The 60948-nt window shown below is 38.5% G+C and overlaps 2 protein-coding genes across 3 annotated transcripts; one reads left to right on the forward strand and one right to left on the reverse strand.

Annotated features, from left to right (window-relative positions):
* Positions 1-6452: 6452 nt before the first annotated feature.
* On the reverse strand, positions 6453-59746 carry GXYLT1 (glucoside xylosyltransferase 1). 2 transcript variants are annotated; one of them, XM_082636897.1, is made up of 8 exons: positions 59518-59746; positions 45080-45172; positions 35306-35477; positions 29904-30029; positions 26012-26263; positions 19774-19897; positions 19386-19558; positions 6453-12090 (listed from the first exon to the last, which is right to left on the reverse strand). In XM_082636897.1, exons 1-8 carry the CDS (start codon positions 59736-59738, stop codon positions 11929-11931), a joined length of 1323 nt encoding a protein of 440 aa, XP_082493023.1. In that variant the 5' UTR covers positions 59739-59746; the 3' UTR covers positions 6453-11928. The 2 variants fall into 2 exon arrangements, with proteins under 2 accessions (XP_082493023.1, XP_082493024.1); XM_082636898.1 differs by lacking the exon at positions 45080-45172.
* On the forward strand, positions 27276-27918 carry LOC309812474 (NADH dehydrogenase [ubiquinone] 1 beta subcomplex subunit 8, mitochondrial-like). The gene has a single exon (XM_082636264.1). It carries the CDS (start codon positions 27278-27280, stop codon positions 27833-27835), a length of 558 nt encoding a protein of 185 aa, XP_082492390.1. The 5' UTR covers positions 27276-27277; the 3' UTR covers positions 27836-27918.
* Positions 59747-60948: the final 1202 nt, after the last annotated feature.

Raw genomic sequence — 60948 nt, forward strand, 5'->3', positions numbered from 1 at the left:
CTGTCCAGTTTTCCCAGCACCACTTATTGAAGAGGCTGTCCTTTCTCCACTGTACATTCCTGCCTCCTTTATCAAAGATAAGTTGGCCATATGTGCGTGGGTTTATCTCTGGGCTTTCTATCCTGATCCACTGATCTATCTTTCTGTTTTTATGCCAGTACCACGCTGTCTTGATTACTGTAGCTTTGTAGTATAGTCTGAAGTCAGGGAGCCTGATTCCTCCAGCTCCGTTTTTTGTTCTCAAGATTGCTTTGGCTATTCGGGGTCTTTTGTTTTTCCAAACAAATTTTGAAATTTTTTGTTCTAGTTCTGTGAAAAATGCCAGGGGTAGTTTGATAGGGATTGCATTGAATCTGTAGATTGCTTTGGGTAGTAGAGTCATTTTCACAATATTGATTCTTCCAATCCAGGAGCATGGTATATCTCTCCATCTATTTGTATCATCTTTAATTTCTTTCATCAGTGTCTTATAATTTTCTGCAAACAGGTCTTTTGTCTCCTTAGGTAGGTTTATTCCTAGATATTTTATTCTTTTTGTTGCAATGGTAAATGGGAGTGTTTTCTTGATTTCATTTTCAGATTTTTCATCATTAGTGTACAGGAATGCCAGAGATTTCTGTACATTAATTTTGTATCCTGCTACTTTACCAAATTCATTGATTAGCTCTAGTAGTTTTTTGGTAGCATCTTTAGGATTCTCTATGTATAGTATCATGTCATCTGCAAACAGTGACAGCTTTACTTCTTCTTTTCCAATTTGGATTCCTTTTATTTCCTTTTCTTCTCTGATTGCTGTGGCTAAAACTTCCAAAACTATGTTGAATAAGAGTGGTGAGAGTGGGCAGCCTTGTCTTGTTCCTGATCTTAGTGGAAATGGTTTCAGTTTTTCACCATTGAGGACAATGTTGGCTGTGGGTTTGTCATATATGGCCTTTATTATGTTGAGGAAAGTTCCCTCTATGCCTACTTTCTGCAGGGTTTTTATCATAAATGGGTGTTGAATTTTGTCGAAAGCTTTCTCTGCATCTATTGAGATGATCATATGGTTTTTCTCCTTCAACTTGTTAATATGGTGTATCACATTGATTGATTTGCGTATATTGAAGAATCCTTGCATTCCTGGAATAAACCCCACTTGATCATGGTGTATGATCCTTTTAATGTGTTGTTGGATTCTGTTTGCTAGTATTTTGTTGAGGATTTTTGCATCTATATTCATCAGTGATATTGGTCTGTAATTTTCTTTTTTTGTAGTATCTTTGTCTGGTTTTGGTATCAGTGTGATGGTGGCTTCATAGAATGAGTTTGGGAGTGTTCCTTCCTCTGCAATTTTTTGGAAGAGTTTGAGAAGGATGGGTGTTAGCTCTTCTCTAAACGTTTGATGGAATTCACCTGTGAAGCCATCTGGTCCTGGACTTTTGTTTGTTGGAAGATTTTTAATCACAGTTTCAATCTCATTACTTGTGATTGGTCTATTCATATTGTCTATTTCTTCCTGGTTCAGTCTTGGAAGGTTATACCTTTCTAAGAATTTGTCCATTTCTTCCAGGTTGTCCATTTTATTGGCATAGATTTGCTTGTAATAGTCTCTTAGGATGCTTTGTATTTCTATGGTGTCTGTTGTAACTTCTCCTTTTTCATTTCTAATTTTATTGATTTGAGTCCTCTCCCTCTTAATGAGTCTGGCTAATGGTTTATCAATTTTGTTTATCTTCTCAAAGAACCAGCTTTTAGTTTTATTGAGCTTTGCTATTGTTTTCTTGGTTTCTATTTCGTTTATTTCTGCTCTGATCTTTATGATTTCTTTCCTTCTACTAACTTTGGGTTTTGTTTGTGCTTCTTCCTCTCGTTCCTTTAGGTGTAAGTTTAGATTGTTTATTTGAGATTTTTCTTGTTTCTTGAGGTAGGCTTGTATAGCTATAAACTTCCCTCCTAGAACTGCTTTTGCTGCATCCCATAGGTTTTGGATTGTCGTGTTTTCATTGTCATTTGTCTCTAGTATTTTTTTAATTTCCTCTTTGGTTTCTTCAGTGATCTCTTGGTTATTTAATAATGTATTGTTTAACCTCCATGTGTTCGTGTTTTTTACGTTTTTTTTCCCTGTAATTCATTTCTAATCTCATAGCGTTGTGGTCAGAAAAGATGCTTGATATGACTCCAATTTCCTTAAATTTGCTGAGGCTTGATTTGTGACCCAAGATGTGATCTGTCCTGGAGAATGTTCTGTGCACACTTGAGAAGAACGTGTAATCTGCTGTTTTTGGATGGAATGTCCTATAAATATCAATTAAATCTCTCTGGTCTATTGTGTCATTTAAAGCTTCTGTTTCCTTATTTATTTTCATTTTGGATGGTCTGTCCATTGGTGTAAGTGAGGTGTTAAGTCCCCCACTATTATCGTGTTACTGTTGATTTCCTCTTTTATAGCTGTTAGCAGTTGCCTTATGTATTGAGGTGCTCCTATGTTGGGTGCATATATATTTATAATTGTTATATCTTCTTCTTGGATTGATCCCTTGATCATTAGGTAGTGTCCTTCCTTGTCACTTGTAACATTCTTTATTTTAAAGTCTATTTTATCTGATATGAGTATAGGTACTCCAGCTTTCTTTTGATTCCATTTGCATGGAATATCTTTTTCCATCCCCTCACTTTCAGTCTGTATGTGTCCCTAGCTCTGAAGTGGGTCTCTTGTAGACAACATATATATGGTTCTTGTTTTTGTATCCATTCAGCAAGCCTGTGTCTTTTGGTTGGAGCATTTAATCCATTCACATTTAAGGTAATTATCGATATGTATATTCCTATGACCATTTTCTTAATTGTTTTGGGTTTGTTTTTGTAGGTTCTTTTCTTCTCTTGTGTTTCCCACTTAGAGAAGTTCCTTTAGCATTTGTTGTAGAGCTGGTTTGGTGGTGCTGAATTCTCTTAGCTTTTGCTTGTCTGTAAAGCTTTTGATTTCTCCATCGAATCTGAATGAGATCCTTGCCAGGTAGAGTAATCGTGGTTGTAGGTCCTTCCCTTTCATCACCTTAAGTATATCATGCCACTCCCTTCTGGCTTGTAGGGTTTCTGCCGAGAAATCAGCTGTTAACCTTATGGGAGTTCCCTTGTATGTTATTCGTCATTTTTTCCTTGCTGCTTTCAATAATTTTTCTTTGTCTTTAATTTTTGCCAATTTGATTACTGTGTGTCTCGGCATGTTACTCCTTGGGTTTATCCCGTATGGGACTCACTGCGTTTCCTGGACTTGGGTGGCTGTTTCCTTTCCCATGTTAGGGAAGTTTTCGACTATAATCTCTTCAAATATTTTCTTGGGTCCTTTCTCTCTCTCTTCTCCTTTTGAGACCCATATAATGCGAATGTTGTTGCGTTGTTGTCCCAGAGGTCTCCTAGGCTGTCTTTATTTCTTTTCATTCTTTTTTCTTTAGTCTGTTCCGCAGCAGTGAATTCCACCGTTGTGTCTTCCAGGTCACTTATCCGTTCTTCTGCCTCAGTTATTCTACTGATTCCTTCTAGTGTAGTTTTCATTTCAGTTATTGTATTGTTCATCTCTGTGTGTTTGTTCTTTAATTCTTCTAGGTCTTTGTTAAACACTTCTTGCATCTTTTCGATCTTTGCCTCCTTCTTTTCCCGAGGTCCTGGATCACCTTCGCTATCATTATTCTGAATTCTCTTTCTGGAAGGTTGCCTATCTCCACTTCATTTAGTTGTTTTTCTGGGGTTTTATCTTGTTCCTTCATCTGGGACATAGCCCTCTGCCTTTTCATCTTGTCTGTCTTTCTGTGAATGTGGTTTTTGTTCCACAGGCTGCAGGATTATAGTTCTTCTTGCTTCTGATGTCTCAATTTTTAAAACATTTTTCAAGTACTGAAATTTGGGGGAATTTAATTTGCGATTCATTTGTTTTTTTACACTTTTGAAATAAATATAAGTTCACAGGAAGCTTCATAGACACCCCATTTATCCTTCACTCAGTTTTTCCCCAGTAGTAGCTTTTTTACATGAGCTTAGTGTAATACCACTGTATCTGGAATATATGTGTATCAACATAGTGGAGTATTAGAACCCCAGAAACTGACATTGTACAACCCATAGACCATCTTCAGACGTCACCAGTTTTACCTGCACTCATGTGTATGTGCGGTTTTATGCTGTTGTATCACATAAGTAAAATTCGTGTCATCATCCCCACAGTCAGGATACAGACTGTTTTATTACCACAGAGATCCCTGTGCTATCCCTTGATCAGTTTGCTTGTAGACAAGCCACCTAGAGCTAGAAACATTAAGCCATATGAAACAGGGGGATGAGTCATGGTAAAGTTTTATTTCAGTTTGATCCACAATGGCAAAACTTCGCATTTATGGACTTCACTGATTCTGGATGTCATTGTTTACTGAAGACATACCCACTTAGGTCAGCTACAGTTTTGCCCCATTAAAATTATTTAATAGAATTACCTCTTTGAATTTTGTATGTCTAATGTTCCATTTTCAATAGTCTTAAGGAGTAAAAGCAAAAGCAACTAATAATTAGAACTTGGATAAGTACCTTTACTTTTCCAATATTTTTAATTTTTTTTTCTTGCCTGAAAATACAAGTTCTGTCTGTCTCAGATTAGTTGCTTTTCCTCATTTATTGCTTGTAGTGATCGTTATTGGTACATAATGAGTTCTCAGTATGAGTTTCTACTCTCTATCTTAATCTTTAAAACCAAGTTTTCAGAAGTTAAAGAATGTAAATTTGGGAGCTAAGAAACTGTGAATAAATTATGCCCCCTCTTGCTAGCAGCAGCTCAGTGTTTTATGTTTTGTTTTGTTTTGTTTTTTTAATGGTAAGGAGGATGTATACTAACTAGTGCATATGTTTTATATTTCCATTAAAGAAAGACAGAAAGAAAACATTCTTTCTGTAAACCGTTTTCTGACATTGAGTTATGGTCAATGGTTTTTGCAGTACGCGGGCCTCTCACTGTTGTGGCCTCTCCCGTTGCGGAGCACAGGCTCCGGACGCGCAGGCTCAGCGGCCATGGCTCACGGGCCTAGCCGCTCCGCGGCATGTGGGATCTTCCCGGACCGGGGCACGAACCCGTGTCCCCTGCATCGGCAGGCGGACTCTCAACCACTGCGCCACCAGGGAAGCCCTAGAAGAACTTTTAAACTCTCCTGAAAGTAGTCATCACCTCAATAATCTTTTAAAATCCTTCATGCTATCACTGTAACCAGAAAACCATTGTATAGATAATAAAATATGTAAAACTGAGAACTGTTGGATCATAACATTACAGAGACCCGTTAAAGCACAATTACACCCTGGCACAGAAAAGGTACTCTTCTCTAGATCTGAAATTTGATCTTCTGGGTAATTTTAAGAAATACTTGGGGACTTCTCTGGTGGCGCAGTGGTTAAGAATCTGCCTGCCAACGCAGGGGACACGGGTTCGATCCCTGGTCCAGGAAGATCCCACATGCTGCAGAGCAAGTAAGCCCATGCACCACAACTACTGAGCCTGTGCTCTAGAGCCTGCAAGCCGCAACTCCTGAGCCTGCTCGCCACGACTACTGAAGCCCGCGCGCCCTAGAGCCCGTGCTCCGCAACGAGAAGCCACTGCAGTGAGAAGCCTGCACACCACAACGAAGAGTAGCCCCCGCTCGCCACAACTAGAGAAAGCCCGTGTGCAGCAATGAAGACCTAGCGCAGCCAAAAATAATAATAATAATAAAAAGAAATACTTGGGCCAGTAAAATCATCTAGGTCTGTTGCCTACCCGATAGCTATCTTCTAAGCCCCTACCCTTCTACCCCACAGACTTCTAAAAGAACCCTGATGTTATTTCCTTTCCTGTGAGTAGACATTCTTCAAGGGAGGCTATATTTAAGTTTGGAGCAAATCATGGTCTGAGCCAACCATTGAAGTTTTATTCTCTTTGCAAAGTAATTGTTTTGGACACAGATATTGCTATGGCTATGAGAGCAAGTGAATGGAGACAGGTGGCACCTTCCTCTTATAAAAAGATATATTTTTGCCTCTGGTTGTCACTTGAGATGCAGAATGTTGGCTGTCACTTGGGGGCCGTCAGGGGAGACACAGCTCACATGCTGAGAACAGTACTGTAAAGACAAAAGGTACCCAGGTTTCTGATGACATTGTCCAGTTGCCAAATTAGTCCAGGAACTGCCCTTTTAGTTATCAAGCTTCCCAAGCCTAAAGATTCCAAAATTGCTTCTGACTGCTAGAATAATTCAGACACATCACTTGAAGAAATTAGATATTTATTGAGTAGATGTTTATTTAGTAAGAACAACACAAAATTTCTCAAGAAAAAGATGATTTGAATCCCCCCAAAACAGAACAGAGCAACTTTCCATTATTCTCAGGTTACATCCCAATCTATAATCTTATATTGACCCTCCCTTTAATAAATGTCAAGATACACAAAATACTTGGAGGAAGATACCCAAATTATCCTAAAACCGTCATATTTTCAGGTAAAAATCAATTTAAGAGTAGTAATCTCTGTGTAACACAGTACACCAAAATGCCTTCCTGCAACTTTAGAATCATTACTACTCAAAATATTAACATATTTATGCAAAATGCTTGTGAAAAATGGAAACACCTTCCAGTTTCTGACTTCAGGAACAAGTACAAACCACCATCTCCTTCATAAATCTTCTGTTACAACATGCATCAAAAGCCACTGGCCCAGCTCTCAGATACTGACAACAATGGATGTGATGCAATGGATGACACAGTTTACAGCTATGCTACAAGCTCTGAATTATTTTTGCATAACATTCCAATATTCCCTGAAGAGATTTTATACACAGGTTGAAAACAGCTATTTACCATCATAGTCAAAGTCAACTTACATTTTAAATGAAAGGTACACTGTTGCTTTTCTTCAGTTTTTACAAGGAGTTGCTATGATGATGTGTGTTTGAATATGCTCACAAATTCAGATTGTAATGTAAACTACACATAATCAGAGGCTCCACATCAGGTCTTAAGTTTGGCATTAAAATGTCTGACCACAGACCCTCCAAATAACATTCACAGCATTAGAAGTGACAGAAATTTTCCTTTCTTTTTCTCTCCGTATCTTTTCAAAGGTCCTCTTTTGTTTGAAAACTGGGTGTACAGAAAATTCTTAAGAAACAATCCCATTAGACATTTGGAATTAATTGGTAGAGATGAGGTGACAATACATATTTTCCATTTAGAAGTTTGACATCGACTTGTAATCAGTTTTAAATTGCCTAGTCCAATATGCTATTCCATGTTCTCATAATTCTGTAATTGCTAGATATTTGGATTAATACCATATTCATTTTTAGTTAAAAAAAATTCTTGCATCACCTTTCACACCTGCCTTAAGTTTATATAATTTAGTTATAAAAATCTAGTTTCATGTTCAATGAATTAAGAAACGACGAACACCAGGACAGTTTAGCCAGACTTTAACAGGCAAAAAAGGGTTGCTTTGGCAATGTATAAAAGGATAACTGTTACAGTACTAATCATTATTTAATCTACTTTTATTAAATATTAAAATGCAATAAGGCAATTGTTTAAGATGCTTGAAATTACATTTAATAAAATGATAACTGGCCCCACACCTGACATACTGCTTCCCTACTTCTCTATTTTACTCTAAGGAACCAAAAGTTATTTAAAAAAAAAAAAATCAGTGGTCTCGCTAAATCACTACTGATTAACACTAAGGTGTTTATTACTTACAATATAAACTTCTGAAAAAGAAGACACTGAATACTTTCTTTTAATGTTTTTCCATTTAACGTACTCCTGCTGTCTCCTGTTCTCTTTAATCCATTCCTAACACTACAACTGGAAGTATGCCTACTGAAGAATCAAGAGATGTGATGTACTGTTTAAGATGCCATTCATTCAAGGTAGGGCAGTGGTTCCCAAATCTAGCTTCTTATCAGTATCATCTGGGAAAACCACCGTGATAGATTCCTGGGCCCCCTTCAGATCTGATACGGCCATCCCCTCCTCCTGTGTTATCTATGTGGTCAGTCCTGCATAGTTCAGCATCTGGGAAGACTAAAAGGATGTTAAAAAGGAAGATATTTGTCATTGTGTTTCGACAGGTCTTAGCTCACAAACTTGGATCCAATTAACGAAAAAATACAAAAAAAAAAAATACAATGTTGACTCACAGCACTAAATGATCAGTGAGTAGAGTGACTGGGAAAATACTTTAGGATCAACAAATCAAACAAAGGTAGCCTGGTTGCCCCTTCCATGAAATCCAGCACAATTCCTGAGCCCAGAGGGCCTCGTGAACTGAAACAGAGGAAGGCAAGCAGACAGTGGTACAGGCTGGGGTGCTGCAACTCAAAAAGTGACTGTTCCCACACCTCCGCTCTCTACCTCTACTTCTCAATTTCCACACTCTCATCCCCTCTCTTCTTGCACTCTGCCTTTGGCCATTCTCACTCTTATTCCCTTCTCTTTCCTCACTTTTCTCACTTCCTCTCTTTTCCTTCTTCCTTTGATCATTCCTTTACATCATTCTTTCCTTTGCTTTCTCTTCCTTAAAAATTCTTCCTTACATAATCTAAGCAAATTCATACCGGAGATAGAAAACATGTCAAAAAACATTCAGCCTAAAACAGAATGATCTGTTCAGGAGACAACAGAGCAACACAGAACTTCAACAGTAATGCTGCTGTGGCATGATACAAGCCATGCAGCAAATCCATTCTCTCTTCTGGGTCTCAACTTCATGACTTCTGAGTCTTATGAGGTGGGAGGGGCATACTGATTGTTCACAAACTTATGGCACAGAGAAGGTTAAATGATACGCCTCGGGTCCCTAACCAAGAAGAGTGTACAGATCTAGTTCACAGTCTGGTTTTCTTTCCATTACACCAATAACATCTGACTGAAGGCAAGATGAGAGAGCAGTGAGTAAGCAGTAGTATTGTTTCAGGCTCTGAAGTGTCCAAAGATAAGTGGGTTACCGTATACATTATGAACTACTCTTCACAGGGAAAAAAAAAAGTATGTATTTTCTTAAAATGTAAATCACAATATATATTTTCTAAAGGTTTTCCAAGTTCCTCTAAGATGGCTACTTCATATAAATGAGGGTTGGCTACATTATAAAGTCATTCCGCTTTGGTAATACTGCAGCCCAGAGATAGTTCTGAGGTCAGAATTGTTCTAACACATAGACTCAAAGAATATAGAATGTAATTCGTATAAACTGCATAGATACACCATCTTATGGAAAGAAATATAAAACGTTCTCTAAGCTGTTCTAGAATTTAACCTCATTAATGCTGAGAACTGCATTTCTTGAGACTTCTCAAGGAAAAAGTTACCTTATCTAAACTCAGAAAACTCATTTTAATATTGTTAAGGTCTTTTTGTGATACCCTAACTTTCAGGTAAACACAGTCCCTAAGTGGAGAGTTTTCACCATAACCCAATTTATGGTAAAACGCTCAATTAAGTCAGGTCTGAATAAACCACATGAAGAACCTTCCAACTGATCCACAATGTAGAGTGTGTAACAGTGTAAATGGGTACAACAGGCGTGAGACCACAGCATACAGTCTAGTTAAACTATGATCACACTCCACCCAGTCCCAATCATACTAGAGCCTATGGGGCTAAGAGTCTCTGTTCACTAAGGAAATTAAATCTAAGCAACTTCCTAATATAAATTTGTATCTTGTCAATAACCCCAAGTACTTCCGCTAATGTTTCAGAATCACATTTATAATCCACCAACTGTGCCGAGAGTTGTGGTCCTAACTTCAACCTTCAAGTTGGCAAAATGATTTCCAGGGGTTCCCAAACTAACTGACACCAAAATCATCTGAGGTGCTTATTAAAAATAGAATCATAATGTGACTTATTTTTGCACTCTGATTCTAACATTGTAGTCAGTGAGGGAAATCTGCCTAAGAACTGGATATTAACTGAAGCCAAAGGAGATATGATGTCACTGTAGTTACCAAAGTGTTCACAGAGGTGAAATAACATGATGCCTGGCATTTTCTTTAAGATACTTCAGCAAAGGAAAAAGGGATAGATGACACAAATGTGGTAAGATATTGACGTGTTTGATCTGGACAAGGAATACCACTGTACTATTCTCTCTACTTCTGTGTAATGTGCAGACCCATCTAGACATGGGGTACCAGAGTCACCAAAGGTGAGGCCCAGGAATCCATTCTCAGCAAGGTCCCCACAAGAGTCTAATGTAGCCAGGTCGCCAATGGTCTCACCTGGGGACCATTAAAAATGATCCTATACCCTCCAAACTTCAAAATTCTAGGGACCTCATTTTTTATTTAGCAAATCGACTTCAACAAGTTCACAAGTTCTCACAGTCACCACGGTGCTCTGCCAGGGACACACAGACTGTGCTCTCTGAACGCTTCTGTCCAAGAGTGCTGAGCTGGCCATCAGCTTCTAATCTGCCTTTCTTACACCTTCCTCTCTCAATTTGTCCCTGACTGAACTGCAAAGACAGAGCACCGTCTTCCACGTCTCCACAGAGGGCGCTGTGTCTTCATAAAGCCAATCACCACTATTTTCACAAAGGTGATCGTCTTCCTTCATGGTTTTCTCTTCTCTATTTAAGCGTTAAAATGTCAAAAGGAGAAAAAGAAGTTAACCATACAGTACTTGGTAAAATGAGACGTGTGCCCCAGCACAGTACATGCTAAGTACTCAGAATCTACAGCTATAGAAGACAGGTCAAAAACACAGAGAAGTAATATTTTCTTATTGCCAAGATAAAAAAAATAATAACTGTCTTAAGTGAGATTTAAAGAAGGAGGACATGCACATCAAACCAAATCAAAACTAGTTTTTCTATAATCAGATGTGACAATCTTCTGAAGCCAATCATCCATGAAAGTTGTCTAACTTAAAGTAAGGCTCTATACGTATATTTGCTTCTTCAAAAATATCTTGCAAAGCCATTTTGAGGTAGAAGGACAAAGGTTTCAATGGGCCAGTTTTTTCCTGCTCCACTGTAACTATAATGACTGCTCACAGGAAGTACATAGCTTATGCATTTTGGTCCATCACATTTTCCACCATCATATAAGTACACTCATTAGGTTCTCATTTTATTATCAGTATATTTATTGTGTCCAGAATGCCCAGTAAAGCTGAAAATTTTCATTTAAAGTGAGAAAAAATTTCCTAAAATACCTAATTAATAATCTTAGATATGACTTTTGGCAAGACAGTTAAGCACGTACAAATGAAAATTCTATGTTTCACAAATACACACAGAGACTAATAATCAAAACTTTCAGTTTTCCCTCTCAATTTTAAATGTGCAGTTTACTTATAAACCAAAAATAAGTTTAAGCATGATTGTCACAAAAATATTTTAAAACAGAGATGAAATGTATAAAGGCACACACAGATTGTCGATAGTGACATCAGTTACATCCCATTTCTTTAGAAACAGAACATTTTCTGCTCCTGTAAACAACTTTCTTTTCTCACACATTTAAAGTGAGGTTAGTGCTGACATAAAATTATTGCTATACTCACAGTTTGAGTGTTTCCACTGTGTATGAGGTACATTTTTCTCCAACCATACATCCCTACTGCTCTTACCCACTTGAGAGTAAGAGTAAAACAAAGTCTGTAGGCTATAACCATTCAATAATATCTTCATCAATACTAGAATGATAGCAAATAGCATTACAGAACATCAGAAGTCACAACTATCTTCTTGTTGGGGTCCAAGACTTCAACTTATTCTTCATTACATGAAAATACTGCTCATTTAACTTCTTCGGGAAAAAAATTATTCTGAAGATAAATAATTCCTTCCTGAACACTTCATCTAAGACTATTCCTTCACACATATCCTCTGACATTTTGTTGTTTTAATTCATTTGATTTAGCGGTCACCAAGAATCACCTTTCCTTTGGTGGTCTATCATAACGATCTTGTATGCTTTTTGACAGCTGTTTGATAAATATTTTGTAAATTTTTCCACAGTATGTATGCACTGTCTTTTGTAGTTCCAGTTCTAAAGGCTTTAATAAAGAATGGATGTTGTCATCTTCAAAAGAACACTAGAGAAAGAAAATAAAAAGACAAAGATATATATAAAAATTTAACTCTATTCCCAACAACTTCTTCTTCAATCAACTTGACATTGACAATCTCCATTTAAAGTCTCACAGAAAGCATGTGCCCAAAAAATAATTTCAATGAGTTAAGCAGACTACGATCTCACAGGAGGAGGGAGAGAGTACGGGTAACTCACTGGGGGTACTGGGGAGAGCCCTTCAGAGAGGAGCGTGGAGGCAGGGCACTCCAGGCCAAGGCAAGAACATGGTCAAGGGCAGAAGACCAGAGATACTGACAGGCGTGAGGTGACAACCAAAAGCTCGAGGTGTCTGAGAGAGACTAATAAGCCAAGAATCACTCTGATAACACTGGTGCGGCTGGACTGGAAAGGAGTGAGATGGAGGCACGGAGTGGGAGGAATGCAAAATGACAGCACAGGTCAGTGCTTCCCACAGAACTCTAACTGCACAAAGGGATCCCAAGTATAAATATGTTTGAGAACTGCTAAATACCATGCACTCTTGGGGGGATTCACAGTGGCACATGAAAAACTATAAAAACAAAAAACACATCTGTTGGGTATTGTTTGGCCCACTAATTCCAAAATATACTTTTTACCCTTTTCACCATAAAATATATTAATATCCCAAGGAATATATTTTGGAAAACACTGTTGTAATAGTTAAGTGCAAATAACCTGTGAGCTTAGTATTTTCAACCAGGTACATTTTTTCATTTAGTATTTGCAACTACAATCCGAAAGACTGACGGGGCTTGAAAATAGAACATTTTATGGGAAAAGTTTGAAGTCAGTGAAAAATGCAAGATCCTGAAGGAAATTCAGAACCTGAAATCTAGAAGGGCTGCGTATGACCTGAGGTTCACTACGCTGCCACTGAGGGAGAGGAAATAAAAGCACCATTTGAATCACAATTAGTGAGTCTGTAGGAAGCCACAGCCCATCTAGGGAGAACAGGCTGAACACAGATGCTAATTTAGAACATGGACGTGTAGAGCTGCAAAGAGATCCTAAACCTGGGTGCCTCTAGTGCAAGAACACTATGAACATTAACTGCATGAAACCTTCACTCTTGGGGTGATTTTTCAAACCTAATCCCATATACTGAAGATAAATATCTTGAAGTATTTTTGAAAACAAAAAAAAAAGAGAGAGAGAGGCTTAACTGGGAAGAACGTAACGAAAATAACAACAGCTAGGACACAGGGATCTAGGAGAGACTGTTGAAAGCCGGACTGGTTAAAAGAGGACCCTTCCTACTCTGCCTGGCATTGTTCTAAGAGCTTTATACATATTAATGCACTTAAGCCTCATACCAACTTCATGAAATAGGACATCACTATTTACAAAGAAGCAACTTAAGGCAGGGGGAGAATCTTCCCAGTTACAAAGCTAGTTAAGTGGCTAAGCCATGAGTCCACCTCAGCTGCAAAAGAAATCGACAGCTAGTGGGAAGCAGCCGCATAGCACAGGAAGATCAGCTCGGTGCTTTGTGACCACCTAAAGGGGTGGGATAGGGAGGGTGGGAAGGAGGGAGATGCAAGAGGGAAGAGATATGGGGATATATGTATAACTGATTCACTTTGTTATAAAGCAGAAACTAACACACCACTGTAAAGCAATTATACTCCAATAAAGATGTTAAAAAAAGAGAAAAAAACGTCAACAGCTTTACAACCATACAGCACTGCTAGTCAGTTTCAAAAACTCTGTTAAAAGATGCAGCTCTGTTAACAGTGGGAAACTGTGCTGTGCTGTATACAGCACATTTGTCTGGGGTTATGCTGAAGAAGGTCAGGTTTACCTTACCTTCTTCAAGGTTTAACACCTGTATTAAGTGATACTGTCAAGTAACATTTCACTGTGTATAAACAACATTCTTGTACAACTGTGGCTGAGAGGCGAGTAATAATGGAAGAGCCAACTGTGGTCTTTTTCTTACTCTACAATGACAAAAAATGAAAACATAACAAAAGTGTTTAAAAGTAAACTCCCAGGAGTACTTGAGATTCAGTTCATCCATTTTCATGTGATTTAAATCCCAGTGTTTGGGGTTAAATTTCTTTTTTCTTCACTGGGAAAGTCTTCTGATGAGTATTTTCCCAAAATAAAAATAGTGCCTCATGAATTAGGGCCCTTTTAGTCCAACATATAACACAAGTAATTTGACCTTTACGGGAAAAGGTGATAAATCACCCAGATGTCTACCTGTAGTACACAGCCGGAAGTCACACCCTCCACCAGCCACAGACTCTGCAGTGTCCAGGAGTTGTGCAGCATGGAATGCACATCCAGACGTTCCCTTTCCCAGAGGCCACATGTGCCCTTACCTGACTGTGTGCCTCTTCCCATACTGAGTGCTACACGTGACTGGTCTGCACCATTCCTGCCTGCCTGGTACTCATCCTTCCAGCTCAGTCCAATGTCAGCTCCTCTGAGAACCTCTCCTGACACAGTTAATCACTCCCTCCCTCTTCACTGGCACCGTACCCAGCACACAAACTTTTAGGAAGGTCATGTTTTATATCTAAGACTGTCAGTTGAAGGCAGTGAATAAATAGTGAGGTTATGATGACCACAAGTAGATAATTAAAAGGCATTTTCGAAAAACAGAACATGTTTTAAAAGTATGGCAGAATGGCAGGCAGTTCAATCTGACAAATGCTGAGTGCCAACTATATACAAGGTCGTGCAGGAGGGAAATGGTCGAGAATCCCTTGCATCTCTGCAAACCTACTGCATCTTATGCAAATAGAAGAAGGGTGTGAAGTAAATCAAAGGTAACAGAGAAACACCAAGAAATCTAATAATTCAAACGAAATACAAGAAGCAGAAAATATTTTACAGAGCAATAAAATATTTTGTTCCCATTGCAAATCTGCAATTTTTAATCTTAGTATTTTTATTCACTCAGCAACTAATATTTAACAACTATGTGTGGGCTGTAAAAACTGATTTGCTGGCAGACATAGCCGTGCGTTTACATTTTAAAAATGGTTCACGTCCTTACTGTTCACAGCATTCGATGGCTATGACTAAGCTTCTGTCTGAAACTTGCATAAATGCCCTTGTCTAAACTGCAATTCTTTTAAATTACACTTCTCACTGAATTATAGATAAGGAAAGATACAAATACTAACCAAGAGCACCAAAAAAGACTGATTAACTTCATTAAGTTGAAAAATGGGTAATATGGCTATTAATATGGACCCAAAACAAATATTAATCTTTAATTACTTCAGTATTTGAAATAGTTTTTAAAATAAGATTTATTTTTTAAAAATCAAGTGTAATTCATCAGCTTAAAACCAATACTCAATTTTTTTAAAGTATACATTTATAGAAGATCAGAAAAGATCGAATAAAACTAGTAAGATTTAATTCCTTAATAATGTTTTTTTAAATGATCAAAGGCAACAAAGAAATCACATTTTTATAGGAGTGCATTTCTTTTCTATCCTGCAAAGTCTCAGAACCCCAAATGTACCTTTTGTCATTTTTATCACCTCTTGACAACCCATGATAAAGCATTATTAAAATACGATATTGATTTCTGAAGGCATACTAGGTCGGCTACATGAAAATGAACATCACTAAATTTTATATTTCTTCAGTGAATGAAGCTGTATCGTGATAAACTGATTCTTCAGAAACCTTCTCTCTCAGGTTTATAGGACAAGAAACTTATCAAAAACACTAAAACTGTAGCCTACAATGCTGTCAGCACTTTGCCTACCACCAGGTTTGAGAAACTCAGATTTCCAGGAGACAACTTCAGCTCCTTGTCACTGCAGACCGTCACCTTACACAGCACGTCATCACCGCATCTAGCCCAGCCCTGCCGCTGCCTCCCTTCACCCATCACCCCGAACAGCTCAACGCCTGACCTCCTCGTGGACCTTCCACAACCCCTGAGGCTTTTTCTCAGGCAATTTTGGCCCAGCCTGCTCACCTGGCAACCTCTTACACATTCTTCAGGGCTCACATCAAATGCCTCCTCATCAACGAAGCCTTCCCTGGCTCTTCGGGGCAAAACTTGCAGTCTTTCACGGTCCTAGTACAATCTGTGTCTCAGTAGGTTACAGTTCAGTATCTTTATCCTCATTCCTATTACTGAGGCTGTACTAGCAAACAGTGAGAGCAGTCACGAGCAAATACTGAGCATCTAGCAAACAGGGGCATCAGCTCTTCTCCTGACCCCCAGGCTTACACCAAACCACTCTTGTTATTTTACTTATGTTTTTGTCTTCACGTCCACATAAGATTAGACACAGTCTAGCAGAGCAGTGAACACACCCACGCGAGAGATGAGTGCTCACGTACACTTCTCCCCAGGTATCAATGAATTAGCTGCATGGATAGCACTTGATATAATGCTCCTTAAGCAAAATCATAAATCCAGTCCTTATTTGGATTTGCCCCAAGTCTTGGTCCCCAACATATTCAGAGACCTGGTTCATGCATCATCTCCCCCCGTCAATCCACCTTAATTAAACAAGAGCACTGTAAGAACAAGGAAAAAAAAAGAGAGAGAACAGATATCTGGGGTGGTGGCGCCAGTGTAATTTTTTCCCAAACTCGATATAAAGTAAATGCTTAAAAGAGAAAACCCCATTTACGAAGGCAACAAAGAAGATAAAATACTTAAGGATAAACTTAAGATATGTTCAAAATCCATAGTATGAAGAAAACTATTAAACATTCCTGAAAGACACAAATGAAAGACAGACCTTGTTCTTAAGATGTCTCAACACCATTAAAATGTCAGCAGCCACTAAGTTAATATGTGAAGATGATACACTCCCAACAAAAAAACAAGTTTTTTATGTAATTAAATGAGTTGATATTTGTGGAAAAATAAAAATACAATAGGTAGGAAAACACTGAAAGGACAGGCTATGAAGAGGAAGTAACCTTACCAGATATTAAAATACAGCACAAAGGCTTTATAATTAAAATAGTGTGTAAGAGTATACAAATGGACAGACCATTGGAGCAAAACAGAAAATCCAGAAATTACAAATGGAACTTTAGTATATAATAAAGTCAGTATCTCAAATCTCTGGGTTACAGATAGACTTTTAAATAAATGATGTTGGGAAAAGACAGCTATTTGGAAAAAGATCGAATTAGATCTATTCCTCTCTCAAAAGAGTAAATTCCAAATTGAGCAGAAAGCGAAATGTAATAAATGAAAAAGTATATAGGTGAATTTTTCTATAAGCTGAGTATAGGTAGGGAAAGACTTTCTAATTACTACTTTTTTAAAAAAAGGTTTTAAATTTGATTACACAAAATTTTTAAAAAACAACTTTGAATGGTATAAAATTCCATAAACAGTCAAATTGGGAAAAAAATTTACATCAGATATCACAGAAAAAGAACTAACATCTTTAATACACAAAGAACTTGCAACAAAGGGTGGGGAGGTGGGGAGTAGAGACTGAAACTCCCTCATGGTGATAACTGTACAACTCTGTAAACATGCTAAAAACCACTGAATTATTTACACTATGGGTGAACTGTGTGGTATATAATGTTATCAATAAAGTTATTTTTTAAAAGTGATAGAAGACTAGGTGAGAGATTTGAAAGAAAATTCACCCCCCAAAAAGATGTAAAAACAGCTGTTAAATATATAGAAAGATGTTCATCTCAATCATAAGAGAAAGGCAAATTAAAATTAAACTAAGATTCCATTTCTCACTCGTTAGAATGGCAAAAATTTTTCAAGCTTGATAATACACTCTGTTAGTGAGGCTGTGAGCAATAGGCCTCGTCATGAACTGTTGGCAGGAATGCAAATAATCCCCATGTAGGGAAAACAGGCGGTATCTTCAATTAAAATTATCCCATGTCCAGGAATTAACCCTGAAGAAACATCTCCCAACAATACAAATATACGTATGGCAAAGTTAGGCACTGCTGCATTATTTATTATTCAAAATGCTGGAAAAGACCAGAATGTTCAAACATAAGAGATTAATTTAATAAACTCTGGTACATGCACAAAATGGAATATCATACAGCTGTTTAAAAAAAAAAAGCATGAAGAAAATATTTATAAATGCCGAAATTTCCAGAATACTGTAAAAAAGGCAAAGCGCAAATAAAGATGAACAGTATGCTACTTCTCATGTAAGAAAAGGGGAATTACAAAACGTACATGTATCTACTTACCTGTACAGGAAGGACAAACCAGAAAATGAAATTGGTGATGGGGTGGGGGGCCTGGGGTGGAAGGATGGGGAAGGAGTGCTACTTCTGAGTAAACCGTTATATAGTTTCGACTTTTTGAAGTATATTAATATTCCTCATATCAAATTAAAGCTAAATCAACAGAGATGAGGGGAAAAAACTTAAAACTGAAAGCATACAGAAACACATGAACCCAACTGTATTTCAAATGAATGAATAACCACACTGAAAGAAGGAGAAAAGAACTAACGCAAGTAACTTCTGTACATAGTACTGAGTACACACCCTCGTCTGGGGCAGGGGAGGGGTGGGGGGAGGACTAGAAACAAATCCTTTATAGTAGGTTGGTTTTTCAAGAACAGAGGAGTGGAGATAGCAGTATGAATGGAGCATTTTTTAAATTAGTTTAAGTGTACTGTAGAACTAAGCAAAAGAGGAAATATTTTATGTTCGGAGCCAGGATTCTAGTTGTGGAAGAAATGAGATAAAACAGAAACAAAGTAGGAGAAGGCAAGGAAGGGGCCTGAGGGAATGGAACTGGAGGCACTGGTGTGAGCACATGACTGTGTGTATTTGTATATTTGTATTTCCCAGCTCTGCTGCTGAAAGGGCTTAGAAGGGAAGACACCCTTGTAGCAATAAGCATCAGAGTTCCTTTGACAGCTGATTTCAGGGTGAGGGCAGGGAATGTATAACAAGATGAGCCTGGGATATTTTGTTTGGACAAAGAATGTGGAGGTACTGAAAATAATGATGGGAATATGTCAAATGAGCATAAGAGATAGCCAAAAGGGCTCCCAATCACCAAATCTGGCACAACTTCAGCATCAATATAAATAAAATTGAATACTGCATTATAAATCATGGAAAAAAATACATATCAATGAGTTCACACTGATAATGTATGGATCAGTAAGTGGGCAAAGGGGAGTGCTCTTCCTTACAGCAGAACGCCAAGTGCCAGAGCTAGATGTGGAAGGAGTGCTGGGTTTATAACTGATGAACTAGGGTAAAGGATATGCAAGTTCTCTGTAAGCTTGCGAGTACGTCCACAGAAACATTTTTTTAAAAAAAGCTTACATTTCTCAGTGCTTCATAAATAGCTCTAAACGCTGGTTGCTTATCATCATGGTAAACACCTCTGTTCCCATGAAGAATAAAGATTCCTTCTTCTTCGGCTTCTTGGCAATTGCTTCCATATATGCAATGATCTGGTCGATAGTTCCATTGACACGGAAAAACAAAAAGGCTTTCTAGGCAGAGACAAAACAAAAAAGCAAACATACCCTAATTCCACAGAATTAACACTTTGCAAAATTTTAGTTTAAATTTAGTTTACTTTGTCTTAAAAAAAAAAGTGATAACCATTAGTATAAGCCAAAATCAAATAAATGCATTTCTCCAGTTTTGACTAAATATTAACTATGATTTTTTTTTACAAATGCAAAGAATAAATTTAAATGATTACCTGGATTATGAAAAAATATGATATTCAACAGATCTTGATCACCCCATGTGATGTTCAGTTTGTATTTTTTAAGCAATGGCATAAGTATGTCTCCCCATCGTAGTCGCACAGAGGTCATATCATTCTGTTGGTAAATACATTAATGAGATTCTCAGGCTTCCAGGTTTAAAACGGCAGCATAATGACAGTTCCCCATTCTTCCCTTAGCAATTGTTACAGAGCAAGGGGAGAAGTGTAAACTTTTGTTTCAAAATCAAGTGATCCTAATGTAAACGTAAATGTCAGTAAAACTGTCCAGCTGGAGTGCAGAAGATAACAAAAGAAGGTATCTGAAGCTGCACAAAGAAGTGATAAAACTAACAGATGTCTGGGAGGAAAGGGAAAGAGAAAGTAGGTGGTAGTTTAAGTACTATGACTGTGACCTCATCTTAAAAAGCAGATAGCTTTAGTACCTATGTTATATGTCTAGACACAGTACCTATGTCTCTGTCATACAGCTGCTGAGGATCAAACCTGTTAATTTATAAATAAAAAGTACTAGGAAAAGTACCTGGCACAGTATTAGCTATTATTATCACCATGATCACTATTATTCTTAGTCTGATTTGCCAACCCTTTATAATTGGCATTTCAAAGAGGTCATTTGAAATTGATAAATCAAAAATAGAGGGCCTCCCTGGTGGCGCAGTGGTTGAGAGTCCGCCTGCCGATGCAGGGGATACGGGTTCGTGCCCCGGTCTGGGAGGATCCCATATGCCGCGGAGCGGCTGGGCCCGTGAGCCATGGCCGCTGAGCCTGCGCGTCCGGAGCCTGCGCGTCCGGAGCCTGTGCTCCGCAACGGGAGAGGCCACAGCAGTGAGAGGCCCGCATACCGCAAAAAGAAAAAAAAAAAAAAAAAAAAAAATAGATACTGGGGCTTCCCTGGTGGCGCAGTGGTTGAGAGTCTGCCTGCTGATGCAGGGGACATGGGGTCGTGCCCCGGTCTGGGAAGATCCCACATGCCGCAGAGCGGCTGGGCCCATGAGCCATGGCCGCTGAGCCTGCGCTCCGCAACGGGAGAGGCCACAACAGTGAGAGGCCCGCGTACCGCAAAAAAAAAAAAAAAAAAGATACTGAATTTCGTCAGATGCCTTTTCAGCCTCTACAGAACTACTCATAGCTCATACCTAAGGAAACAACAGAGTTGAAAGAGGGCTGGGGATCATGTGAAGCTGGGGTGAAGTTGAATACTAAGTCTTTTATACCAATTTGACTCTTTGAAACTCTCCAGACTTAAACCAGTACTCCTCAAAGTACAGTTTGCAGTGTGCTGATCAGTAAATTTTTCATGTCCTCTACAAGATTTAAGTACACAAATTAAGAGTAAGATTTAGAAACTTTTATAGCGATTTTATGTCTATTTAGTCTAATATTTTCCTAGTAATTTATTTACATTATTTTTACAAAAGCATTGCCTCATGACAGATTGTAAATAATGTTTAAAAAAACACTGATTCTTCTCCACAGATAGCTTAAAAAACATTATTACAAGCTATTCTAGGATATATAATAAACACAATGGAGGCAAAAACAATCTATACTTCGAGAAAGAAAAGTCAGAATTCCTGGAAAAAAAACTACGTATTTAAACTAAATATAATTTGCTATAATTGTATTACCTTGTGTGAAGTTTCTCAGAATGCAGTAAATACAGTAAACTATACACAATCAGAAATAAATCTGGAAAATGACTGAAACAAGTTTTACTTAAGGAATTATTAAGAAAATATTTTATTGAAAGGATGACTCTGAAATACATCACTGATCATGTTCACTAAATGTTCTTAGGATCTGAAAAGGAAAGTTTTGAATTGCTCAAAAGGACCAAGGCCAGAAACAGATTAAATAGACAGGACTGGTGGACACCTTGTACCATGTCATGTTCAAGTCTTCACTGGATTCTACTTATGCAAAAAAAAAAATGTATAGAGAGACAGAAATACACCTATTCAAAGAAATACATCTATTCAAAGAAAAGAAAGATAAAATAACAAGGTCCAGGGCAGTTTTAGGGAAAAAAGAAAAAATCAAGGGGTGGGAGGTGGGGGGACCTTTATAATACATGTAAAGGAAAAGTCCTACTAGAAAAATACTGGACAAGAATCAATAACACTAGTATTATTTGCTGAGGATATAACCTAGAATATCCAAGACAACCAATGAAAAACTATGAGAAATGAGTTTAATAAAGAGGCATCATATATAAAAAGAGCTCAAGTCAACAGAAATGGAAAAACAGCAAAGTACAGAAATAGTCAAAGGATATGGCCATACAGCCATTCACAAAGAAGGAAACAAAAATGGCCTAAAAATTGTTATGAAAAGATTTTCATCCCACATTGGTGGTACAGTCAGGAAAGTAAAAATTAAAATACATGAGATATTTTTCAGCCATGTAACTACATATTCATACTAGTACACACAAACAATAAAATCAAAACGTTCTTTCTCCACAATATCACACACATTAAATGTGACAGACTGTATGTACTGACATAAAAATCATTTATATATTTACTAAGTGAAAAAAGCAAACTGAAGATATATAAAAGAATTCTACATATAAATGCTAATGTACATGTATATCTGTTTCCAAATACTTTTTTAAAGGGTCTGAAGAATACATAGCAAAGTTTATAATGCCATTTGGGCAAAGGAATGAAACCGAGGAGAGTGGTGTGTAAATGGGGGACTTGTCTTTTTACTCTATATGCGATGAATTGCCTGAATTTTTGTAAGCATGATTTAGTTTTGTAAATTTTTTTTTAAAGGAAACACTTTTAATCTTACAGTACAGTACCTTGAAAAGTACAGTAGTACAGTACAACAGCTGGCATACAGGAACTGGCATCAAGTGAATGGGCAAGAAGAGTTACTGACTGGAGGAGGGAGAGGAGGCAGGAGATGATAGAGCTGAAGTAGTTTTGTAATTTTTTAAAAAGATGTAGTTCTAATTTACTAATTTCAGCAAACCTACCAAAACGCACATGCATTATATTAAGATAAATTAGCTTCATTTCTAGAACTATGTATGCTTTTGAAAATAGACAGACTCATTATTATCATCAGTTTATGTTACAAACAAATATAAAACTGACAGGTGGCTATTCATATTATGTTCCAACAATGCTAGAAACTGAGAACTCATGAATTCCCAAAGATTAGTCACTCTCCTAATCTCTGAAAAGTTCCATCCCTTTTGGTAAGATGTTAATTGATATTGTTTTCTTAAGCTCTACATGTAACACAATAAAAGCCCTCCATCACATACATCTTCCAAATAAGTAAAAACGACCCTCACAGCCACCTCACAATAAGTATTCTCTTTTCTAATATTTTTCAATAATTCATTAATGGCCTAGTTTCTAAAACTTCTGTCTGTCCTCTGCCAGTAATTATCTACTGAGTTGCTACTTTATGCCAGACTCCATGCTAAATATTCTGAATACAAAGCTGCATAAAAGACACACCCTGCCCTCAGTAGATGGAGAAAACAGGCAAAAATTACTTTACAAAGTAATAAATGGCACGACATGAACAGGGTACAGTAAATATACAAGAAAAAAATTCTCAAGATGCCTTATTTATATTCTCTGGTTTTTAGCTAATAAATAGAAAAAGGTTAAGAAATACCTTAATAGAGATTCAACACTGCAAATACAATCATAATACAAAATACAAAGCAGTATCTTAGCCAGTGTTATATCAATGTCTATCAAGCATTATAAGAAAAAACCAAAAAAGTTAAAATTTTACTATTTTAATTTTTTAAATATATAATTATAATACATCAGGTTGGAACTGAATAATCATGAATGGTAGGGCTGGGTGACAGCAAAGCAAAGACTTTAAAACATGGCCATGGCCATTGTCCTAAGTGGGTAATCTTACAGCTTTTCATGTGATAGGCACTATGGGGTAACATTCATGGATCTGCATGAAACAGTTTGAAAAGTTATTACAAGTAATTCAGTTACATCACTAGAGCTCTAAAATTTATGATCTGTGCCAGAAATTATAGAGTTAGTAGGAAAGAACAAGGCAATGTTTGCTAAAGATATGTTTGGAAATCAGGAAAAATAAAGATATATGAAAAATGGAACTAAAAATCAATAAATTTTGTAGAAACATATCAGCAATCATAAATACAATATTTAGAAGCAAAATAAATCTGTGTTGTTCCCACTGGGCAAGAATAGAGTTGTTTGAAACAGAGGGATAGTAGGTATGAAGTAAATTGTGCCTACTAAATTAACGTACTATCACACTCCTCATATTTTTCTTCATCAAGTCATTAATACATAGAAAAAAACAAAAGCTTGAAAGTTTAGAAATTATTTCAACTCCTATATCTACATCTCTAGCTGGTTTAGAACATGCCACAGACAAAAAGAAAAGGGAAAGGGGAGAAACTGTTAAACATATTTAAGAATGATATTTAAGTAAGTAAAAGGTAAATAAAAAAATAATCAGAGATTTGAACTATATAGCTGCAATCTGAAATTTTCTTAAAAATCAAGTAATGGTGTTACACTAAATTATCTCTAAGGTTATTTGCAACACTACACTTCTCAGATAAGAATTTCAAATGAAGAGTTCCTGAGCAGTCACATTATTCCTTAGCACATAATCTTACAGCACCATCTTCTGGTATAATATTACTGTGCATAGTCTAACCATCAGAAAAGTAAGAAAACTCATGGTATGACACCTGTTTTATTTAGTAAAACTTTATGGTACATGAAATTTTAAAATTCAAAATATATCAAAATATTGGGTAATTGAAGAAAGATGTTCACTTGTAAGCAAAAGCAAAGGTTACACTGGCCTCATTAATGCATTCATTTGTGGAAGACAAAAGTGAAATGAAATCAAGATTTCAGAAAGGTACAGAAAATGGGAAAGCTAAAAAAACCCCTAGGTTTACTAGATCTTTACAGAAGACAAGAGTGATGGGTATTAACTGTCTTAAGAATGAAATGGCGAGATGTGGGTGGTGAAGGTTACAAGCAGTACTGCTGCCTAGAGCAAGGATAAGAAGGGACAAGAGATTTAAATCAGACATGCAGAAAGGAGTAATAAGTAATGGTGTAAATTCTGGTCTACCAGAAGCCATAAGAAAAATACCAGACAAATATATATACACATACAAATATACATATATATTACATATATATTCATACCATAAAAGACATAATATCCCTTGGTGTTTGATTTAGTACTAACTAGATGTAAAGGGATAAACAGTGAGTCTCTATCAGTGTTTCAGAAGCCACTGCTTTTAGCTAACACTGAAGTGCTTACTATGTGTCATACTCTGTACTAAGCATTTTGAATGGGTCTCTTTTAAAAAAGACAACCTACATAAGTCCATTTATTATCTCTATTTTTCAGCTGAGAGCACTGACATTTGAAAGTTAACTAGTTGGCTAGTGGCTGTGGTGAACAGGTGGCAAAGCTAAACGTAAGGCTAAACCACTTGACTCCAATGCCCCCAGACTACAACGACTTAAGGACTCATCAGCATGAAACTGGTAAACAGTACAACACACTCATGTGTTCAGAATATGCAGAATCAGAGAATTTAAATAGCCTCACTCTTCCACTGACCCCACAATTTGAGAGATGAGAAACACACAGGAACTTTTTTTTTGAAGTTAACTTCCAAAAGCACCAAAATAGCCAACATTTCCTATGTGTTAGCCTCCCTTCTAACTAATTTAACCCTCACAAAAGCCCTATGACATAGGTACTGTTATCTATCATCCCATTTCACAGATGAGGAAATCAAAGCCCAGAGATGTTCAAAACTTACCCAAGATCTCAGCGTCTGAACCAAGCCAACAGGACAGTCTTTAGCTCTTAACCACAATCTGTGTTCCCCCAAGATGTACCACACTTTAGATTCAAGTATTATGAGGCTGCACAACTACAAAATGGCAACTCCTGCCTGGAATACCAATCTAGGAAGGTGATGTTCACACTTGTTGCACTGTTACTTCATTGTAACGCCATCTGCTCTGACCTACTGTAATGCTCTAATAAACAGAATACTAAGAACACACTTTTCTTCAATTATTCTAGTTAAGTGGAAAAATTCTGAATAGCTTGATCTAGTTTTTAATAAAGCAAAATTAAACTGGAAACCAAACAATATGGAGGGAAAAGAGAGATAAGTTAACCTGGATCGGTGACTTACCTTGAAATACTTCCTTCTCATTCTGGTCATGTTCATCAACATAACTCCAGAGTTCACTCCAGTTTTTCCATAGTATGGATGTCTGGCAAAGCGATTATACCAGCCTATTCGAGGCTCTTCATGTTCTGGTGCCATTGCAGCAATTTGTGTGGAATTAAATTTCTTTAGTAAAGACCAAATATCATCAACGGGCCGTAAAAAAAGGATATCAGTGTCGACATACAATAGTGAGTCAACTTCTTTCAGGATTAACTGTGGGGAAAGATATTTGAATCATTAACTATAACTCTATTTAATATAAAACATGAAAGAGGCTTTCATTATTTAAAAAATACCTAAGAGAGAAACTAATTGACATTAATTTTTAAAAGTAGTTTTTCCCAAGTCTGTCATTTTTTACAAGAGCATATATAGATAGTCTGCTAATCTTTTTAATTAACTTTTAGAGAAGAAAAGCTATAAAAACAAATCAGAACAAAAACTCAATACTAAAAATTGGAAGAAAAAATAAAAGCAGTATCCTCAAAGACTAGGGTGGAAATGTTTTTCATAATGGAAAATAACATTAGCTTCGGTGAACTGACATATCGAATCTTAATTTCCTGAGGTAAATACAGAAATTAATCAGTACAAATGAAGATCTTCTCAACTCGTCCCCTCAGCCTGTAACACTAATGGCCAGCACCTTTACCTCACTCTGGGCCCAGCTAGCAAATGGTAGAGACAAAATTGAAATCCAGACCACCTAACTCCAGAGTCTATGCTCTTATTTCTGAGCTTACTATCTCCCAACAAATCGAAGAAAGTGTGCACTTACATAGCAAGGGCAAAGACAAGACTTGTCTTGGAAGACTCACTATGTCACTTTCCGAGAGACGTTAAACCTCCAACATGCATCTCTTATAGGAATTTTCAAGGGTAAGTTTTTATTTCTGCCTTACCCATACACTTTAGAATGTGACTCCTGTGAATTTAAATGTATTGCCTATCCCAGTGTATTAGTAAGACTCAATGATTAGGTTAACCTAAAGGTTTTTGGTTAAGAATACAATGAGGGTAAGAGCTTGATCTTCATTCTGCTCCTTTTCAAAGCTGCTACCTCCTCCTGCAGTTACGAAGGTGAGCAGTTACGAAGCTGAAATCACTCCATGCCCCCACTGATTTAGTATCAGGCTGGGGAAAAATATCCGACAGTTGACTATAGAGCCTGAGTAGGGAAGTCTCACTTGTTCAAAGACTACAATTAAAAGGGTATGTATGGTGAAGATGGCGGCAGCCAGGGCGGGGCTCCTGGGAGTCCGATGGCTGCAAAGGGTATCCCGAAACGTGGTGCCGATGGGTGCACGGACAGCCTCCCACATTACCAAGGACATGCTCCTGGGACCCTATCCCAGGACCCCAGAACGGGCTGCCGCAGCCAAGAAGTATAATATGCGGGTGGAAGACTACGAGCCGTACCCAGATGATGGCATGGGGTATGGTGACTACCCAAAGCTCCCTGACCGCTCACAGCAGGAGAGGGATCCATGGTATGACTGGGACCACCCAGACCTGCGGTTGAACTGGGGTGAACCGATGCACTGGGACCTAGACATGTATATCAGGAACCGTGTGGACACGTCCCCCACTCCTGTTTCTTGGAATCTCATGTGTAAGCACCTCTTCGGCTTCGTGGCCTTCATGCTGTTCATGTTTTGGGTGGGGGAGACTTACCCCACCTACCAGCCTGTGGGACCAAAGCAGTATCCTTACAATAATCTGTACCTGGAACGAGGTGGCGATCCCAACAAAGAACCTGAGCCGGTGGTTCACTATGAGATCTGAGGAGGCTTCGTGGGCTTTGTGCCCCCTAACTGACTCCCTCAATCCTAGAGATTTTACCTTAATGAAATCGCTAATAAAACTTAGCACTGTGAAAAAAAAAAAAAAAAAAAAGGGTATGTATGTATGAGGATGTCTGTTCCTCTCTCTCTTTTGGGGGGGCGAAGAGTAAGAGAAATTGTTTTTGTATCAACATTTTGCTTCTGTACCATTAGACAAATGTGTGTTTACAGACTTTTGTATTGTTAGCAGTCTAGGAAGACACTACAGGAAGCTCCAGGGTTACTGTTGGGAGCCACTGCCAACTGGAGTTCATACATAAGGTTAAATAATAACCACATCAGTATTTTTCTATGGCTCCTTTTGGGGGAACAAGGAGTCGGCAGAGCTTACATTGGTTCTTTTAATCCATCTATTTTAGAGGAGAAACTTAGTAAAAAAAAAAAAAGGATTTTACTTAGAAAAATGAATTTACTTAGATCTGGTTAAAAAGATGCAGAAGCAAGAGTGAAGGACGAGGACAACTTGACCGGCTTCAAGTATTTAATATTCAAATTCCATTTAGGGATTTAACCAGATTACATCATTAAATGATCTGGCAAATTTCCTATCACGACATCAACAATTAAACTTGTTAATAATGCGGAATAAAACAGAAGAGCAATGACTGTAACCTCATGCTTCTTTCATCATTGTTTCTCAGTGACATATCTGTGCTTATTTAATGTCATAATGTGCTTGTTTAATGTCAGCCTCCCACATCAGACAACAGGCTCTATGAAAACAAGAAATCTGTGTTTCAATCATTCCTATATACCCAGCACTTTATTACAGATACTTGGTAGAACAGAGGCACTCAAACTATTAAGTAAATGATGTAACATTGCAATGATTCAACATAAGATTTTTTTTAATTTTTAAAATTTAAGACCTACGTGAAGTACCTAAAACTTCTTAGGCTTTTCCCCTTTAATCCCTTATTTGTGTGCTTCTTACAATGGAAGCAGGTAATGAGAAAGATATCCTAGGACCCAGATTTTTTATGCTCAGCAATAAAGCTACTGGTTAGGCAGACTCAGCTATCAAAATGTAACTTAATTTTAAATTTTAACTGACATCCTGGATTTGATAAACTCTATTCTTAATATGCTAAGAATTGCCTTAATCCACTTAATAATAACAAGTAACTTAAGTTTCTTCATATACCTTCCAGAAACTTGTGAGCTTCTTAAACTTAATATTTCTAACTACCATAACTATTTTAAACATTACAGTGGTTCTAACAACTACTGAGAATTTTAAAACTATCAGTGAATTCAATTCAAAATGGAAGAGGTAAGCTGGCTTCTGAATATTTTTATTTATTTTTAATTTTTTTTTCTTTTTTGGCCATACCACGCGGCTTGCAGGATCTTAGTTCCTGACCACAGACCAAACCCGTGCCCCCTGCAGCGGAAGCTCGGAGTCCCAACCACTGGACCGCCAGGGAAGTCCCTGAATATTTTTAGATTAAAAAAAATAATCAGGGTTTATCACCAGAGACCACCACCAAAGAACAGCCCCATTGAATAAATGGTTCCCATTTCCCTTCGAGTTCACGTGCCTCAAATTTTGTGTCTGTGTTAAAATATCAGCTAGAAAAGGTGAACTGGCTTGCTGTTAAGACAGAAATGATTTTCTAATGATCTACTTCATTTCCCAAATTATAAATGCAGTCTACAACTGGCAGGTGATCCTGCCACTGCGTTCCTCCTGGCAAAGACTTGGCTCCACTGAGATCTGACAACCTCTAACTCCTTAGAGATGAAACAGTTTATAGCAACTGAATAAATTAAAATGTAAGAAATAGTATTTCAACAAATAATTATTTACATTTTTCGTTTTTAACAGAGGTTTTTTTATTGTAGCTTTTATTTGTTCTATGGGAAGTTTTTCTTTCTTCTAATGTTCAAAGGGAAAATCATACATGTGTTTTTATTTAACTGATTTATATGGAACTCTTCATTAACTTGTGTGTGTAAAAGCAACATTCAAATAAACAAACAAAAAAAACACCGGAGAAAAAACTTACTGGCAAGAACAATCTCTGGGAAGCACACGGTTTAAAGAGCTTTTTCCATTCTGCTGCATTCTCACTTGGAAAAGTTATCGGGTATAATGAATAATTAAATGTTTGTAGAAATGACCAGCTGTTAAGCTAAAATAAAAAAACAAATAAAAAATAAAAGAACTCGGTTTAGATTTGTTTCACTTTCTCTGCAAAATCATAAACCAACAGATTATTTTTCAAAAGCTAAAATTTAAGATGTTATACATTGTAAGTCATACACACTTAAGAGAAAGTTAGATTCTTCTTTCCCACCATTTTGTTTTCATTCAAAATCTTAGTCATTCCAATATGCTAGAAAGACTCCACCATAAAGATCTGAGGGACAGTTGAAATTATAAGGATATCAACCACAAAACCAAAGTGGAAAGAGCCTTACAAACTGTTCGCCTCCATCAGCTTGACCTGATGTATAAATCCTCTCAATCCCTAAACAAGTTAAACTCAGAAAAATTAAGCACTAATTTTATTACCACAGTACGTATAACAGAAAATATTCACAATCCAAGTCAGACCAATGTGAAAAACTGATTAAAAAATATTTATCTATATAGTTTCAATGTCCACAGATATTCCTGGCAATAAAATATTTTGATAAATACATATCCAGTGCTGATTTTAAAAAAAATCATTACAAAAAGCAAAATCTGATTTTCTGATCTGAAAATCTATAATGAACACGTTTACTCTTTAGTATCCCGAATGCATTTCAAGACACTGAATTGCTTCAAATTCAGTTTAAGTATTACCTATCACTGCTGCTTAAACAGAATTGTTGATTTAAATTTCCTACAGAGCATTCACAATTTTTGCGGGAAGAAAAAACTAAGCATTTTATATAACAGGCTGAAGATGATCTCTTTTTGAATTATGTCTCTGTTAAGTAATTTTTATTTTTTTTTAAACTTTTTTAAATGCTCAACACATATCTATTTTTTATTGTTTTATTTTTATTTATTTATTTATTTATTTTCAGTTGCATCCAGTCTTAGTTGCAGCACACAGGATCCTTCATTGTGGCACTCGGGCTCTCTACTTGTGGCGTGTGGGCTTAAGTGCATGGGCTCAGTAGTTGTGGCGCGTGAGCTATTTGTGGCACGCAGGCTCCAGACAGTGTGGGCTCTCTAGTTGTGGCGCACAGGCTCCAGAGTGCATGGGCTCTGTAGTTGCGGCACGCAGGCTCTCTAACTGTGGTGCGCGGGCTCAGTAGTTGCGGTGCAAGGGCTTAGTTGCCCTGCGGCATGTGGGATCTTAGTTCCCTGACCAGGAATCGAACCCACATCCCCTTCATTGGAAGGCAGATTCTTAACCACTAGACCACTAGGGAAGTCCCTGTTCAAGGGATTTTTTAAAACATTAATTCCTCCTTCTTTCCTTCTCTCTCTCTCTCTCTCTCTCTCTCTCTCTCTCTCTCTCACACACACACACACACACACACACAAACACACACAAAATCAATGCCTTCCCACATAGTTTAAGGGAATAGCTTTACCTCCAACACACTGTTTTGATGTCTCTGTTAATTAGTTTCAAACACTATTATTTTATTTTCCTTGTGTGACTTATAAATCACTTAAAGATCCTTTCAAGGGACTTCGCTTCACAACTACAGAGCCCACGTGCTCTCGAGCCTGCGTGCTGTAACTGGAGAGAAGCCCACACACTGCAACGAAAAGCCCAGGCACCATAACAAAAGATCCCATGTGCCGCAACTAAGACCCAACACAGCTAAAAATAATAAGTAAATAAATAATTTTAAAAGAAGATCCTTTCAATACCAACTTCAAAATGAAATCTTAGTCATTTTTAAAATTCTAATATCTAATCATCTTTTCTGCAGTAAAAGCACATTCCACAAAATATTTGATTCTCCTTCGTCAAAAGCAAAACCAAACAGTCTCAGAGTTAACCATGATAGTTAAAGAAAAACTAAGTTTAAAAATATAGTATATAGGGCTTCCCTGGTGGCGCAGTGGTTGAGAGTCCACCTGCCGATGCAGGGGACACGGGTTCGTGCCCCAGTCTGGGAAGATCCCACATGCCGCGGAGCGGCTGGGCCCGTGAGCCATGGCTGCTGAGCCTGTGCATCCAGAGCCTGTGCTCCGCAATGGGAGAGGCCACGACAGTGAGAGGCCCGCGTACCGCAAAAAAAAAAAAAAAAAAAAAAAAAAAAAAAAATATATATATATATATATATATATATAGTATATATTATACAAGCAATAACTCAGCCAGATTTGAAGACAACACAGAAGCCGCATATAAGATGAAGCAATAAATTTATTTTGCTTTTATATTACATTTTCAAAGGTTTCCTAGTTGGTAGCAATCTCTTACTATTCTCTGAACTGTCAGGATGAGATTAATTCCTCAGTTAATATTTTAGGAAACAATCCAGATAATAAGATTAAGATCACAAAAGCACATATTACAAGTATAGAGACTGGAAATATTTTAAAACAGTAAGTAAAGCAAAAAAAGTTTCTGTGTTTTTTTTTTTTTTTAAGATGTTGGGGGTAGGAGTTTATTAATTAATTAATTTATTTTTGCCGTGTTCGGTCTTCATTTCTGTGCGAGGGCTTTCTGTAGTTGTAGCAAGCGGGGGGCCACTCTTCATCGCAGTGCACGGGCCTCTCAATATTGCGGCCTCTCTTGTTGCGGAGCACAGGCTCCAGACGCGCAGGCTCAGTAGTTGTGGCTCACGGGCCCAGTTGCTCCATGGCATGTGGGATCTTCCCAGACCAGGGCTCGAACCCGTGTCCCCTGCATTAGCAGGCAGATTCTCAACCACTGCACCACCAGGGAAGCCCTTTTCTGTGTTTTTTAATTGAAGTACAGCTGATGTAGAATATTATATAAGTTACAGGTGTACGGTACACGTACACAATTTTTAAAGGTTACTCCATTTATAGTTATAAAATATTGGCTACATTCCCACACTATATACAGGATATACTGTGATATAAAATATATCCTGTAGCTTATTTTATACATAATAATTTGTACTTCTTAATCTCCTACCCCTATATTGCCCCTCCTCCTTTCCCTCTCCCCACTGGTAACCACTAGTTTGTTCTCTGTTAACTCTGAGTCTGTTCCTTTTTTGTTATACCCACTAGTTTGTTGTAATTTGTAGATTCCACATATAAGTGATATTATACAGTATTTTTTTTCTCCGTCTGACTTATTTCACTTAGCACAATGCCCTCCAAGTCCATCCACGTTGCTGCAAATGGCAAAATTTTCATTCCTTTTTATGGCTGAGTAGTATTGCATTGTGTGTGTGTGTGTGTGTGTGTGTGTGTGTATATATATACATACACACACACCACCTCTTGTTTATCCATTCATCTGTTGATGGACACTTAGGTTGCTTCCATATCTTAGCAACTGTAAACAGTGCTGCTATGAACATTGGGGTGCATGTATCTTTTCTGAGTGTTTTTATTTTTTTCAAATATATACCCAGGAGTGGATTGCTGAGTCATATGGTAGTTCTACTTTTAATTTTTTGAGAACCCTCCATACTGTTTTCGACAGTGTCTGCACCAATTTACATGCCCACCAACAGCATATGAGGATTCCCCTTTTCTCCACATCCTAATATTTCTTATTTGTGGTCTTTGTGATGATAGATAGCCATTATGACAGGTGGGAGGTGAGATCTCATTGTGGTTTTGATTTGCATTTCCCTGACGATTAATGAGCAACATTGAGCAACTCTTCATGTGCTTGTTTGTCCATCTGCACGTCGTCTTTGGAGAACCGTCTATTCAGTTCTTCTGCCTATTTTTTAATCAGGTTGTTTGTTTTATTTGATCATGAGCTGTATGAGCTGTTTATGTATTTTGGATATTAACCCCTTATTAGTCATATCATTTGCAAATATTTCTCTCATTCAGTAGGTTGTCTTTTCGTTTTGTCAATGGTTTCCTTTGCTGTGCAAAAGCTTTTAAGTTTAATTAGGTTTATTTTTGCTTTTATTTCCTTTGTGCTTTAGGAGACAGATCCAAAAAAATAGTGCTTTGATTTATGTCAAAGAGTGTTTTGCCTATGATTTCTTCTACGAATTTTATGCTTTCTGGTCTTACATTTAGGTCTTTAATCCATTTTGAGTTTATTTTTGTGTATGGTGTTAGAGAATGTTCTAATTTCATTCCTTGTAAAATAGTAAGTAAAGCTTTATGCCTCTTGGAATCAAAGATTTTAGCAGAAAACTAAAAGACTTGAGGTCACAAGTAGTGTTTTTCACTTAATATGCAAAATGAACTAATTTAACCTGAAAAAAATCGAATACGCTTTTCCTACATAGATCAAGCAAAAAAATCCAAATCAGTTTGAAAGCTTAACTGAGTGTAGATAGAGAGATAAGAGATGGTGCGGGGATAATCATTATCATCTTCACCACCATCTCAGAACACAAGGTAATGAGATTTCAGGTGAATTTTCTTCTTCGTATATGTTCTCCCTCCTATATTTATCTGTTCTCCTCTTCTTGCATAGGAATAATTTTTTTTGTTAAGGTTATGTGGCAGTCCTGATTAAAAGGGTATATTGTCAACCCACATAAACAACTAGATATGGTCACATGACCAAGTTGAGACCAATGAGATACCGGCAGGAATGTCATGTGCAACTTCTAGACAGTTTCCTTAGAAAGGAGGAGGAGAACCCCCTTCTTCACTCATTCCTCCCTCATGGCTAGAACATGAGTGTGATGGCTGGAGCTTGAGTAGCCATCTTGGATCATGAGGTAGAAGCTTTATGTTAAAAGATGGCTCAGCCACAAGAGAGAAAAAAACAGAATCCCTGAAGACATGGCACTGCCATATACCACAGACTGCCTACTTTTATATAAGAGAGAAATAAACTTCTATCTTGTTTACGCCACTGTTATTTTGGGTTTTCTGCCGTTACAGCCAAACTGACTGTAACTAATACAAAACCAAAATAAGAAACTTTCTTACCAGAGCAAGAAGCTACTTCCCTCCATATTGTCAGTTAAGAGTTCCCTCCACTCAAAACAGAATTAAAACCTTCATGCACACTCTGATTGAGGCACTCTCAAGCCGAGGATGGGAACACAATTAAGAAGTAGGACTTCTCAGTCAAAACATCCTGGAACTATAGCCAGTAAAATAAAACCTCCATGCTTGGCAAAGGACTCTAAGTAGCCTAACTCCTTTTAAAAAACAAGTCTTCCTCTTACACCCTAGATCTGGAAGCGCAGATGGAAGTGGCAGCAGGGAACAGTCCCCACTCTTATAGGGCAGAGCTGCAGAATACATATTTTTGTTCAACAACATTTTACTATATATACCATTAAATATTCAACTATACAGGCTTGACTAAGTCCAAATACTTACTATGCCTTTAAAACTATCATGCAGTTGATCTTCAGCAAAAATATGGAACTGAAGAGGTTTGATGCTGAAGATAAGTGCTGACTTCAACATGGTTAGAGTTTCTTCCAGTCTTTCCCCACAGGCAACTACGGCTAGATGCACTCTCTCAACGGGCTCCATTTTCAGACTATACCTGATAGAAAAGAAAACCACATTTTCCAACAGTGTTAGTACAGGGTAACATGTTAACGACATGCTGTTCTGACCATGTTCAAAGACTGAAGTTTGAACAAGGTCCTACTGTACAGCAGAGGGAACTATATTCAATATCCTGTAATAAAACAAAACGAAAAAGAATATGAAAGAGAATATATATATATAACTGAATCACTTTGCTGTACACCAGAAACCAGCACAACATTGTAAATCAACTATAGTTCAATTGAAAAAAAAAAAAACCCTGAAGTTTGAACCTTCTATTTAAAAAGCAAGACACATCAAATTACAAAACAGTATACTGTTGAATCAATCATATATATATCTATACCCTCAACCAGCCTTTCTCAGCTAATGTTCCTCACCAGGAACCACAAAACACAAAAAATTACCACTTTCGCATTCCCCCAAGAATGGTACCTAACTAGCATCATTCTGGATGCATGGGAGAGAAGTTAATTCACTACTCACTCTGGATGCTGTAGGACATTAGAGCTTAATTCTCTCAAGGAAACCCCCACTTGAGAAAGGGAGCAGCACTGATCTGAAGGTCTTCCATTTAATTTTTAACTATTTTACTTTAAAAAAAAAATCTCAAACACACCAAAGTAGAGAGAATACAACAGTAAATCTCCAAGTACCCATCTCTCAGCTGCAACAATTATCCATTCAAAGGTATTCTTATTTCCTCTAAAACCCCTCCCCACAGCCCCTTCCACTAACCAAAAGATCATTTTGAAGCAAACCCAGATATAAATTCACCCACAAATATTTCAGTATTATATCCAATCTTCAACCATGCTGATTACAAGAAGCTTCCTTCACATACTTTTTTTTTTTTTTTTTTAACTGTGCAGTCCCATTTATCAAGTAATCAGTGAGAAGTAAAAATTTCTGAGGTGGTCTAAAAATACTAGCCAAACGCTAGTAGCACATCATTTTGGAAGGAAGGAAAGATTCCTAAACCCCAGTTATCAGCCTAGGCTATGTTAGACCCTACCTCTAGCACAGAGCGGCAGCGCAAGCACCTTACCACTGAACCAGTAATACTCCACCACCATACAAGGAACAGAACTAATTATGTGTGACTGCATTGTTATTAAACAATTAACATTTACAATATGAAATAAAGACCTCATCTGTAATTAGGACATAAAATAATCTTTTTGACAGCTAAAGGTATGTAGGAGTGGAAGACAACATAAAACAAACTAGTAGCACATTAAAGTATTATGAAATACAAACATTCCAAAACTAAAAACATACAAATTTGACTTTAACTCAATTTTTAGTTACAGAGATCCTTTCTGTAAAATGTATAAGGGGATTAGAAATAATACTATTTAATGTTAACAGTTGTATGTATCCATTACTGAAATTCTGTAGTAGCAGGGATGGGTGAATAATCATTTTTCTTAAATTTATAAGCTAAAATTGTCATAGTTATGTTCCTTAGCACAGGACTTTGGAATCTTGAGTGTTCATGTGTCCATGTGTCAGAACTGTTTCCCGAGGAAAATCTTGGTCTTGCTCATGGGTAGTCCCTCAACTGACCAGGATATGAGAAGACAGAAAATAATACTAAATAACATTAAATACAAACAATTGACTATATAAAACACACCTGAATATCAAATTCATATAACTTAATGTTTTAACATTAAACATTTGGAATTATTAATTTTTTATCCTATTAATGATAAAGTCTGAATATATATAACGTGCTCCTGCTTTTACTATGGATCTATTCAGTCATATTAACAAGCTTGCTTGCCAAGGGCCCACAGACATTTAAGACAGCAGTTGAAATTGATGCTTTTCTGGTCTGAGTTCCTGAGGCCTGAAAATGGGTGCACTTCTCTTACATGGGACATCTCTTACCTACACAATTACTGTAACTGTCAGCCTTAAGCAGAGGAGCAGAAAGGCTTTTCAGCATGAATACGAATCTCCTAGAAAACACAAGAGTCATTTCCTTCCCTGATCCCTCAACTGGGAGGCTGAAACCCAATACCTTGATAACCTACCCTTTATTCAGACTAATGGGCCAATTATTCTAAAGATGAGGTGCTTTAAAAACAAACAACAACAACTGCTTTTAACAAAAAGAAACCTTCCCTGGATAATTCATGAAGTTAAACATTATTACACCACTTTGTTAATGGTATTAAATGGAGAAGTCACATAAAAAGTGGTATTCTTGGAAGGGGAATTTACTATTCAAGAAGCGGTGGTGATAGCTCATTCTTCATCAAGTTATTAAGATATAACATCAGGTACATACTTTGCCTTTAAAATTTAGATCAATCTACCAGGAACTGGTTTTTATGAGTGGTTTGAGGAGGGGACAACTGCATAATCTTGCACATGGCTATCCAGCTACCCAACCATCTTCTGTTACAGGGTTACCAGAGTTTAGCCTTTCACCACTCACCTGCTGTGCTACCTCTTTCACTCATAAGGTACAGCATAAGCTTGGGTCTTTTGAAAGCTCTATTCTTTTCCACTGACAGGAATTAGAAAGAAGCAGTGCCTGCTTCCTCGTCTGCACCCTCTCTACCCATTCCCCTCGTTTCTGTTGAGCCCCTCAGTCTATAACTTTGGAGCCGTATCAGAGGGGAGACCATCTACACTTTCTATACCTAAACAAGGGGACATGAACCCAGTTCACCTGAAAGCAGTGGAAGCCACAATGACACAAGTAAAAGAGAAGGCAATCAAGACACATAACAATCTCACAGAGCTCTCCATTGTCTCAGCTTTCTGATAAATGCCTCCAGGTCCTGTTCCTCATGAGGGTATAAAGACCCTCATTAAAGCACCAAGATTTGAGAATCTATAATGGGCTCGGATTGCTTACCTGGCCATAACTAGATCCTGTCCCAAAGCTAAAAGCCTAGAGATTTAAAGAATAAGCCATAATAGTCATGTGCTGTTTGGCACAGAACTCTCTACATACAGAAGTATAATAAACCTTCTCAAGAGAAATAAGTTAAATGCTCTTCAAGGAAAAAAAGTCCTTCTAAGGTCAGTCCCAGGGACTCCTGCTCTCAGGCACTGCAGAAAGGCTTGTTCTAATCACACAGCTAGCACTCCTTCCACCAATTTCTATAAAAGTAGTAGTATTGTCAACAATATTGCACTTGTTTTTCTGTTATGTGTCCCTTTTTAGCAAAAGCATTATATACAGTACAGACTCCAACAGCTAAACTGACAAGACAAAACATATTTTAAAGATGTCTCTGCTCACCACCCTGTCCCTAGACCCAGGAACTGGAAGTAACTGCAACTGGAAGAAATCTAAAGTAAGCTTTTACACTAGAGGAAGGGATAACTAAAACCTTCGAAGAAGTTGTAGGGAAGTAGCCATTCAAGTAATTTTGGTCCCAAGTGAATGGTGTTAATATTGTCAGGATCTACAAAAATATGCTATATATTAATCACAGTGTGAATAAGAGAAAGTCCCTGTGGATTTAAAGAAATGTTATCCAAAAAGGACATTTTAAAGTCATACCTACTTTTCTACAGATACATGATTAGAAGAAATGCTTCAGATAATTCAAAGGTAACACCTGAGGGTCCCCATGACTAAATGTGGAATAGCCTGAGTACAGACTAGAATTGTGACAGCAATGAATGGTAACACATTCTATTAAAAAACTGAATCAGTGAGTCCAAAATGATACTAAATAAAGAGTAAGGCGGAGGGGGAAACCCTCCTTTAAAGATGAATACCAACCAATAAATGTAGAAGGAATGACAGAATTACAAAAAACACTATTTTGCATTCACTACTGCAATAGATTGTTTGAACAAGAATAATTAATGGATGCTAAAACCACAGAGTATCAAGGTATTATCCCCACACATTACAAAGGGGATAAAGATACTGTTACGGTGTAGAAATGTGACACCGCCACCTTAACCAGGGGATCAAACAACCAATCATGTTAAATGTTTGCCACCACATGCCTCCCCATAGAACGCCCAAAGAGCACAAGATCTCCTGCGCAGTATTCCTGCCAAAGATCCTGAATCTAATCCTAAGGAGACAGGCAAATCCAAATAAAGGAACATTCTGCAAAACAAAACAAAAATATCATGTCATGAAAGAAAGACACCAACCACCACGCCTCCCTGCCCTGTCCCCCACCTCAAAAAAATGTCTGGGAATTGTTCTAGAAAAAAGAACACTAAATAGATGTAATAACTGAATGCAATTGTTCCTTGACTGGGTTCTGAATGGGGAAGAAAAGATACAAAGTTCATTAAAAGGAAAATAAGGAAATATGAATATATATAAATATAACATTCTGTCAGTGTTAAATAACTTGAAATTGCTGATTTTGTTATGTTGGTACTGGAGAATATCCCTGTTCTTAGGCGATACATGCTGAATATTTAGGCTGTCGCTCAAACAGTTCAGCCAAAAAGTGGCAAAATGTTACTAATAGGTAAATATCTAGTGACAGGTATGTAGTGGCTCACTATGCTATTCTTATAACCTCTGTAGATTTGAAAACTTATCAAAGTAAAAAGTTGAGAGGAGGAATCCAGAAAAAAAAGTTAACAATGTTTTAGATGAAAATTCTAATACAAATACTGTAAACAGACTTATAAGCCTTGAGAATAGACTTACTTTAAGTAACATTTCTGCTATAAAGGAATAATAATTTTTCTTTTTTTTTAGACAGCATCAAAATTTAAACATTAAAAATTTTTAATCAAAATTTAGCATCAAAAGCTTCCAGTGTGTTCTTCTAGCCTATAATTAGATTAGTGTTTTCTCTATAAAAGAAAACAACATATAACAATATTTAGACTAGGAATTAGCATTATAATTAAGTACACAGACTCAAAGTAAACAGATTAAATTTCTGATAACAATCTCCCCAAACTAAAAAATAACTGCCACGAACTTATCTTTAAAAACTTGCAAGTGAACAAAATTGGAAAACTATATTCAGAAACACTAATGATAATTTCCTTAATGTGTAGCTCTTTAAAAAAAGTTTTTCCTCTTACTATAAAAAGAGTAGTGGTGAATTAACATACTAAGGTAAAACTACTTTAAAGGTCGTATATAAATCACTTTGGGGACAAAATACAATACTTAAAAAAAAACTGCAAGGTTTTATGCAAAGCATTAAAAAAACTAAAAATTCAACATTTTGTAAGTATTAATTGTTAAAATATAATTTTAAATAGTCTGTAAAAATATACCTCTTAAAACTAGCATGGGACCACGCAAGATAACAGTTCAGGTAGCAAATACACAGACTATGAACTGAGAATCAATTCCCATCATAGAGAGAAAGATTAAATATTTTAAAAGTTCAAGTCACATAATAATATTAAAATTAGATTACATAATGAAAAGAAAACTACAATTAAAAAATGAAACAAATAAGGAAAACATTTGTAATCAATGGCAAAGGTAGAACGTATTATTCTAAGAGTTCATAAAATAAGCATTAAAAGCTCAATAGGTAAATATCAGTACAGAAAATACAAACAAAATTTTAAAAAGCCAAATATATGCAGAAATCTATTCAAGGAATAATCAATGAATATAAATCAATAATAAGCTATCATTTTACTCTAATAAGTGGTAAAATTATAACTCCCAATAATGAATGTTAAGGTTATGGTGACACCAGTACACTCACACAATGCTGGTACAGGCTTAAATCTGTATAATTTTTAGAACGTAAGTGATATCCATTCTTTTTAATGAATATTTGAACTCCTTTCACATGCTAGACACTGGGGATAAACAAGAAAGCCACAATCCTAACCTCACACAATTTATAGCTGTTGTGAAAAAGACAGATTTTTAAAAGATTTAATCAGAAAGCACGGTAATTGCTTAAATAGAAAACAATCAAGGTTGCTAACTGGGCTCACTACACAAACATCTAACCTAGTCTGAAACTGCTGGGGAAAATTACTAGTCATTTACTGGTTGCCAAGCACCTTGCCAAATAATGGGGCTTAAATAAGGAACACCACGTGGTGCCCATCTGCGAAGTCAACACTCCAGAAGTGGGTAATGATTCGCAACCACAACAGATGCAGCAGGTAGAGTAACTAGGACGATACAGAGAAGGGAGAAGCGGTGGGCACGGAAGGGAGGTCACAGTGGCGAGATAAGAAGTGATTCCACGGTAGTTAAGGGACAGAAAGGAAGGGGCCGGCAGGAGCAACAGCATGAAAGGAGACGGGCGGGAAGAGTCACTGCAGACTGACTGACGTGTGGGAAGCCCACCATGAACCAAGACACAAAACCCAGATGAGGGGAGGTGTGAGGGGCTAGCCCAAGTCAGCAAGGTGAAAATCACCACCGTGCAGCTGGAGACACAGCTCCGGAGCTCAGAGAACAGCTCTGGAATGAAGGTATCAGTTAAACAGGTGATCCTGTGACCATCCAGGGAGCAGCAGAAGAAAGAGCAGAGTCCTAAGGAGTTAGGACTAGAGAGAGGAGTCCAGAGGTGGCGGGAACAAAACCTGAGACGACAAGAGCCAGAGACGGACAGAGTCGAAAGGAAGAAAGAGGAAGTGGTAACAAGAAAGCACATTAGGGCTCAAAGAACAATTCCGAGGTCAGAGGTGACTTCAGTGAGAGCGGGTTTTTCGTCAGGTGGCAGGCGGGTGCTGCTCCTAGCGGGCTGAGGTGTGAAGGTGTTCTTTTTTGCTATTTGTTTTTTATGGAAGTAAAGCCAGTAGATGCTCATAAATGTTTGCTCGTGACGAGAAAGATCAAACAAAGGATGCTTGAAGGAAAGGAGCTGGAAGCAAGCTGCGGTAGGGACTTTGGGTTGTTTCAAGGACAGAAGCGGCAGAAGAGGTGTGAGCGCTGTGACGCCACCGGGGAGCAGTCAGGGGCAGACAACTCATGCAGATACAAGTTACTAGAAGCACACGCACAGGAACGGCAAAAACACTTGCAGTGGGTGTTGAGGCGATTTGGGCTTTTTTATGTTATTTTATGATCACTATATAATAAATTAATTGGGAGGAAATAACCCCCCAGAGTGGTCTAATCAAACTACATAAAGAATTCAAATTGGAAACGCTGGGACAAGTCTGGGGAGAAGAAAATGGTGCCAGTTAAGGGCCCACTGGTGCCAGGCAAAATGGGAGAGCTAATGGTAGCCGAGGGGATTTCAGAGAAGCTTCCCCAGGTGGCAGAGTCAGGCAAAAATGAGGTGCTATTTAAATACTGAAATGGAGGGGGAGAATGACATGGCAATGGGACGGCACGTTAGCTTGTCGGCACATTGGAATAGACTGAATAAATCAGGGATTCCCAAGAGCAAAGTAAGAAACTAAGTGTTGGGCTGCAGCATGCAGGCCTGCAAGCCCTGTACTTGCCCAGCTTCAAGACCGAAAGAGGAGGCCAGGCCAGAGTCAGGCCGGCAGAGACATCAATGGCTTAATGGACGGGGGAGCTTACATTTCGAAAGCAAGGTCCTGGAGCAGCACGCTACTGTGTGCAGATGACATGGCAGCAGTGTTTGCTGGGGGGTGGGGGGAAGGGGTAATCAGTTATAGGGAGAACTGACCTCAGGTTGGCTCACTGGTTACCAGGGAAACTAGCAGAGGGGCATGCGCCTCACCATCCCTTTGATAAGCTAGCATGGAGGAGATGTTCTGATTTAAAGGTCAGAACCATCACTAGTTGGTGCAGGGGCAAGTATGTAGGAAGGTCAGTCATGTGAGTAGGGTGTAGGTGAGGCAGGGACTGGTCGAGCAGGGGATGTACAGAGAGCAAGAGAACAGCCATCTTGGGTGGCCTGATCATACACTAAGTTTAAGAGATTTTACATAATGATATGATACATGTAACAAAATGGTTACAGATTTATACTATGGATGTAATATTACAGGCAGAGAGTATAACTTTTAAAATCTCAAATTTAGGAGAGTAAAAAAAGCACAAGGGTTTACAATATCATGTATCTATCCACATGTAATTTCTTCCAGGGAATACTTGGGAGCTTTGGGAAAATAGTGAGTTGGAGAGACTCAAAGAAAAGGAATACTAAGCAAAGGCTCCAGGATTCAGACTAGGTCAACTTCCCTGGGCTACTTCCACAGCAGAGGAGGTAGGAAGATCATTACTCATGCCGTAACTTACGAAAGGGCCTGGGTTGTATAAATCGGAGTATACAGGGGCTTTCAACCTTACCCAGCTCCCAGAGTGAGCAGATTTATGTCAGGTCGGAGATAGCTAAGTGGTGCTTGTCATTACTCTATTCACTAGCAAACTCTTTAAAGGATGAAAAATATGGAGCTCCTAGTCTCCAAAATTATGAACAAGCTGAATGGTAGATTATCTTGAAAAAGTTAGCTTTTAAAAGTTTACATAATCTGACTCAACTGACCCATATTAGAATTTCAATCATCCAATCTTTTCCATAGCAATGAGATACAATTAAAATATGTGATTTCAATGATTCCTTCCCAGTTGTTCATGGGATGTATAATGTATTGAGAATACAAGAATTTAAAAATACACACTACTAACATTTATTAAGAATGCAGTTCATCCCACCTGGAATATGTCACCTCTTGTCCTTAAGCCTGGCTAATTTCCTGTTCGTCATGCAGTCACTCCCTTGAAAATGCCTTCCCTGATGCCTCCCACCTGCTTCTCCCATCTTCATGGCTATAACCTGTCACCCTCTATTAAGAGTCTCAGGTTGACTAGTGTGAAGCTCCCATCAGAATGTAAGCTCCAGAAGGATGGGGCCATGTTAACCAGACGCGGTCTGATTCTTAGCACCTAGCACTGTGCCTGGCAAATGGAATGAGTAGAATTAAAATTCAAATGAATCATAAAGAAATTTTATTCTTGGGAAGGGCACTTCAGGCTACCGCCTCACTCTCCCCTGCTACTATCTCAGAGTCTGATATCCCATTCCTACCAATACTTGTTTCCTTCGTTGAAGGTGAGAGCAGGAAGGGACCTGAGAGTCAGCCAATCCAATGCCTTCATTGTCCAGAGACGTGAACAAAGCTGCACTAGTCAAAAACTTTTTAAAAAGGGCCAATAAACAATGTCATATCATTTGCTCCTTCATTAAACACTTATCTTTATCCTCCCATTCCCCAATATTCAACCCTCTGCTCATAACCAATGTAATCCTTCCCCAGTTGTCTCCATCTGCCTACAAAATGTTTTTTCAGTATACCAGCTTTAAGTTAGATAAATGCTATATGTCTGTAAATGTCAGTGGAAATCTACCTTTATTATCTGGTAACCACTTCATCACCTGTTACCTAAAATTTGATCATAAGTGTCCTAAGAACAATGGTTTACCTTAGTAACATCTTTAAATTTTTTAGAGCATTTTATACACAGTATGTATTAAAAAATTAGTCATAACTACTTCAAAGTGGGAAAAAAGAATAGAAAACCCAATCAGAAAACAAATTATTTACTTGTATAATAATATTACAGGAAAAGAAACATTTTTATGACCATACGACCATATTTTTATTACACTCAAAAATTTATTAGCTACTATCTAATCTTACCTACACTGATCTACCAATTAAATATTAAGTGCCTACCTAAAAGCCGCTTCCCAAAAGCAGTTCATTCCACAAACATCAGAGGGCAGCATCCAATAGGGATTCCAGTAACACAGAGAGAAATCTTTACACCTAACAGAGTAAGACAGAAATAGTCCTATGTGAGTATTTTGGCTTAAAACTAACAAGGAATTTACTCAATAACATAAAAACTTACTGTTCTATTTTACAGCAACAAAACTGCAAATCCATCTTGCTATGGTAACTTGAGGATTTCTGGAAATTGATTTCTCCCTTACTTAGGGTACCACTACTTTAAGTAGAACTTTAAAACCTTTAGGCAAAAAATACCACAGACTGGAAACGTTTTTTAGTCATGAACGCTCTTAATATATTAAGATCTCCTCCTAAGATGACATAGAAAATATTGGAATACTTCTAAAATTTTCCTTCCTTCATGAACTGCACATATTCCCCCTAGAATAAAATCCATTCCGCCAAACAAAACATTTGCTTATCCTGAAACAAAATTTAAGCCACAAATGCTGGTAGAAAGGAAAGAGAGAATCTTTAAATGCTTTTAAATTAATCCTCAATCCAAGCTTAAAACACCAAGTATGGTGTTTTAAGTTGGAAATAAGAGACCAAGCTGATATTCACGGCTCAGTTTCATTACCTACACATCTCAGTTTCACTATATTTCACAAGCTAAAATGGGGGATCAAATGTTGTCTTTCTTCTTAGATTGCAGGTTGGAGCTAAAAAAAACCCCACAAATACACAACAACAACTGCTTACATTACAAAAAGTATGTTTTTCATTGTTATTCCTTTTCAAAACAATAGTCTAGTTGGAAATTCAGTACAGTGGAGGCTTGGGTTTACTAAAGCAAGTATGAAGTCAGAGTGAGTCACTAAACCAGGTCACCTCATGTCCCATCACCATGAATTCAATTATAAGTTACTGTTCTTACAGTGAAAGGTCTATGAAATTTCATATTTGCAACATCTCTGATCACACCTCTCACAAATGTCAACAGGCTAAGACAGGGGGTCTCAATCCAGGATGTACAATGAAATCACCAGAGAGCCCTACACCAGACCTGTTAAATCAGAAACGCTGAGGACAGGGTCAGGCACTGGTTGCTTTTAAAATCCTGCCTAAGTTATTCTGTATACTACTGCATGAAGAACTACATCAGAATTTTTAAATCAATGGAAAAAAGTGACATTATAATTTGTTTTTTCTTGAAATGGACACCATTTTCAAGCACAGCATAAAAAGTTAACATATCTGGGCTTCCCTGGTGGCACAGTGGTTGAGAGTCCGCCTGCCGATGCAGGGGACATGGGTTCGTGCCCCGGTCCGGGAGGATCCCACATGCCGCGGAGCGGCTGGGCCCGTGAGCCATGGCCGCTGGGCCTGTGCGTCCGGAGCCTGTGCTCCGCAACGGGAGAGGCCGCAGCAGTGAGACGCCTGCGTACCGCAAAAAAAACAAAAAAACAAATAAAAAAGTTAACATATCTTAGTTGATAAGTCAGAAAAAGAAAATGTGTGCAGACCAGTAAAATGTACAACCTGATGAGGAAATGTGTTTGTCCCCTTCCAGGCGTGGTCATGTAGTTTTTAAGTCTTGTAGAGACAGGCTGAGTGGAAGTGGCAACAACTAACACAGAGTTTTTTTCAGACTCAAGAGTTCTCACATCCATTTAAGCCTCACAACAAACTTGTTCAAATAGGTATCTCCATCTTTCAGATACAGACATCATCAAAGCTTTCTTTCAAGAAATCCAGTTTATTTATAATCAACACCTAAAGTGCCCCTTTGTTCCAGGAAGGAAATAAGTTGGTTATTCCATCTCCGTCTGTCAAATCTTCCAACAGTAGAAAATGAAAATTAAAAATGAAGTCTCAAAGAAAATGACTAACTAAATCTTTTTGTAAAAATGACTGCTTGAAATTGTGTATTAATACCATTTTCTGCCTCAACTTGTATTGCTCCCAGCCCTAGGCAATCACGCATCTATTTTCTGTCTCCATAGATAAATGGAATCATACAATATGTGACCTTCTGAGTCAGACTTTTTTCACTTAGTGTATTTTCAAGGTTCACCCACTGTAGCATTTATCAGCACATTTCATTCCTTTTTATGGCCAAATAATATTCCCTTTTATGAATGGATGGATATACCACATTTTCTTTATCCACTCATAAGTTAATGAACATTTGGGTTGTTGATATTTTTTGGCTATTATAAATAATGCTTTTATGAACATCCATGTAATATTTTAATGTGAACGTATGTTTTCTGTTCTCTTGAGTATATATACACACACACACACACACACACACATATACACACACACGTGTGCATGCACACACACATGCCTACGAGAGAAATGGCTGGATCATGTAATCAATGTAAACTGACTAATGCAGATGAAATTACAGGGAAAAAAATGTCAAGTTTTAGGTAAGTTTCTTGACCATAACTCAATGTCAGAAAACGGTTTACAGAAAGAATGTTTTCTTTCTGTCTTTCTTTAATGGAAATATAAAACATATGCACTAGTTAGTATACATCCTCCTTACCATTAAAAAAACAAAACAAAACAAAACATAAAACACTGAGCTGCTGCTAGCAAGAGGGGGCATAATTTATTCACAGTTTCTTAGCTCCCAAATTTACATTCTTTAACTTCTGAAAACTTGGTTTTAAAGATTAAGATAGAGAGTAGAAACTCATACTGAGAACTCATTATGTACCAATAACGATCACTACAAGCAATAAATGAGGAAAAGCAACTAATCTGAGACAGACAGAACTTGTATTTTCAGGCAAGAAAAAAAAATTAAAAATATTGGAAAAGTAAAGGTACTTATCCAAGTTCTAATTATTAGTTGCTTTTGCTTTTACTCCTTAAGACTATTGAAAATGGAACATTAGACATACAAAATTCAAAGAGGTAACTCTATTAAATAATTTTAATGGGGCAAAACTGTAGCTGACCTAAGTGGGTATGTCTTCAGTAAACAATGACATCCAGAATCAGTGAAGTCCATAAATGCGAAGTTTTGCCATTGTGGATCAAACTGAAATAAAACTTTACCATGACTCATCCCCCTGTTTCATATGGCTTAATGTTTCTAGCTCTAGGTGGCTTGTTTACAAGCAAACTGATCAAGGGATAGCACAGGGATCTCTGTGGTAATAAAACAGTCTGTATCCTGACTGTGGGGATGATGACACGAATTTTACTTATGTGATACAACAGCATAAAACCGCACATACACATGAGTGCAGGTAAAACTGGTGACGTCTGAAGATGGTCTATGGGTTGTACAATGTCAGTTTCTGGGGTTCTAATACTCCACTATGTTGATACACATATATTCCAGATACAGTGGTATTACACTAAGCTCATGTAAAAAAGTTACTACTGGGGAAAAACTGAGTGAAGGATAAATGGGGTGTCTATGAAGCTTCCTGTGAACTTATATTTATTTCAAAAGTGTAAAAAAACAAATGAATCGCAAATTAAATTCCCCCAAATTTCAGTACTTGAAAAATGTTTTAAAAATTGAGACATCAGAAGCAAGAAGAACTATAATCCTGCAGCCTGTGGAACAAAAACCACATTCACAGAAAGACAGACAAGATGAAAAGGCAGAGGGCTATGTCCCAGATGAAGGAACAAGATAAAACCCCAGAAAAACAACTAAATGAAGTGGAGATAGGCAACCTTCCAGAAAAAGAATTCAGAATAATGATAGTGAAGATGATCCAGGACCTTGGGAAAAGAAGGAGGCAAAGATCGAAAAGATGCAAGAAGTGTTTAACAAAGACCTAGAAGAATTAGAGAACAAACACACAGAGATGAACAATACAATAACTGAAATGAAAACTACACTAGAAGGAATCAGTAGAATAACTGAGGCAGAAGAACGGATAAGTGACCTGGAAGACACAACGGTGGAATTCACTGCTGCGGAACAGACTAAAGAAAAAAGAATGAAAAGAAATAAAGACAGCCTAGGAGACCTCTGGGACAACAACGCAACAACATTCGCATTATATGGGTCCCAAAAGGAGAAGAGAGAGAGAAAGGACCCAAGAAAATATTTGAAGAGATTATAGTCGAAAACTTCCCTAACATGGGAAAGGAAATAGCCACCCAAGTCCAGGAAACGCAGTGAGTCCCATACGGGATAAACCCAAGGAGTAACATGCCGAGACACACAGTAATCAAATTGGCAAAAATTAAAGACAAAGAAAAATTATTGAAAGCAGCAAGGAAAAAATGACGAATAACATACAAGGGAACTCCCATAAGGTTAACAGCTGATTTCTCGGCAGAAACCCTACAAGCCAGAAGGGAGTGGCATGATATACTTAAGGTGATGAAAGGGAAGGACCTACAACCACGATTACTCTACCTGGCAAGGATCTCATCAGATTCGATGGAGAAATCAAAAGCTTTACAGACAAGCAAAAGCTAAGAGAATTCAGCACCACCAAACCAGCTCTACAACAAATGCTAAAGGAACTTCTCTAAGTGGGAAACACAAGAGAAGAAAAGAACCTACAAAAACAAACCCAAAACAATTAAGAAAATGGTCATAGGAATATACATATCGATAATTACCTTAAATGTGAATGGATTAAATGCTCCAACCAAAAGACACAGGCTTGCTGAATGGATACAAAAACAAGAACCATATATATGTTGTCTACAAGAGACCCACTTCAGAGCTAGGGACACATACAGACTGAAAGTGAGGGGATGGAAAAAGATATTCCATGCAAATGGAATCAAAAGAAAGCTGGAGTACCTATACTTATATCAGATAAAATAGACTTTAAACTAAAGAATGTTACAAGTGACAAGGAAGGACACTACATAATGATCAAGGGATCAATCCAAGAAGAAGATATAACAATTATAAATATATATGCACCCAACATAGGAGCACCTCAATACATAAGGCAACTGCTAACAGCTATAAAAGAGGAAATCAACAGTAACACGATAATAGTGGGGGACTTAACACCTCACTTACACCAATGGACAGACCATCCAAAATGAAAATAAATAAGGAAACAGAAGCTTTAAATGACACAATAGACCAGAGGGATTTAATTGATATTTATAGGACATTCCATCCAAAAACAGCAGATTACATGTTCTTCTCAAGTGTGCACAGAACATTCTCCAGGACAGATCACAAATCAAGCCTCAGCAAATTTAAGGAAATTGGAGTCATATCAAGCATCTTTTCTGACCACAACGCTATGAGATTAGAAATGAATTACAGGGAAAAAAGACGTAAAAAACACGAACACATGGAGGTTAAACAATACATTATTAAATAACCAAGAGATCACTGAAGAAACCAAAGAGGAAATTAAAAAAATACTAGAGACAAATGACAATGAAAACACGACGATCCAAAACCTATGGGATGCAGCAAAAGCAGTTCTAGGAGGGAAGTTTATAGCTATACAAGCCTACCTCAAGAAACAAGAAAGGGCTTCCCTGGTGGCGCAGTGGTTGGGAGTCCGCCTGCTGATGCAGGGGACACGGGTTCGTGCCCCGGTCCGGGAGGATCCCACATGCCGCGGAGCGGCTGGGCCCGTGAGCCATGGCCGCTGGGCCTGCGCGTCCGGAGCCTGTGCTCCGCGGCGGGAGAGGCCACAGCAGTGAGAGGCCCGCGTGCCGCAAAAAAAAAAAAAAAAAAAAAAAAAAAGAAACAAGAAAAATCTCAAATAAACAATCTAAACTTACACCTAAAGGAACGAGAGGAAGAAGCACAAACAAAACCCAAAGTTAGTAGAAGGAAAGAAATCATAAAGATCAGAGCAGAAATAAACGAAATAGAAACCAAGAAAACAATAGCAAAGCTCAATAAAACTAAAAGCTGGTTCTTTGAGAAGATAAACAAAATTGATAAACCATTAGCCAGACTCATTAAGAGGGAGAGGACTCAAATCAATAAAATTAGAAATGAAAAAGGAGAAGTTACAACAGACACCATAGAAATACAAAGCATCCTAAGAGACTATTACAAGCAAATCTATGCCAATAAAATGGACAACCTGGAAGAAATGGACAAATTCTTAGAAAGGTATAACCTTCCAAGACTGAACCAGGAAGAAATAGACAATATGAATAGACCAATCACAAGTAATGAGATTGAAACTGTGATTAAAAATCTTCCAACAAACAAAAGTCCAGGACCAGATGGCTTCACAGGTGAATTCCATCAAACGTTTAGAGAAGAGCTAACACCCATCCTTCTCAAACTCTTCCAAAAAATTGCAGAGGAAGGAACACTCCCAAACTCATTCTATGAAGCCACCATCACACTGATACCAAAACCAGACAAAGATACTACAAAAAAAGAAAATTACAGACCAATATCACTGATGAATACAGATGCAAAAATCCTCAACAAAATACTAGCAAACAGAATCCAACAACACATTAAAAGGATCATACACCATGATCAAGTGGGATTTATCCCAGGGATGCAAGGATTCTTCAATACATGCAAATCAATCAATGTGATACACCATATTAACAAACTGAAAAATAAAAACCATATGATCATCTCAATAGATGCAGAAAAAGCTTTCGACAAAATTCAACACCCATTTATAATAAAAACTCTCCAGAAAGTGGGCATAGAGGGAACCTACCTCAACATAATAAAGGCCATATACGACAAACCCACAGAAAACATCATTCTCAATGTTGAAAAACTGAAAGCATTTCCTCTAAGATCAGGAACCAAACAAGGATGTCCACTCTCACCACTATTATTCAGCATAGTTTTGGAAGTCCTAGCCACGGCAATCAGAGAAGAAAAAGAAATAAAAGGAATACAAATTGGAAAAGAAGTAAAACTGTCACTCTTGGCAGATGACATGATACTATACATACAGAATCCTAAAAGTGCCACCAGAAAACTACTAGAGCTGATCAATGAATTTGGTAAAGTTGCAGAATACAAAATTAATGCACAGAAATCTCTTGCATTCCTATACACTAATGATGAAAAATCTGGAAGAGAAATTAAGGAAACACTCACATTGACCACTGCAACAAAAAGAATAAAATACCTAGGAATAAACCTACCTAGGGAGACAAAAAACCTGTATGCAGAAAACTATAAGACACTGATGAAAGAAATTAAAGATGATACAAACAGATGGAGATATACCATGTTCTTGGATTGGAAGAATCGATATTGTGAAAATGACCAAACTACCCAAAGCAATCTACAGATTCAATGCAATCCCTATCAAATTACCAATGGCATTTTTTACAGAACTAGAACAAAAAATCTTAAAATTTGTATGGAGACACAAAAGACCCCGAATAGCCAAAGCTGTCTTGAGGGAAAAAAATGGAGTTGGAAGGAGCAGACTCCCTGACTTCAGACTATACTACAAAGCTATAGTAATCAAGACAGTATGGTACTGGCACAAAAACAGAAACATAGATCAATGGAACAAGATAGAAAGCCCAGAGATAAACCCACGCACCTATGGTCAACTAATCTATGACAAAGGAGGCAAGGATATACAGTGGAGAAAAAAACAGTCTCATGGAGAAAAAACAGTCTCTTCAGTAAGTGGTGCTGGGAAAACTGGACAGCTACATGTAAAAGAATGAAATTAGAACACTCCCTAATACCAAACACAAAAATAAACTCAAAATGGAATAGAGACCTAAATGTAAGACCGGACACTATAAAACTCTTAGAGGAAAACATAGGAAGAACACTCTTCGACATAAATCACACCAAGATCTTTTTTGATCCACCTCCTAATGGAAATAAAAACAAAAATAAACAAATGGGAACTAATGAAATTTCAAAGCTTTTGCACAGCAAAGGAAATCATAAACAAGATGAAAAGACAACCCTCAGAATGGGAGAAAATATTTGCCAACAAATCAACGGACAAAGGATTCATCTCCAAAATATATAAACAGCTCATGCAGCTCAATATTAAAGAAACAAACAACCCAATCAAGAAATGGCCAGAAGACCTAAATAGACATTTCTCCAAAGAAGACATACAGATGGCCAAGAAGCACATGAAAAGCTGCTCAACATCACTAATCATTAGAGAAATGCAAATCAAAACTACAATTAGGTATCACCTCACACTGGTCAGAATGGCCATCATCAAAAAAATCTACAAACAATAAATGCTGGTGTGAAGAAAAGGGAACCCTCTTGCTCTGTTGGTGGGAATTTAAACTGATACAGCCACTATGGAGAACAGTATGGAGGTTCCTTAAAAAACTAAAAATAGAATTACCATATGATCCAGCAATCCCACTACTGGGCATATACCCAGAGACAACCATAATTCAAAAAGACACATGCACCCCAATGTTCAATGCAGCAGTATTTACAATAGCCAGGTCATGGAAGCAACCTAAATGCCCATCAACAGATGAATGGATAAAGAAGATGTGGTACATATATACAATGGAATATTACTCAGCCATAAAAAGGAATGAAATTGGGTCATTTGTTGAGACATGGATGGATCTAGAGACTGTCATATAGAGTGAAGTAAGTCAGAAAGAGAAAAACAAATATCATATATTAACGCCTGTATGTGGAACCTAGAAAAATGGTACAGATGAACTGGTTTGCAGGGCAGAAGTTGAGACACAGTTGTAGAGAACAAACATATGGACACCAAGGGGGGAAAGCCGTGGGGGAGTGGGGATGGTGGTGTGATGAATTGGGCAATTGGGATTCACATGTATACACTGATGTGTATAAAATTGATGACTAATAAGAACCTACTATATAAAAAAGTAAATAAAATAAAATTTAAAAATTAAAAAAAAAGGGCTTCCCTGGTGGCACAGTGGTTGAGAGTCTGTCTGCCGATGCAGGGGACACGGGTTCATGACCTGGTCCGGGAGGATCCCACATGCCGCGGAGCGGCTGGGCCCGTGAGCCATGGCCGCTGAGCCTGCGCGTCTGGAGCCTGTGCTCTGCAACAGGAGAGGCCACAGCGGTGGGAGACCCACATACCGAAAAAAAAAAAAAAAAAAAAAAAAATTAAAAAAAAAAAATTGAGACATCATGCTCTGGATTAAACAGAATTTAACAGTAACACTCTCCACAATAACCGTCCTCAAACTTAAAGTTTACTTAAATGCAATAGCAGAAGGTCTTTCATACTTTTAAATAAAACTGGAAAAGGTTTTTTTCATTTCTAAATGTCCATGATAGCCATGAGGCTTTAGTGAAAACCATGTGCATCGTGGAGAGTAGGCAATAAGTCTAGGCATATCCAGCATAAGAATGTGGAAGTCTGAATGAGGTGCCTCACCAAAGATGCACCTTAAAGGCACGGATACCTGCACTGTGACTGCAACAGAAATAAAGATGCTCACAGCCATGTTAAAGGAGCATTCCCATGGTTCTAACCACCATTATTTAAAGATAAGTTCCTGCACAACTCATTTTCAACTAAAAATTGTCTTCAGACATCTAAGTCAGGTGTTCTTTTTCATAAATATCTAGTGTCATGAATATTCAAGAAGTGGGAAAAGAACTGCTTATATACAAATGGCAATGAACAATTATCTAACCATTTCAAAAATAAGTTAGCATCACACTCTACAACCTAAACTCTCTCGAAAAAAAAAAATTGAATTAAAGATTTAAATGAAAAAAAAAAAACGGAAAAAAACCCACTGGTAGAAAGTTTTTCTATGTATGACAAAAGTAAAAATGATAAGGAAAAAACTGCCAATCTGAACACATAAAAATTTTAAACTTCACGTGGCATACACTCTGAAAAAAATTTAAGTTAGGGCTTCCCTGGTGGCGCAGTGGTTGAGAATCTGCCTGCTAATGCAGGGGACACGGGTTCGAGCCCCGGTCTGGGAGGATCCCACATGCCGTGGAGCGGCTGGGCCCGTGAGCCACAACTACTGAGCCTGCACGTCTGGAACCTGTGCTCCGCAACAAGAGAGGCCGCAATAGTGAGAGGCCCGTGCATTGTGATGAAGAGTGGCCCCCGCTTGCCACAATTAGAGAAAGCTCTCGCACAGAAACGAAGACCCAACACAGCAAAAATAAATAAATAAATTTATAAACTCCTACCCCCAACATCTTCTTAAAAAAAAAAAATTTAAGTTAACATGTTGGGGGGAAGTATTTCCAACAGGTATGACACACAGATAATAATCTTAATGTTTTAAAATAGGATTTCTATGTCAAAAGTACACATTATGGGCTTCCCTGGTGGCGCAGTGGTTGAGAGTCCGCCTGCCGATGCAGGGGACACGGGTTCGTGCCCCTATCCCGGAAGATCCCACATGCCGTGCAGCGGCTGGGCCCGCGAGCCATGGCCGCGGAGCCTGTGTGTCCGGAGCCTGTGCTCCGCAACGGGAGAGGCCACAGCAGTGAGAGGCCCGCGTACAGCAAAAAAAAAAAAAAAAAAAAAAAGTACACATTATTTTCTCATTAACCTAATCACTTTCCCGTTCAAAAGCACAGAATATTAATTAATTAATTTACTAGTCAGGTTTGTGCTAAGCACTTTACAGCTATGTGAAGTATGATCTTCAGTGAACTGAAATACAAGGTGCAAAGTACTGGTTTTTATCTAAGGTGTCTCTGCATCAACAAAGCAGAGATTAAGGTGGGTTTAGTAAATAATTCAGCCTTCTTCAATGTTCACTGCCTAACTCCTCTCTTCTTCAAAAATAACTGCAGGGAAGAGGGAAAAAATATCCCCCTCAAAAAACAATAGCTCAAAAACAGTGGTCAAATCATTCTCAGTTAAATCAATGGTTCTCAATCTTTGGCTTCATAACAACAACCTGGAGCACATATCTAAAATATAGATTCCCAAGCCCCACTCCCAGGGACTCTGGTTTAGCAGGTCTGGACTGGGGCCTGAGGACATTTTTCCCAGAGGTCAGAAACTGAAAATAATAATAATAATAATAATTTAAAATTTAAATGATCAAAACCATCACTGAATTAGCTATAATTTTATTGTGCCAGGCACCATACCAAGTAATCTACACAAGCTATTTTTTTCAATTCCCACAAACAACCCAATTATCACAGATACTCTTACCTCTTTGTAACTGATGAGGAAATGTGTTCAAGGTTAACGCAGCCAGTGAGTGGCAAAGCTGAAGTCTGTTTCCAAAGCCCTGACTATTCCCACTCTACATTTTCAGTATATCCTACTAGTTAGTGTTCCTGGGACCCAGCAGAAACCATAACTTGATGGCCTGACCAGATCTGAAACGGAAAGTAAGGCGACTACCTCCCAGTTAACAGTCATTCACACTAAGGGTATGACGGGTCCAGAAATGGTAGCACTGAAATGCCTAGTAGTTTTTTGATTCCCTACTACCGATATGCTGTACAGCCTCAATGGGATGAAATCTTGATAATCGCTGCCATCAGTGAAATGTGAGAATTTAATCACCCAGAGTATCTAGAGCCAGAGAATGGTTTAACTCCTTCTGAAGTACTGACGTCTGGTCAGTGCTTTAGATAAGTGCTTTAGATTGAATACCTTAAATACAGCCTGTCCACACTGAGCACCTTCAGAGAGTCCCTCTGTGTGGAAGAGCCACTACCTCCGGAGCATTCCTCTCCACTGACGCAGCACTCCTCTCCAGCGCCGGTCATGGGATTCTGTCTGCAGTATGGATGTGCAAGGGACACAGCCCAGAGAACCAGAGGCCCCCATCCCAGGCAACGTTGGCTGGTCCAAGGATGGGGGTGTGATGCAAGTCCAATGAGAGCCTTTTTCTAGAATTTTCTACGTGAGATTAGAGATGAAACACTACAAGAAGTTGAAAGACCCCAGGAACAAAGCCTGTCTACAGCAGAAGAGAAAGAGTCCCCAGTCCTTGAGGTCCCTGGAACTGCCCGGGGACTTCTTCTTTCAATCCTGTTCCTTCCAGCAACCGATATAAGCCTATAAATACCTGTTTTGCTGAAGTCAGTTTTAATGGAATTTGGTGACTGACAACTAAGAATTCTGATTACTATAAATTAATTAAGGTAAATACAAACTACATCTTACAGGTAAGAAAAGTGAAGCAGAGAGGTGGTCAAGGTTTCACAGGAAACAGGGCCAGAATGAGACCACAGGTTTGTCTGACACTAAGATCTACCCATTTTCTAAATACCAAAATAATGGATTCAAACAAAATGAACTCACTAATAATAAATTTCACTGAAAAATTGTTTCCATCATTTTCTGGTTTTTACTTTGAGAACGTGCAAGGACATTTCCAAGCATTTTGTTGTCGTGGAATTCTGTGCAATGAATATTTTCTATAAGGTTTGACCACTGGAACCTATTGGGTCTAACCATAATCCCATGTTTCAAATGAGAGAGAGAAATAATAGTTTTAATCTTTGAGGTAAGACTGCTTTAAAAAAAAGTAAGAATGCAATGATAATCAAGTCCTACCAAAAAAGGGAAGATGTTGCTTGCCTCACAGCCCCATTTTCCACTGATGTAACACTATGTAGACTAGGTTCTTATCACAGCAGCTTTATAGAAAGAGCACTTGCAGAGCAATCAAAGGAAACATAGTTTCTAATGCTGGTACTGATGACCTCCGCACCTCCGCCGAACTATTTATACATAGGAAAAGAGGTTAAGAATACCTACTCCATATCCCATGGTAGCCAAAAAAGTGGACTGAACTCTCTGAGAAATCTAAAAAGACGTTATAAATGATAATATTTTAAATGAAGAGTCCTGATGTCTTAGGAATTCTTCCGACCTTAATCAAATCATAGGCTACAAACACTGCAGCTTTTCCAGGTTGCTCCTCTGCCCACACTTCTTTACAAAGAATGATACACCTTCGGTTTTAACTCAAATGTGTGCCTCTTTTAAAATGAGGAGTTACGTTGCCCAGAGGACCTGTAAGATACAGCTTTTTAGCTGACTCGACTCTGACACATCAAACTTCAGATTTCAGTAATGGCTCTATAAAATATTCATTCAAACGGAAGCACTTATTTTCTGAATTTCAAATAATGTAATTTTGTTAAAATTAGCTAGCCAAGCAGATACAATTTATAAAAATTTGTCACAAAATATTAAGTATCTCAGACAAGGCACTAAAAATGAATGTTACTCTATCAGATTGAAATGCTAATATCATAGTCCACTTTCATTCAATGTTTTGATAAAAGTGTTGCTTCCTGACAATTCTACCCAATGCAAAAATAGCTTCTTCCCCATAACTTTAAATAAATGCTTCACTGGAACATAACAGACCACCATTAGCTTTTCATGAGCTCATCCAGGTCTTCAGTCACGGCCTCTCCCAGAACAGATAATAGCGTTGACAAACCTGGCTCTGGAAAGTAGTTCTGCTGTTATGAACAGAGTCCTGACTGTAATCAAATCACAGGGTGAAAACAGGACAATCCAGCTTTTCCATGCTGCTCCTCTGCCCAAACGTCCCCTTTCATTTTGGGAATGGCCATCAACTCTCAGAAGAACGTTAACAGCCTAGAGCTGACCTGCGCTCCCTCCTCCTATTAGCCCGTAGGAAGTTTTTCATATCAAAGCAGCCTTCGCCTCCTGCTAAGGGAGCACACGGAGTAAGAGAGGTGCCCACAGAGGAACCTCGTTTTCAAGGAAGTGGAAACGCTCAGATTTTGTTAAGCATTCGTAATGCGTTGCTTTTTCCATTTAAATCTCATGTTGATTCCAACTCTGACAGTGATCTGTGTAAATCCACTTAAGTCATTATGCTTTTTAAATTCCGATTTTTAAGGAGAAACACCTCTATCCCAACTCACAAAAGACGTGAGCATGTTAAGTATCGCTTATTTTTCTTAACTTGCTGTAAGTTTCACGACAGCCCGATCGTTTCCTAAAGAAAAATTCACAATCGGTAGAAATGCTCTATCCAAATTTAACTAACCGGCAAATAATGAAAATTTTAAGTGTTAACAGGAAATTTAAATGTCCCATTCAGGAGGGGGGAAAAAACTGAACTAGGGCGCCAGCCCGTGTTTAAATATCTCAACTTGAACTCCACGGAAACAAGAGGGAATTCCCACTAGCCAAACAGCAAGAAGGCTTTGGTAGGACCCTCTTATTTTCAACGAATTCTAAGAAAAAAGGGGAAAAATGCAACTGTCAACTAGGAGTTGAAAATTAATTTCTAACTGCTGTGAATAGTGCCTAAGGAATGGGTCAGAAGACAAACACAAAAAGCGTGGGGTGCTCTCGGGCTGGAGCAGCGCTGGGCTCACCCCCAGGGTGAGGAGGAGGGAAACGAGCAAAGGGGATCAGAGTCTGCGGCAAAGAAGCGGGAGATGCGGGCCTGGTGGCGGGAGGCGCGGGGCTGACCCGCAGGCAGCCAAGGCCGGGCGTAGCCCCGCGCCCCCGCGCCCCCCGCCCCGGCCCCCGACAGGGAACGGCCCGTACCTGTCAGACCGGCCGGGATGCGCCGCGGGGCCCGCGCTGCCCGCCCCTCTCCCGGCGCCGCGTCCGCCGCCCGCGAGCCAGGAAGCCGCTGCGGCCTGCGGCTTCCCGCCACCGCCGCCCGCTCCTTCCTCCAAGGACACGGCGAGCTGGCTGAAGGCGTAGAGGAGCGAGCAGAAGCCACAGGCCAGGCACAGCACCACGACGCGCAGGTAGCGCCGCATCGCGCCGTCGCCGCCGCCGCCGCCGCCGCGCCCGCCCGGGCGAACTGGCGCGGAGGGAGCGACACCACGCAGCCGCCGGCGCAACAAGTTCCTCCTCCGCCACGGCCTCGCGCCCGCCCCCCTTCCTCCCTGACTCCCTTCGCTCTCCGCCCACCACCTTCGAGAGCGCGCGGACACCCCGCCCCGAAGCCCCGGCCCCGCCTCCGCCGCGGGCCTCTCCCCAGAGGGTGGGCGGCCGGACGCGCCGGCGCATTGAGCCCGAGGGGGGCAGGGCGCGCCGGGTGGGCTGGGGCCCGCGGGACGCGGGTCGCGGCTCGCGCAGGGTCTTGGGCCACCGGCGACCCCGGGAGGGCGACTCTCGAGCCCTGTGGCTCCCCACTGCGGGAGAGAGGCGTGGCGAAATGAGCGGGGCATTGGAGGCAGCCGACCCAAATTCAAATGATGGTTCTTCCACGTGGTAGTTTGGGACGCTGAAAGCCCTAAATTCTCTGAGCGTGTTTCTTCGTCTCTAAAATGGAGATGACATCCTCATCATAGGGTGCTTGTAAAGATTAAATTGCTTAACGCACGAAAAACCCCTTGCACTTAGACGGCCCTTGATTAAGCCATTTTTCACTTACATCCTTCTCAGCAGGGACTTCCCCAGCCTCTAAGATTCTATAATACAGTCGGTACGAGCCATTTTCACCCAGATGTCTAATTACCTCCTAATGCCCTTTAGGATGCATATCCTGCCTCCCGTCGAGGTTGTAAGTTCCTATAAGGCTGAGGTTCAACCTTTTACGCCTTTTTGATCCTCCTCACAACTCACCATTCGCATGTCCAAAACAATTAATATTCTCCCTAAAGAGCTTTGCCTGTAGCTTTCCATTTCTTTTCCCTCTTTCTCAGCCATATTTTCACTCCATTCATTTATTGAACATTTCCAAAGCATGTGCCAAGCACTGCGTGAGTACCTTGGGGTGCAAAGACGCCTAGTTGGGGCATGGGGGTGGGACAGTGGATACTTGTATGTGCAATACGACCATACAGACATTAGGATATAAGCCTGTAAAGGTGTGGGCACACATACAAAATGGAGCAATCAGTTCTGCCTGCGGGCATGGTTAAGAGACACTTCATAATGTTAAAATGAAACACAGACGCCAGATTTGAAAATTCCCTGAGCGAACAAAACCAGTTAGTCATACAAGCAAAGCTTAATTTAGCT

This window comes from Mesoplodon mirus (assembly GCF_964341445.2).
Source record: "Mesoplodon mirus genome assembly, chromosome: 11".
In the NCBI taxonomy this organism is placed as follows: domain Eukaryota; kingdom Metazoa; phylum Chordata; class Mammalia; order Artiodactyla; family Ziphiidae; genus Mesoplodon; species Mesoplodon mirus.

What these genes read in the sequence shown, in the direction of transcription:
- LOC309812474 (XM_082636264.1), top strand. Translation starts at nt 27,278, where the DNA reads ATGGCGGCAGCCAGGGCGGGGCTCCTGGGAGTCCGATGGCTGCAAAGG.
- GXYLT1 (XM_082636897.1), bottom strand. Translation starts at nt 59,738, where the DNA reads ATGCGGCGCTACCTGCGCGTCGTGGTGCTGTGCCTGGCCTGTGGCTTC. An exon ending in CATCCCGGCCGGTCTGACAG is followed by an intron (nt 45,173 to 59,517) that starts GTACGGGCCGTT and finishes TTACTCTGTTAG; the next exon opens with GTGTAAAGATTTCTCTCTGT. An exon ending in ATGATAGTTTTAAAGGCATA is followed by an intron (nt 30,030 to 35,305) that starts GTAAGTATTTGG and finishes TTTTTATTTTAG; the next exon opens with CTTAACAGCTGGTCATTTCT.